Source organism: Neomonachus schauinslandi, chromosome 6 (genome assembly GCF_002201575.2).
Source record: "Neomonachus schauinslandi chromosome 6, ASM220157v2, whole genome shotgun sequence".
Taxonomy (NCBI): Eukaryota; Metazoa; Chordata; class Mammalia; order Carnivora; family Phocidae; genus Neomonachus; species Neomonachus schauinslandi.
The window spans coordinates 152997146-153069234 of NC_058408.1; positions in this window are offsets into that span (position 1 = coordinate 152997146).

Genomic DNA, 72089 nt, shown 5'->3' on the forward strand with positions numbered 1-72089 from the left:
TTACAGCAACACCTGACACATGGAAAATGCCCTTTCTGTGTTCGTTATTCATACTAAGGCATTTGGGCTGATAAGATACATTTTTATTTTATTGACTCGTCCAGGGCGCATCTGAGCCACAAAGCCATTCTTGCATGCAATAACCAAGAGAGGGTGCTTCATGCCGCTATCCACTTGCCAAGTCACAATAATATTTTACATTCTTAAAGATGATCCTGTCAGATCCTGTGATTTGAAACATCTAAAAGATATTGAGTTATATGGAGTCCTGTTTTCCTGCTGAAAATAGCTTGGAAGGTATTCATGCAAATGCCCCTACTCACTGGATCATTTTTTCAATTTTAATTTTTCTTAATTAAGACGTTATTTTTTATTTTAATTTTAATTTTTTATTTAAAATTCAATTTAATTAACATATAGTGTAGTATTAGTTTCAGGAGTAGAAATTAGAGATTCATCAGTTACATACAACACCCAGGGCTCATTCCGTCCCGTGCCCTCCTGAATGCCCATCACCCAGTTACCCCATCCCCCCACCTACCCCCCTCCAGCAACCCTAATTTGTCTCCTATGACTAAGAGTCTCTTATGGTTTGCCTCCCTCTCGATTTCACCCGTCCGTTTACCTCCCTCCTGCTTCTGAGGGATCATTGTTAGGCCTTTCAATTTTTTTAAATTAAATGGAAACTTGAATTCAGTGCACTGGAACTCACACAAGACAATATGAATTTTGTAGCTGCAATCAATACTCAGTTTATACTCCAGTGTGGATTTGTGGGTTCCTCTCATCTGTCAGTTTTCCTGACTTTCCCTGGTTCCCGTTGCATTTTTCCATTTCCCTGTGGGGTCATTTTCCTCCTGCCTGGAGGACTCCCTTCTGTATTTCTTTTCATGAAGCTCTACTTGCGGCGAGTTCTCTTTTCTTCCTTTTTCTCACAAGATATCTGTTTTGCACTCATCGTGGAGGGATTTGTGCTGGGCTGGAGTCTGGGGTGGGTGGCCGGCCCCTCCCGCGGCACCGCTCCCGCTGAGGGCTCAGCCTGCCCCTTGCTGCTTCCCGCAAGTGTGTCTTTTGTTCCTTTACAGTTCCCTGTGTTTTCTGCATTCCTGTCTTAAAGATCCTAGGTTATTTGGGGTTCGTTTTGTTTTGTTACTATTTCATTCACTCCTTCTCAGGGCGCACAAGGCATTTGGAATCTCTGCTGTGGACTGGAGCTACAGAGAACCCTCTTCTGCTTCTCAGAGGCCCCTCGGGGCTGCCGCGTCAGGTGTCCAGCCTGAGTCCCTCCAGCAGCTTCCTTCATTTCTGCACAGGCAACGCCCAAGTCCTCCACCTTTCCCTCGTGTGCCGAACTGGCAAGCAGACCCGCCGATGAGAGGTCTCTGGAGTGTCAGCCCGGGCTCCCAGAACTCCTGCTCCCACTGCACTCGATCCTGCTCCATCCTACAGACTAATGTTTTGTGCTCCTCATTGTCCTCAGGAGTGCCACGGTGGCTTAGTGCTACCCCGAAATGGAGATTCCCCCAGATTCTCATTTTACCTTTCACATTTAGAATGATAATCCACCTGGAATTACATTTTGTGTTTAGTAGGAAATCAGGAAAAGCTCTTTTTTTTGAATACGGGAGAAACAGACGCATCCCCATCCGAACACCTGCACTCTGCCGTAGATGGAGTGCCCACGTGCACGGTGGTTCGTGCCCGGACTTCACTCTGTTCCGTGACCCTCTATGCCTTCCTCATTCCAGCAACAAATCTCATGGAAAACAAACAGTGATATGCGGGAAATCACACTCTCCCACTTCTTTTTCTTCGGGGTCTGAAGGCCTTTGCATTCCCGCATACATTTTAGAATTTGTTTACTAATTTATATACCTTCAACAATAGCAAACAAGCAAAACCTGTTGGTGACTCGACTGGTATCGAATTGCCTCCATAGGTAAATCTGGTGGCGGGGCAGCTCTGCCAGGCTGACTCTCCCTGTGTGCGCACCACACGCCCACCCCTGACCTCCTCAGCCATCCCCCTGGATTTTCTGATTGTTCTCAGGGGTCGTGTTGGTGTAAGTGCACTTGTCCATCATTTCCCGAGGGAGTCATGACTGTGGTATCTTGATTTACAAAGACTAGTGTTATTTGTGTCATTATATTTTTTACTTATTTATTCAACTCTACAATTTATGTTGGCTTATTATGAATATCGACTTCATTGGCTTCATATTTTAAGAGCACTATCCTTCATATCTTACAAAATAATAAAATTAAATTATTACAAAATTAAGTTATTATGAAAAAAATTGTTACAAAATATTAAAATTTAAAAGTCAGTATAAAAAGGGATAAGGACAAGAAATCCCCAGAGAGAGCCATGCAAATGATCAATAGGTATCTGAAGAGATACTCGCCCTCACTAATAACCAAGGAAATGCATATAAAAACAACACTAGTCACCATTGTCCCCATCAGATTGGCAAAGATGAAAAAAAGAAAACAAGCCTGTAACACCCAACTCAGCGAGGATGTGGGGAAACAACCTTTTCCGTTGACTATTTTTCGGGAGCTCAAAGTCACTGTGTCGATATCTAATGGAGTGAAAAGTGTGTATGTCCTTTGATGGGCAGATTTTCTCTTGATATCTACCAAACAAAAGCACCATCACAAGTTCACAACAAGCATGTAATGTGATAATCACGGTGGCGCTGAGTGTAAAAGGGAAAAACTTTCAAACAACTTCTAAGTCCACTAACAGAAGACTGAACCGTCATCCATACAAGTTACATTATGATACCATTTGAACATAATCTAAGAATCGGACGTACAAAGACACTTAGGTTATGTGGTGAAGTTAGACACCAAGTCCAGAACATGAATGCATAGTGAGCCCATCCTGCTCAGTGAGTGACGTGGGGGCCTGTGATAAGCAGCACATGGTGGTGGCCAGGACGGGGTCTCTGCAGTCAGACTGCACACCCAGGAGTCCACGCCAGGCTCTGTGCCGCAAGCCGCGGGTTTCACAGCCTTCCTGTCTCATGGATTCACCCACTTACAATGCTCAGACGAAACCAGGCATGTAGAAGATGAGTGAATGTCACTCATCATTATAGAAATTCACACACAGAAATAATAATTCATGTGCAGGAAGATATCTGAAAGAAATGGCATGTATTTTTAATGGTAACTATCTGACTTTTATTTCTAAGTTCGCCAGGTTTGCAAAATTTGAGTTTTAAAAGGATTGTTTGTTGGGAGGGGGAGGGGAGGTGGGTGAAACAGGTGATGGGGATAAAGGGAGGCACCCGTAGTCATTAGCACCAGGTGATGTAAGGAAGTCTTGAATCCCTAGATTGTACAACTGAAGCTAGTATTATGTGCTGTGTTAACTAACTGGAATTTAAATAAAAACTTAAAAAAAAATTTTTAATTAATTGATCATCTGTTATTTTATAATCTTTCATAATTGAGAAACATAATAAAGCTGAAATGGAATTTTTTTGAAAGAAAGTGTTAGGGACCTCTTTCCAGGTACTGGCTGCCCACCTGGGGGCTGGAACATCTTCCTGAAGAGACAGCCCCATGGAAAATGAAAGAAAGATAAGGTGGCATCAGGCCTTTGTCATCCCAGAATGTACCAGACAGTGACTCCTACAGGGAATCCTTGAGTTCCAGGCAAAGACTGATTTATTGAAACTTAAAAAATAAGTACATCTCCACAGTTATTTTCTCCCCCTTGCGTTGACTTTTAAAGGTTATTGTGCATTATTTTTCCATTAAGAAACTGGATAAGTAGCAATGCACTTGACATTAAAATTAGTAAATCTCATTTGCGACCTCTGGCTCGCTTCTTCTAGCAACAATTTCAGGCTTTCAGCTGCTGTGGAGCATTTAAAGCTTTTTTGTTTTTTCTAATAGCTCACATGGTCAATGTCTACAGCTCCTTTAAAAGAGAATGAAGAATCAAGTAGGGTTGCTTTGGAATACTGGCTCAGAATCCTGTCCAACTTCTTGGGCTGCAGGCTTAATAATTAAGTGTTGTAGGCATTCGACACTCAAGCCGAGTTAATAATCACCTCAAACAGATGACTGAACCCTTCTTGTGACGACCTTCCATGTGCTGTGCTTTGTGCAGAACGTAAAATGCACAACGATGCCATTCGGCAAGAAGATAATCACCCGTGGTGGTGTTCTGGGTGCCGGAGAAAGGAGGTGGCGCCCTCCACGGTCTGGCAGAAGAGAACTGAGTGAAGCAGGTGTGGGGTGCAGACAGAGTTCGGGGTACGCGGAGCGGGGCTGGCACAGCGAGGGCCCAGCAACAGTGGGCACCACCGCCTTCTGTCTCTGGGGGTGACAGGCAGGTCTGTTCTTGCTGGAGGAGTGGGGCCATGGCTGGGAGAGACTGGGGTGTGGGCCAGGCCTGAATACCCCCCTGACCCCGCGCCTCATCCTTCCTCCTGATGCTCCCGTGGGCTCAACCCGACTGGAGCTGAGAGTCAGGGGACTCGGCAGTGCAGCCCCTAGGGGCCGACCTTCTAGGGTACAGAGCAGGGCAAAGGGGCAAGGAGGTCTTTGGGGTACACCAAACTTTGCGCCGCCACCGATGCACAAAAGAACCACGAACAACACCTAATTTTTGCTCCTGGGAAGGCCCATTCTGGCTCCCAGAGGTCTTCGGGTGCCCGGGGTCCAATCGGAGTCACGTGCACAGAGCAGGTACCCTGTGCCCGGCGTCTACACGGAGCAGGCGGCCAGCGTTGAAGGACCACACCCAGGAAGGAATCGGTCGAGATCTTGGTGCCCTAAGTCCGCCCCAAGCCCAGTTCTGTGGCCCCCACTCTCCACAGAATTCTCCAGCGGCAGGGTGATCATTAAATTTTGACTCGGGTTATGTCACTCGTCTAGTGGGAGGCTTTCAGGAGTTTCTCCATGCCTTCAGAATTTAAAAAAACAAAAAACAAAAAACAGTGAAAGCCCTCTCCCACATTACCCGGGGCTTGCAAGGCCTGTGCCAGGCCCCTTCCGGCAGCTGGTGAGTCCTGGCCCTGGCGCTCGGCCCTCGGACCCCACCCGTCAGCGCCAGGGCCCAGCACGCTCGCTGCTCCCCACCCCAGCCCCGCACCTGCTGGGCTCTGCCCGTACCCGTCATTTCCAGCTCTGCGCACGGCCGGCAGACGCTCATTCCTCCTTCTACAGCGAAGCTGGGACTTCTGCACGCCCCAGTCTGCTGCCCTGGAACGGCGCCCCACATTCCTGCTTCCTGGTTTTCTCCTCAACAAACCGTTTGCCCCGGGGCACAGCTAGGTCGCCACTGTCGTCCAGGCCCCGGGCAGTCTCGCCGCAGTGGTGCTCGGTCCTCAGTCCATGGTCCACAGCACGGGGAAGCCAGGCAATGGGCTCTAGCCCCCTCCCTAGGGCCTGCTGCCCCCCAGCTGAAAACGCACCTACACACATGGGGAATGGGGAGGCCCTCCTGTTATCTACCTAAGGGGGCAGGCCTTTCACGTGCAGGGCCAGCCGAGGGAGTGCTCTCACCTCGAGTTCTCAGAGGCTTTGGTTACTTCTCTTGTTTGTCACTGCACCCTGAGCCAGTGGGACCTGAAACAGGCCCATCCTGCTCTGCTGGGAGACAAACACCCCCTCCAGGTGGGTGCTGGAGGTGGCTTTAGATTGGGTTCCTGAGAGGGGTCCGTGCAGAAACGGGCAAAGGGGGGTGGATGCTGTCTGGCTACACAAGACTCTCATCAAGTCTGCCAGGAGCTCTGGAGCCGGCTGGGACACGGTCAGCTGCAGCGGGATCCTTCGAGGTCCTGAAGCCACTCCAGAGGATGCAAACAACTCAAGCCACACTCAGTCCTGACCACTCCTGTGTCCCACCCTTTTGTTGTGGGAGCAGAATCGATGTAACGGAGGGCCGTCCACGTGGTTCCCTAAGATCAGCCTGGGGGATGTGGAGTCTAGGCAGGCTCAACTGGAGGACCTGCTGTGACCTCAGCCTGAGCTTCCAGCAGCGGCCCTGCGCAGCCCTGAGACTGGGTGCTTTCCAAGAGGGCAGGAGGGGCTGGGGGAGGGGAATAATACTTCCGCTTCTCTTTGCACAGAGATGGCAAGACTGACTTGCTTGGTAGGGGCTGGAGCAGCAGAGTCTGGGCAACTTCCCAAGTTTTGGCCAGAACATTGGGTCAAAGCTGCTTCCAAATCCCTTGGCCATTACGATTTAATGTGGCCATCGCTCAAGTTTAGGAGACTGTTTTCTCAGATGATAGCTGGTACCAGCAGCTCCGTGGGCCTAAACACCGTGGAAAAGGCTGCTACTGAACAGAATCAAGGACGTAGGAGGCACGGCATCCTCACTGCTGTCGTGGGGAGAAGCTGCCCCTGGACTGCACGCCCAGGAAATGAGTGCTTTAAATGCACGGCACACTCGTTAACCCAGGGGCCTCTGATGCGGAAACAAACGGCTCAGGCATTGGAAGAGCCCAGAGTGTGGATGCTAATGCCCTAGACCCAGTCAAACACTGAGGGAACCTACACAGTGTGGCCTCTCCCTGGAGGCTCAGAATGAACGGGGCTCACTGAGCGCTGAGCCTGGCAGGCTTCCTCCCCATTCTACAGCTGATGGAGGTAAGACTCAGAGGAGGCGAGTGGCCAGTGCCCATGGGATGGCAGAGCACACGTGCAAATGCAGGCCATGTAGACCAGCATGGGACACCACTCTTTTCCTGAACCGACTCATCTCCAGCCCCATTCTGTTGCCCTTGCTTCCCAGGTTTGTCACTCGAAAGTTAGAAAACCCCAAACGGAGAAATCAGCCCTTCGTCTACTGTCTACCTCATGACCTGGTTGTGCACATTCACGCTGGAAAATCCCGCCACCCCGGGCACCTGGCGTGTCCCCCACTTTCACCTGTCTACACGGAGAGCCAGGGCTTCTGTCTGGTTCTCCTCTGGTAGGAAACGGGTCAGGGACTGGCGGCGATGTTGACCACAGTCGGGTGTCAGGGCAGGGGTAGGGCGTCTGTTATCCGCTCCTGCAACAGAACACCCCATCTTCTCTGTTTCTGAGTAGAGGACACTTTCTTACCAGAAAACTCTAGGTCTTTAAGACCTACAATCAAGCATTTGCTCTACTGCATGCTGTCTGTGAGGCTTCATCTGGTAAATAGTAAAAATTCAGGCAGACATTTCTGTCGGTCCATCTCAAAAATTGAGGAGAGGCGCTGTTACAAAGGTAGGATGATTAAATCTGCCCCAAACCATGGTCAGATTTTCTGACTTTTACTGGAATTACAAGTGACTGATCAATACTGCTAAGGGAATATTGAGTTAGCGAGACAGAAGTTTCTATGACGTTCACAAGCCAGAAGCGGGCCTTTCTCTGAATGCATAAGCGAATAGCACAAAGAAAGTTCTCTCTGTCGTTTCTGGACTCCAAAGCTGTGTCAGCTTCGTGGACTTCATCTTTTCAAAACCTGAAAATTAGATGTAGCTGGTTTAACTAACATGCGTTTGAAATGAATATACATTAATTTGGGCACATTTAAGTTTGTTCGCCATGAGCCTAATGTGAGCTATTATCAAACCATTTCCCCCCCAGATCCCATTCCTGTTTCTTCACACACTAGTTATTCTTCTGTTTGTTTTCTTTCTACAGAATTTGGTTACAGCAAGTCTGTGCAAAGGATTAACTGTGATGGTAACGCGGGGATGCTCCGGCCAGTGAGAAGGGTCTCGCCCCGGGCTGGCTTGCGTGGCCGGCCCCAGTCCCACAGCCTCCCTGTATCCTGGTCCTTCCCCCTCAATGCCAGTCAGCCCTCAGGTGTGGGGGACATGGCAAGCAAGCATATCCTGGAGGCCTGGCCACCGTCTGGGCAGGAAGGTTGGTGAGAGGACTCGAACCCAGAGGCGCAGAGGTGTCTTCAGTGATGGTGGACTTCCTCCTCCCTTCCTCCTCCACTGAAGCATGCCATCCCAGCCCCGTCAGCCCCACGGACACCCCACGGAGTGGGAGCCACGGTGCAGGACTGGGCGAAGGGCCCCCGGGGGGATGTGAACTCGTCTGGGGTGCTGGGGTGCAGAGCAGCTCATGCAGGAGGGCTTCCCAATGGCCTGTGTGTGCTTGCTCTTTAACTGCATGTGTGATCCCTAAGCCCCATGGAACCCGCCCCTGCAGTGCAGAGTCCCCTGCGTGGTGGGGCACCTCTGAGACCCCCTACAATGCCTTGGGCATGCTGTGCACCCCGTAAATATCAGCTGAATAAAGTGACGACCAGAAAAACTGCTACAAAGACCATGAAGTCATCACACAAGCATATTTTCGAATTTTAAATCAGATAAGTAGACGCAGAAACATTGAGCTGGAAGCAGAGGAAGATTCCTGAGGGTGGACCTGCCCGTTTGGTGACATCACACCCCACGTGGACACACAGATGCCCACACATATGGACGCATGGACGCCCACATGGGTGGACACATCAACACTCACATGTACAGACACGCACACACACAAAAACACACACATACACCCACAGACACGGTCGTACACATATTCACGCACATTTAAACAAAACTGAGATTATGTATACGGTCTGAGAGCTTTCATTTCTCACTCATTACTGAGTCCGGCCACTCCACACCTGTCGCGCGGACGTGGGCAGATGGGACAAGGCTGCCCGAAGCTCTCGCCGTCCTCTCCACCGTCAGCCTTCCCCAGGGTCCAACAGCCCATACACAGTGGGGAAGACTTGGAGCCTGCTTTTAGTTTTTGTCTGACCCTTTATCATGAGCGATTTTCAAATATATTTTAAGACGTCCTTTTTCTCCTAAAGAAATTACGTTTTAATTGTAAGAATAATATGCATATACGCTGCACAGTGGAAAGTAGATAACTCAAAACGTGCTTATCCAGCAGACTGAGTTCAGCGGAATGGAAATGCATTTTTCCAGAATCACTATTTTTCAACCAAAATTGGTAAAATTCATTGAACTGTAAATTTATTCAACCGTGTATCTATGTGATTTGGGGCATTCAGCATAGAGAGTAAGAAAAACATAGCTTCTCCTCTCATGAACCCAGTCTGACGGCGAGGCCAGCCTGCCCGCGTGAGCGAGTAAATAAACATGACAGCAGGCGGCACAAGGAAGCCTTGGCGGAGGGTCGCTGTCCACACGGCGCTTAGCAACAGCCGCTCTGACACAGGATATTTGGGCCTCCGTGGTTTCTGCAGGTCTGCTTTGCTTAGGCGTCCACATTTCTTGACAAATATATTCCTAAACATTTGTCATGATTGCCATTGTAAATAAAATTTCAGTATATTTGGAATGTTTTCAAAAACGTGCGTCAGACTGCCGTTACCTGCCCTTAGGCATTTGGGCTCGTGCATATTTATTCTTAACCCACCAGTGACCGAACTCCTTGGCCTCCGCATGACTTTTATGAGTCTCTCGGGTTCTGGATATTCCACCCAAAAGATCTGCTGATATTTCTGCCTCTTCTAATATTAGGACCTTTCATTTCTCATGCTGTAACTATTATTTAGAATTTGAGTAGTAATATTAAATACTTGCAGTGACAGGAACCACGGTCATCTTGCTCCAGCCGTTAACAGAATCCCTGGGACATTCTGCTCACACTGGCTGGAGGGGTCGGTAGCGCTTCTTTCCTGTTTTAAAAAAAAGTCTTGGGGCACCTGGGTGCCTCAGTCGGTGAAGTGTCTGACTCTTGGTCTCAGCTCAGGTCTTGAGCTCAGGGTCGTGAGTTCAAGCCCCACGTTGAGCTCCACACTGGGCATGGAGACTACTTAAAAAAAGTCTTCCTAAGTTAGGAACTGAACCAGTTTCATAAAATCTGATGTTTTATAGAAAGTCCTTTTGGCTTTCATTGACATGATCAGACAGTGTTTCTCCGTTACATCCATCTGATGGCGTGTTGTGTCTGAACTTCTTCCCAATACCGACCCGTCCCCACCTTCATCGGAAGCGCCCATCGTGAGCTCCCCAGGTCACCATGTCATCACTGGATGTGCCAGTGTTGGATTCGAGATACTCATTTACATTCATAATCAGCATTGGTCCGAAGTCTCTTCTTATGTTTAGATTTGTCAAGTTTCCTAAGGTTTAAATTTTGTAATAATTAGTGAAAATACACATTCATCATAACGGAAAAATGGATAAAACTAGACACATCCCAAGAAAAAGCACCATATGTTATTTACATGGAAAAGCAATTTAACTTATTAAATGCACATACAAGTGCTTGTTGCATAAGACTTTACTAGTGTGTTTTTAGTTGTCAGAGTTCTGCCCGATGGCAGCTGGTGGTGAAGCCATCGCACTAAGTACACATGCGTGTAAATCTTTATGTGGATGCTTGTATGTATCTACCCGTGTTTATGGCTTCATGCATTTCTGACTTCATCAAATCCTTCTTAAGTGGCTGCTTTGAACCAAACATTGCATTCGGTGCTGGGAATTCAAGGATGGAAAAAAGGTTACGACAACTTCTTCACTTGGAAAGGCACGTTTTCACTTTATTAATGAGGGGATAAATAGGAAAACTAAGGTGAGGTTGAGTGGGTCAGGGGACAGAATTCATTCACTCAGATGATAGTTGCCGGGTGTCTACTCCAGGCACAGAGCTCGGGGCTAGGAAGCATGTGCGTGGGGGCACATCCATGCGTGTGCATGCGTGTGTGTGCGTGTGTGTGTGTGTGTATCACCCAGTCCAAGTTCTCTAGTCCATAACCTGCTGAGATGCCAAAGCAGATAAATCCGCAGTAACATTTTCCAAGTGAGATGATAGCGCTTCACAGGAGGTTATGAGAAATGGGGAAGGATCGTGGGCCCAGACGTGGGGGGAGAGAAGGACCGGGCACGTGAGCTGAGCCTTCCAGGAAGTCCAAGGGCTCCCCCTGTCAACAGCTGTCTTGGGAAAACCAGGTGTCCCACCACTTGGAACGTGAAGGGGACATTGCTGAGACCAGCAGGAGAGGAGACAGCAGCCCCGTGGGGGGACTGGGGCGAGCGGACCCACCGACTCCTCTGCACTCTGAGCAAGTCCCGGGTGATTTGGACATGCCCAGGACAAGCAAATGCCTGGCGGCAGACGCTACACCTGCCAACATCTGGTCTTAATTTGAGTTTTGAAAATAATAGCAACGTGACCTGAAGCACTGGTGCATTTTGCGCCATCGCCAGAGTCAAAACAGTCACGTAGAACGTGAAGACGGCACGAGGAGAAGAAGAAATGCTATACACACGCCTGCTGAGATGGCTGAGATTGTCAGGGGATGAGGCGGACGAGGCGCCTGTCGTTCCCGGGAGCCCTTGTCACGGGGGACAGGTGTCGGGCTGTCACAGTGTCCCCGTCATTCGCTAGAGGAGATGACAGTGACCCTCTGTACCCTGGTCAATTGCTTGGAGCACAAAGGTGGTTTCAAGGCGATGCTTACGTTACACCGTCTACACGTTCCAAAGGGCCCTGCCCAGCCCCCAGAATGTCACAGGTGCCCACGGTGTTACCCCAGAGAGGGGGCACTGTCCCTCCGCCCTCACACCAAGGGCGGCCACGTAGGATGTGGCCATTGTACCACTGTACGCTCACCCCTGCCCACAAGCTGACACGAAGCCTGGATGAACCAACCGCTGCTTCTGGCTCATGAGCTCTAAGTAAGAAGAAACTTATCTCCGCAGCTGCCCCGGCAGGTTGGCGGAGTGCGGGCAGCCAGGAGAAGCCAGGCTCTGTCAAAGGTCTCTGAAAATGTGTCTCGCTTCCTAGGGCAGCCGGCATAATTTCCTGTGTTGTAAGTATATTTTGAAACTAGAAAATCATTAACCCTACATATAGTTAAATGCCCTTCCTTTTAAAGACTAGAATTGATTTTTTTTTTAATGTTTACTAATAAACAGATTTGGAAACTGTGTCATTAAGCACGTTAGGGAACCTTTCTCACGAAATCTGACTTTTTTAAAACGGCCTTGACCAAATAGAGAATCCAGATAACCCAAAGGGACGAGCGAATGAGCTCTGGGTCTTACCCGCAGGAGGACTTCCCGCCCCTCCTACTTGAGAAGTTCTCGTGTAAGGGGTCAATCCAACCCCCGAGCTTGACGGGGCGCGTGCAGGACATGCTGGGTACGGGCCTGTCACCACAGAGCTCACACCTTGCCAAGGAGGGTGACGAACGAATAATAACTACCGACTGATAAAATGGAATGCGGAGCCAGTCACCCTGGGTGGCAGAGCGGACGTATTTAACCGGTGGTCGGGAGTCAGTCCCTCCCTCCCTGGCAACGCGACGGTCAGACTGAGCCCGAATGATGACACGACCTTCCAGGACAAGACGAAAGTACAAAGTGTTCCAGGCAGAGGGAACAGCAAGGACAGGAGCCCAGAGGCTGGAAGAGCTCGGGACTCTCTGGGGATTTAAAGACGTCCCACGTGGCGAGTTCAGTGAGGAACGAAGGAAGGGCCATGAGGGGGATTTAGGAGGGCAGACAAGAGCCCAGCCTGACATGGGCCCGTCTAGAGGCCGCAGCAAGAACCGGGGACCACCTGGGAGTCACCAGAGCTGCGCATTTAGCAAGTCACAGTGGCTCCCGTGTGGAGGACAGACGCAGTAAGAATGACAAAGCCATAGGTCTGGGAGCCACTGCCATGATCCAGGCGGGGCTGTGGGCCCCTACCGTGGGGGGAGCAGGAAGGCCCTCCAGACGGAGAGGAGAGTGGCGCTGGGCCTGGCGGCGGCGCTGAAAACCATGATAAGGCTCCGCCGGAACGCAATGCTCAGAAAAACAGCAGTGTGCTTGTCGTCATCAGAGCCGAAAGCCGTGCGGCCTGTAGTTGTCCCGATCCCACCACGTGCCCTGGGACCCGCCAGACAGCTTTGTTGTCCTGACTTCATCCCACATCCTAAACAGGAAAACGGTATTGGCCAAAGTTCTGTCCTTGTTCAGACAAATATACTAAACATGATAAAGATGCAAAAGTGCGTTGGAAAGGGGAACATGTGTCTGTCGTTGGATGATGTTATTAAACTAAGCATTTGCGTGTGAATACACAGTCAATGAAGAGTATCGATTATCAGAAATGCTCCAATCTAATCTAAAAACAGAACTGGGAATGTGGAAGCCTATTTCTCCAAAAAAGGTTGTGTGCCAGGGACAAGACTCGGGGTCAGGACAGGTGAATCGCTTCACAGTTTATTAAGAATCAGCTAAGTTGCCTGTTTCGGCCCTGACGACCTTGCTTGTCAGGCGGTGGCCACCAGAGAGCGGAATTTGGAGCCAACCGCCGAGGCGGGAGGCTCCCTGCCAGGGCGGCTCACAGTGCCCGGACGCTGACCCTGCTGTCCCTGCTGTGTGCACCGGCCTCGCACGGAGCTGCAGAGACGCCAGCCGCATGGAGACTGTGACGAGAGGGACTGAGCAGGTGGGGGCCAATCAGTGGGGACGACAGCACACGGACACACTTGGGATGGAGGAGTGCAGCCGGGACAAGGAGGAGAAAGGCAAGGGGGAAGCAACCAGGCTAGTTTTCGCTGTTTGTCCACCAAGCGGTGGGAGCAGGCTTCCAGGAGCCGTGCACACCAGCAGCTACGCACCGGGCTGTCTCAGATGCCGATGAAGTCCCTGCGCCGCAGCCGGGGCTCAGGAGGCACTGAGGAAACATCATGTCCTGCCTCTGAAATCAGAGAAGTGTCCTGTCAGGAACAATCGCTGTTCTGCAAAACTCCCAGATTTGGAGTGCTCAGCATGCTCTGGCCCACAGGCTGCAGATCAGTTCTGGGGGAGACCAGTTAGTACCATCTGGATCTGGGGAGACTGCAGCTAGGGGGGCTGGTCACGGCCCTGGGATGTGGCAGAGCTGAGGGGGGCGTGCGTGGGAGCTGAGTGAGGTCTGGTTCATCTCACAAGCTGAGCGGGAAGCGAGAGGTGCATTTCAATTCAGAGAGACGGGAGCTACGGCAAATTCACTCTGAATGAGAAAGTCCTGGGGAACCCAGAGCACAGCTTTTCGTCCCAACACGAAGATCTTGACGCAAGATATTTAAAAACAGAGCCCAAGTCACTGTGTCCGCATATTGGCAGGTGAGGGAACTCTGGCCTGAGAGCTCATGGGCTTGGCCAGTTTGGGTAGGATTCTCCTCTCAGACCCCGAAGTCATCTCGCCGTGTACCCGTCCTCACAGGTTGTCACCCCCCCAGGACCCCCATGCTGAGGACCCTCGGGAGAAGTAGGGCTGGCAGCTCTTTGAGAGGGAGCATCTTCCAGGACCCCTGGACCCTGTGTGTGCTCGCATGGAGGTCATGGCCCACCTGTGCCCCGTCCACCATCATCTTCCAGGAAGGGCTCCAAAGCCAAGGTTTGCCACAAGCCTACAGATGGAAAGCTCCGTTCATGAGATAGCAGGACATACACAGCAGAAGCCCGCTTCCTGGCGGGTCTGTAAGGACTCCGACGTGTGCTGATGGTGGAAAGAGAAACTCACAGACCCGGAAAGGCATGGGCGGTCCAGGCTTACACCTGTTCTGTCGAGATCAAAGGCAGTCTTGTGAGTTCGGAAACTTCGTATGAAACAAGCACTTAATGATTTAGTCTTGATCATAGTTCTTAAAAAAAATGTGTGTATACATATGTGTGTATTTTAATTCCCAAGAAAGGAAGGGGCTGGGACAGTAAACTAGAGGCTCACCTTTCAAGACCATGCTAGGATCCTGTCGACCGGATTGTGAATATCCAGTTTTAAGCAGGAATCACAACCATTATACAAGGTTTCCTTCTGAACTGTGTGACCTCAGTTTTTAATTCCATATGTATTACAAGGGATTTCAAGAAGATTGTTAAAAGCAGATTTTCTGGTAGGAAAAGAGAAAGCTGCAGGTCTGTCTTATTAAAGAACCTTGACTATATGCTGCTTGAAGATTAATTATTAAACACTGCAGGTCTAGTGGTGAAGATTGGTTACAGCATCCTGAGGGATCCGGAGAAGTCATTAAGGCTCCAGCATCCCCGGGACCGGGACCGAAGCCCCAGGGGCTGGGATAGACCCAGCAGCCATGCGATATTATTTTTGACATCAGTCAGCAAGATGAGAAGGAACTCGGCGACTTGTTCCTTTTTCCAGAACGTAACTAGAAAAAGTGTGACAAGGGGATTTGATCTCCGCGGGTCCAAGGCGTCTCTCTAAATACAGATGCATATGTATTTTTTAAGTGTTTTTAGTCTATCTGTTGTACAAGATGAACAATAAATGTTGCCCCGAACTGCGGGAACTGGACTAAATGTCATGGTTTGAATGGCTGGTTTATTGTTGTTTGGGGCTTTTTTTTTTCTTTTTAAGAAAAAGACACTTTAGGGCGCCTGGGTGGCTCAGTTGGTTAAGCGACTGCCTTCAGCTCAGGTCATGATCCTGGAGTCCCTGGATCGAGTCCCGCATCGGGCTCCCTGCTCGGCAGGGAGTCTGCTTTGCCCTCTGACCCTATCCCCTCTCATGTGTTCTCTCTCATTCTCTCTCTCTCAAAATAAATAAATAAAATCTTAAAAAAAAAAAAAAGAAAAAGACACTTTACTTAGGGGGACACTATGGGCACTGTTGTCACTGGACTGGAAAAGGGACGTGCACTGCACTTCAGGGGACGTGGACAGAGGGCCCGTCATCCTCGGAGGCCTGAGCGGCGTCCCTGGAGCTGCGGGCTGAGGGTCCCGCTCAGCACGCTTTCCACTCTCCCAGCTTCCTCATGTTGGCAAAGCGCAGGTGGACCTGAGAAGAAGGTTCTGGAACTCTACAGGAGGTGCACGCCCCGGCCCCGCCCCCAAAGCTCCTCCAAACACTGCGCACACAGACCCTCGCTGCTCACACGGGACACCCACTGTGCACACGGATACCCGCTGGACACACGGACACCCGCTGGACACACGGACACTCGCTGCGCACACGGATCCTCGCTGCTCACACGGGACACCCGCTGTGCACACGGACACTCGCCCAGCAGGAGGATCCAGACGAAGGTTGGAGCTGTGGCCCCAGACCTGGGGGCTCAGGCCCAGAACTAGAGCATCCCCTGGAAGCAGCTGAATACCTGTGCCTTAATAACAGCAAAAATGGATGACTTACGGGTTTCTTCCAGAAACTGCTGCTTCCTCAAAAGCCCATGCGTGTGCTCATGAGGGAACAGTGCCTGAGCTCAACCTTTATTTAATTTATTTATTTTAAAGATTTTATTTATTTATTTGTCAGAGAGAGAGAGCGAGAGAGAGAGCGCGCACAAGCAGAGGGAGCGGCAGAGGGAGAAGTGGGCTCTCGGCTGAGCAGGGGGCCTGACGAGGGACTCGATCCCAGGACCCTGAGATTATGACCTGAGCCAAAGGCAGACTCTTCACTGACTGAGCCACCCAGGGGCCCTTCCACCTTTATTTTAAAAAACAGAACTCAAAGCGGAGGGTTCTGATGTGGGTCTGGGTGGCCTGGGGCTCCTCCGGGGGGGACCAGGCCTGTGCCCGCGGGCTCCATCGCAGGGACTCCGGAGGCCCCAGCCATGATGACTGCAAACTGTCCTCAGAGCCAAGCCGCAGCCCTGATGCCTGATGATTGTCTCCTCCGCCGCCGTGAGGACCACTCCAGTGTTGGGAGACAAGATGCACCTCTCCAAGAGAGCCGTCTCTGAAAGCCGCCCAGCTCTGAGCCACATCAGAGCCGTTTATAATGGAAGGCTGATTAATGTTTGAGGCTCCCCAGTCAAGGGAGCTCTGGCTGAAATGCCTTCCCAACTTTCAATTTCTTACGCTCCATCAGACAGCGTATGCTAATTCTGCGCACGCAGGTGAGGAAGAGCGGGGAGCTCCAGAGGCTCGAGGAAGGGCCCGTGGCCGCCGAGGTACAGTCCTGTCACAGGGGAGCCCGGGGGCACCTGTCATCCCAAGGCTTACTTCTCACTATTTGATTTATTTCCATCGTGAAGAGAAATTTTGCAGAACACTAAAATTGCTAGCATTTTTAAGTTTACAGCTATCTTCATTAAAAAGAAAAGAAAGAAACGCATTAACATTCATAGTATAAGTGATAGAAATTTGGAAATTTCTCAGGGCAGGGATGGCCGAGGATCCCACCCCACCACCCTCCATGCTCCACCCCCATGCCCCCCCCATGCCCCCGATCCCTCCCATGCTGGCCCCACGCCCGTCCCCCCACCGGCCCCACCTGGAGGACCACCGCTCCCTGAGCAGGCCCTTCTCCTCCTGGGCTCTCCCTGAGCCAGATGGGGAGGTGGGGAGGGGGTGGGGAGGACGGGACTTCAGCCCCAGCAGGGAGGCAAGCCGCTCCCCGCCTCACTGAGGTCACCTCTGCTCACTGAAGGCCTGGCTCCCAGCGACGGGCACCATTCCTGAGTCTCCACCGAGACCCAGCAGCCCTCCTGGATGCTCTGTCTGAGCCAGGCAGCCGTGTGGGTCCACAGCGCAGCTCCCAGGCCGCCCAGACTTCCCGCCACGTGTGGGCGATTTCCTGGGCCCCCTTGTCACTGTTTTAGGTGTTTGAAATGGCCACATTCCTCGGGGAAACCGGCAGGATCGGGCAGTTCAGGTCCTTCCAACGCTCCCAAGCCACTGGTTTGAAGCCTATTGCAGGCTGAGCTCCTCGGCCTTGGCCGGACCCTGGGACCCACTCCGCCTGCACCCCTGCCCCTGTCTGGTACCGCCTGCAGGGCTCAGGCTCGTTGCACGGCCTCTGGCTTCTTCCACGGAGCAGCTCTTTTGGGTTTGGCGTGGGCAGAGCAAAGATTGGCTCGGAGAAGGCTCACAAACTTTCCCAGCCCGGGGGTCCTGGCCCATCTCGTGAGGCCTGAGCCGGACCCTGTGAAGCTTTCCCACACTGGGCACTGACATCACATTTACCTGCAGCCCGAGAAGGGCACTTCCTCCATTGAATGCCTCTAAACTTGGATGTTTCCAAGTATTTGTGAAAAGGCTTCAACTGCAAGGTCCCAGAGCCCAGGCCCCTTTTTGGTTAACTTGAAAATACACTCGCCTTTGGCTGGGAGCACAGCTCTGTGGACCAGCACCGTGAGGAGCCAGGTGCAGGCCCTTGGGACCAAGGCCTCCTTCCAGAAGGGGACAAGCCCAGGCCGGGAGGACCACCCACTGACCACGCCTACCTGGTGCCACCATCTGGATACAGCAGAGGGAGGCTGCCCACCCAGCACCCGGTTATGGTGTCTGGTGCAGTGGGCGGTAGGACGCGGCTTTCTGGAACATTCACTGGGGTGAACAGGGTAATGCTGCAGTCTACACGCAACTGTCTCCTTTATTTACATGTCTTACCCCCAAATTACAGTATAAAACAGCAAAAATCATAAAGTGGGAACCATCTGACTTGAGAGAAAGATCCAAAGGTTTGCCTTTGTCATGCAGATGTCCAATCGCAGCAACATCAGAAGGCAAGCTGCAAACCACGGACCATGAGCACAAAAAATTACCCAACCCCTCGATTCCTCCCAAATCGTGTCTGATTGATAAGAGCAACAGGTAAGGGCCCATTTGTGTGCTGTTATGTGGGAAGTAGTCGCCCAGAGCTGTGTTTCTAGGATGTTAAGATGCTGCAACACTCTTGATCTATGACTTCACCGGAGTGAGATGCTAACAAGATACTTTTAATCAAAAGGCAGCTGAACATGCAGTAAATTTCAAAATGGGACAGTGATAGTTCACGTGGAGCTGCTTTCTGAGTGCGCTACAGACAAACCAAGTGTGAATTAGGACGCGTGAAACGCACACATGGCTTCATCCCACGGATTCCGCCCTCAGATGTAGAACTTTGCAGACTCCCGTGGGCAGGGGCCCAGGGAGGCGGATCTGGGAGGAGCCCCTCCGGGTCAGCTGCCAGGGAAAGGACCGGGCTTCCCGGGCACGAGGTGCCTCTGGCCCGAGCGTCAGGGCCGTGTCTGTGTGCGGGCGGGCGGAGGCGCCCTCGCCTCTGCAGCGCTTGTGACGACTCAGCACGTCTGATGTTCTCCTGTTGAGGGATGAAGCTGGGCCCGAGGATGGAGCCTGACTTGGATATCCCCCAACACCAGCGTTCTTGCTCACCGAATCCGAAGCCCAAGCCTTGGACGTGGTATCAATCCTGCCCACATGCCCTGCCATGGGGCACACGTGATGACTGTGGCTGTGTGCTCAGAAGTGCTTACGGTTGGTGGAATGAGTGCTCTGTTTCCACCATCTCAAGAACCTTAATAATTTTGAACAAGGGACTTCACATTGTCATTTTGCACTGGGGCCCCAAATTATGTGACTGGCTGCTCCCTGACCTCACCGGGGCCGACCATGGGCCCTTGGCCGGACTTTTCAGTGTGTTGCAGTTGCAACCTGCTCACTCTTCTGTCAGAGATACGCTTCCTTTGTGACCCAACATCACCTAACCAGCTACAATGTCATCTGTCACTGGACATTTCTATGCCCTCCTGCCTTAGATGCATCCAGAACAGGATCCCATAAAGACACTGAGGCCCCAGGGATGGGTGCTGAGTCACCCATGCTGACCCAGCAGGAGCGAAGGGAGGGAGGATGGGGGGGTGCATCCATGGTCTGGAGGTGGGGAACAGAGCTGTGAAGAGCCTGGTGTCACCATGGGCTGCTCCTAGCCTCCAGGCAAGGCAGCAATACTCCTGGGTCTGAGCACCAACAGGTGAGCTGCCAAGGTACACATGGATGCCCCCCCTCCATTGCTTATGGAGATTGAAAACAGAAAGAGCAGAGGAAATATAAAATCATGCTTTTCAATTCATGCTTTTAACTCTAAAATCCCTTTTTACACATTTAGCTGTATTTTATATTTTTTAAATTAAAATTTATCAATTCCCTGATTCCCTTATGTATGTGCCTGTGTGTGCAAGAAGAGAGAGGGAGAGGGAGAGATCTACGACGCATGCTCCGGACACATGGGCAGCCTGGAGTGACGGGTGGGAAGGAGCCCCTCCCTGTCTTTGGGGCCCAGGGTTGGAAAGCATCACAGGATGGACGCGACCCTCTTTCTGAGAGTCTGCTGCTCGAGCACTGAGTTCTCGAGATCAGCTCCTCCTAGGGCTCAGATGCTACGGCGGGCACAAGACGGCAGGTCCCCACACCCTCGCCCCCGTCACAGCTGCCCTCCGAGGTGAGCGCCCAGTGCTTTACCCTCTGCAGACATGCACAGCATGGAATCAAGTGTGTCTTCCGAGCAGCCCTGGTCCTCCTGACCACACTGCATCTGCTTTTGCCCTTTTTCTGCCTAATTTTTCCCGGTATCTGCCTGTGGAGCTGCTGACTCCCATAACTAATTATCAGAGCCCGAGTCTGATCCGCAAACATCAGGCTCTAACTCCTCATATTAAAAACAAACGTAGCCAATCTTATGACTTGAAGTCCAACTTTGAATTGGAAAAAGTTTAATGCCTCTACTCGATCAGACCCAGTGCAGGAGGAAAAATCATCATTTACAAGTTCCAGCTGTGGGCTTGCAACATGCTAATGGTACTCACCTGCAGCCCCACGTGAACTAATTAAAACTCTTAATTATACTTTTTCACACAAAGTGGAAGATTTTAGAAAATGGATTCTGTGTGGCTGGCGTTTCTAAGCGTCCCTGAGCGGAGGCAGAGCCAGCCATTCCAGCACAAGGCCTATGCGGAGCGGGCAGCCCTGTCCTTCCCACCTCCTCCAGCCCAAGGGTCTGCTCCCTCTCCATCCTTTGTCCTTCGGGGCCAGGAGGGCATGGAGCCCGTTCTGAGTTCACACACGCCCACCATGCATCCCTTCACTTCTCCCCCAGGAGCCGTTAGAACGGCTGGCACAGAAGGGGACCTCGGGGCCCTATGCCTGCGTCCTGCATTCACGGGGCAGCCAGGGCTCCCGCTTTTGCAAGGCTGTCACCTCCTGTTGTCCACACTGAGTGCGTCTCCTCTCTCTGCTCCCCCCTGCTCCTCCTCCCCTCCTCTCCTCCCCTCTCCCTGCTCCTCCCCTTCCCCCACCCACCCTGCACACAGTGGGCTCCTTGTGGCTGCACCCCCTTCACCATGTGCACGCCTGTCACGGTTTTTCGGAACAGAGAAAATGCTCATTATTTCACAGAAGGGACAGATCAGACGTGACCCCTGGGGAGGTGATTGCAGTCTGGGGCAAGTTTAGTTCTCAGGAGACCTGCAGGGAGGGAGGGGCTTCCTGGAGGGTGCACTGGGGACAGGCAGGGACAGGCCAGGGATGCAGGCAGGGCCCACCTGGCCCACCTCCAGTGGGAGGGACGCTAGGCTGCAGGCGCTGTCTCAGGCCTGTCATCTCCTGGGTAGCTGGGACACCAGGCTGCCTGGCCAAGCTCAAGGCCACCCGGGGGTGAATGGCAAAACCACGGAACGGCCACGTCCTTCTCCCAGCAGTGACTCACCTTTACTCTCTCGCTGGCCCATAGCTGGAGGCTCTCAGGGAAGTGACAAGAGCCGCCTGGGGAGCTCCCGGGGGAGGCCCAGCCTGAGAAGCTCCTCATGACCACCCGTGTCAGAGGCATGCCCTCGGGGACCGCGAGGAGCATCCGTACCTCTGCTGAAACAGGGGAAGCATGGACCACCTCCAGAGAAGGATTCAGTCACGGTGAAGGAAGGGGGAATCTCGGGTTTCCTGCTCCTTAGGTGGATTGGGGGAGAGCCAAGGCCTGATGAGGGTGGAGGCCGTGTTTGCTGGAAACCGAGGAAGGATGCACTGAAGCTCTGGAGGGTGGGGAGCATGGGGCAGGAGTGGGGTGGACGGGTGTGACGGATCAGCCACCAGAAATGGCTGGGACGTCTGTCCCTCTTTCCGTGCTCTGGGATTATGTCTACTGTGTTATAGCTGCAGCCAGACCCCCAGCCAGAGGCACAAGCCGGCAAAACAGAGCCAGCGTTCGGCCAGCAGGACGAAGGGCGAGCCCTGGACGAGAAGGAGCCCAGGGGTACGCTCCTTAATGTATGGAGACATCCAGAGTCCTCCGGGGCAGCAATTAAAATAGGTATTGTTCTTGAAACCTCGTTACAGTGCATTGTTCAATAAACATCTCTAAGGAGAATGAATAATGCGGTCATCCTTCAACTGAGGACTCGGACCTTCGAGATCTCTTGGGAACTAAATGCTCAGGGGATAATGGTGTAGCTAGAGCTGTAGCTTGGGAAAGCCGGTCTCGGAAGCAGCATGACGCCCTGGGAAAGGGAAGGCCAGCAGGCTTCCTGGACAGGACGGAGCCCCGGCCGCGTGGAACCACTGGGACGGCAGCGCTGGCCGCCCTCCCCTAGCTCCTCACGTCTGCCTCACGGGGCGCAGAGTCCGGAACGGGCTTCCCGCGGCAACGCCAGCAAGGCGGGAAGTGATTCACAAGGTTGCTCTCTCCCCTGCAACTGCCCATCTACACAGCTGTGGCTGGGCTGAAACGCGCGGGAAAACAGCTGTAATAATGACCGGAGTGACGTCCCAAGGACCTACTGGAAGTGATCTCCTTAAATGTCAACACCATTCATCTTTAATGAGAAAACAAAACCTCCCGGCATTATTAGTCTTTGGAATTATAGAACACATTGGTTGATATTCTGTCATTTTCAAAACCAAGTAAGGAAGGACCATTAAAACACCGGATTTGATATAATTTGCCTGGTCCAGGTCTCCAGGAGCGCCTGCTGCCATCTGTAACCGCTGCTGGTGGGTTGGTAACAACATCACCGTGTGGTGTATGGCCCAATATCACCCGTCCAGCTGGCAAGACACATTCTGGGGATTCAGGCTGTGTAAGTCAGGTCAAAAAAGTTATCAAGATAGACAGTATGATAGAAAGATAGAAGACGGTTTTCGATAAGATGCTGAGAATTCAATGTTTTACATGTTTCTTTTTCTCAAGTGGTGGGAAAAGGAGGTGTGGGCACCTTGGGGAATGAGCAGAACACGGAGCGGAGACTGTTGCTGGAGTCGGGAGCCCCCAGACCCGGGCACTGCGCCCCTCTGACAGGTCCCGGCCCCGCCCCCCTCTCCCCAAACCTGGGCTCCAGCGTACTCCCCTGGAAGGGGACAGCTTGCCATCCCTTGGACCGTGAGGTTCGCTGGGGAGTGGCAGAGGGCTGCCAGGATAACGGGAACCCTGTTCGTGTGACCTGGGCCTCCACCTCTCATCTCTGTGCCGTTGCAAATCCGCTAAGAAAAAGAGTTAACTGACTTCCAAATAGAGGTTCGCATACAACCTCTATTTGGAAGTCAGTTAAACACCATGAAACCTACAGGAAGACGTGGGCCAGCAGGTGCCATGCTGAGGAGTGTGACATCACAATTACAGGCGTCTGGTCAGATGCGTTCATGTGAAGCTGGCGACTTATGCAAAAGCCACTGACTGTGGACAGACAGTTGTTTCAGAGTGGGGACATCCATCCCACATTCTATGAGGAGTGTTTGAGCAACCACCATGTGGGGAATATTATCATCAGCGGGGGAGGAAACGGGGAAAAATCCCTAACCCTAGGCATAAACCCCTCTGCACTGCTTAACTGATAATCACAAATACATACTTAGGTTATATATAATCGTATTCTTCTAAATGTAAATCTGTGTAATTATAGCTATATAAATAATTATATGGTATATACAATTTATATTGTATTTCTATAATCTGCGAGTGAATTTTGTGTTCTGAGGGAAGTTGTTTCTGGATCTGCTGGGCTGTGTCCTCATCAGAGTAAGTCATATAAATGTTCCACCCTCATCCCAAAGCATCTAAACCTTTGGTGTTGATTAAGTCTTACAGCTTATTTCACTAAACCTCATGTGGGGACCACAGAGACACCTCACACCCTGCACCAAGTGTGCCCGAGACACTTTCTGCAGCCGAGCTAACATATCACTGAAGCTGGAGCACGAACCTCAGTTCCTTTTCCAAATCCCATTCTGCTTGTTACGTCACTTTGCCAAGAGCATGCTGCGTGTCCCATGGAAACCGTTCTCACGGCACCGAGACTTCACCGCACAAAGCAACATCCCAGTGCATGACTCTTTGATACACATCCACACTTTACCAACCGCATTTTTTAAAAGCCTGTATTTAAACACTGGCATTGAGCACTGAGATCCTTGAAAATAATGCGAGCTGGATGCAGCATTAAGAATTCAGTTAGTTATTTTAATCTTATTTCTTATTATGGAATACGATGAAAAGGAAAGCTCAACATTCTTCAGAAGCCGGCATTTCCAAATTCTCTGGAAAGTGTCTGTTTTCTAAAACTAAAGTGCAAGTGGGGAGGTACACACAGAGCCAGCGAGATCCACAGACTACATCACACACATTGAGGGAAGCCAACTCACCATAAACACTGGTGCCAAGTGACCTTTCAGACTCACAGGTAAATGTCTCTCAGAGAAAACATAATACATTTTACGTTTCTGGTGGTCCCTTTGGAGCCACAAACCCTGACTTCAAGAAACAGGCACCATCCTTAGGAGCAGGAGCGTCAACCACGGGACTGCTTCATCCGGGAGCACTGGGGAGCTCTGGTGGCCTCCTGCCCACACGTTCCCAGTGACTCCTTGGCAGTGTGCTCCGTAATGTGCTTACGGTCTCCCCCAGACAGCACTCCTCAACCTGCAGGGTCCATGCAGGCAAAGCTTAGCCTTCAGCTGGGAGTAAGCTCTGCAAATGGAACAGAAGCTGTGAGGCGGTTCAGTAGGTGGCCAGCCCCTTCCAGTCCTCCAGCCCCAACACAGGTGTGCCAGCACACAGGGCCTGCACACGCATGCACACAGACACGTGTGCACGCATAGGGGTGTAGGTGCATGCACGTGTGTGCACACACGTGAATGCACAGGGATGTAGGTGCATGCACATCTGTGCACACGCATGAACGCACAGGGATGTAGGTGCATGCACATCTGTGCACACGCATGAATGCACAGGGATGTAGGTGCATGCACATGTGTGCACACACATGAACGCACAGGGATGTAGGTGCATGCACATGTAGGCACACGCATGAACGCACAGGGATGCACACATACACTTATGCACAGCAGCATATACACACAGGCATCACAGACACACGCACGCTTGCACACACATTTGTGCACATGCATACACATGCACACACACAAAACATGCACACATATACACGTGCACAAATATACCTATGCCCACACATACACGTGCATACACATACACATGCACACATATACACATGCACACATACACACGCAGACATGTATATAGCATGGATGTGCACTCCGGTGTACATGCATGCACGTGCACACACACAGGCATGCATGGGGACATGCATGCGTGCACACAATTACATGTGCACACATGTACACGTGCACATATACCTGTTAACACACTTACACACACGGACATGTATATACCATGGATGTGCACTCTGGTGTACATGCATGCACGTGCACACACACAGGCATGCATGGGGACATGCACGCTTGCACACACTTACACGTGCACACATGTACATGTGCACATATACCTGTGCACACACTTACACGTGCACACACGTACACATGCACACACGTACATGTGCACATATACCTGTGCACACTTACACGTGCACACATGTATACACCCATGTGTATGCACACCGATGTACGTGCATGCACGTGCACATACACAGGCATGCATGGGGACATGCATGTGTGCACACACTTACACGTGCACATATGTACACATGCACATATACCTGTGCGCACACTTACACGTGCACACACGTACAGATCCACATATACCTGTGCGCACACTTACATGTGCACTCGCGTACACGTGCACACATGTATACATGTACACACACGTACACGTGCACACATGTACACATGCACATCTACCTGTGCACACACTTACACGTGCACGCATGTATACACGTACACACACAGACACGTGCATACATTTATACACCCATGTGTATGCACACCGATGTACGTGCATGCACGTGCACACACACAGGCATGCATGGGAACATGCATGTTTGTACACACTTACACGCGCACACATACCTGTGCACACACTTACACGTGCACATATGTATACACGCACACACACATACACGTGCACACATGTACACATGCACACACATACACGTGCACACATGTATACACATACACACACGTGCACACATGTACATGTGTACATATACCTGTGCACACACTTACACGTGCACACATGTACAGATGCACATATACCTGTGCACACACTTACATGTGCACACACGTACACGTGCACATATACCTGTGCACACACTTACACGTGCACACTTAAACACATGCACATGCATACCCCCAGGCATGTGCACACTGGTGTCCATGTATGAGTGTGCACACACCCAGGCCTGACAGGCATGCACACACGTGTGCACAGAGAACCTTTGCAAAAGAAAATGCCGGGTCAGTGTCCAATGAGTGCAGGTGCTCGTTCAAGAGAGAGGGAAGCAGAGCCCTGATTGTATCTGTGGGCTGAGCCATTTCTGGAATTGGCAGTGGATCCCAGAGAATAAGGCAAGTTGCCTGGGAGTCCTCAACTGATGGAGATGATTTTGAAATGGCTGCTTCTGAGGCACCCAGAGGAGAAGGAGGCGCAGGGAAGTGGAGGGAGGGGGGCAGGGCTGAGGCACGAAATAAGAGCGGCAATATGCCCCTTCCTCCCCGTGACGAAGCTGCCTGACTTACTGTGTGCAGGCTCTGCCCAGCCTTTCATTTTACTTTCACAGAAATCCTGTGAGGCAGGTGCTATGGGGCCCCGCTGCCCAGAGGAGCAGGCCCAGGCCCCGGTGGTGGGGCTGAGCCAGGCCTCCTTCTCGGCCCACAGCAGCCTTGCTGCTCACTCTTCTGGTCAGGAACACTGGCTTGTGAAGACACAGCTACTGACCGCTGGAAAATTCCGGCCGTGTTCCCTGGAACCCCCACCGCAGGGCTGCCCAGGCTCCGGGCCCTGGACCCCCCACCGCAAGGCTGCCCAGGCTCCGGGCCCTGGACCCCCCACCGCAGGGCTGCCTAGGCTCCGGGCCCTGGACCCCCCGCCGCAGGGCTGCCTAGTCTCCGGGCCCTGGACCCCCCACCGCAGGGCTGCCTAGTCTCCAGGCCCTGGGCCCCCCACTGCAAGGCTGCCTAGTCTCCGGGCCCTGGACCCCCCACCGCAGGGCTGCCTAGTCTCCAGGCCCTGGACCCCCCACCACAGGGCTGCCCAGGCTCTGGGCCCTGGACTCCCCACTATAGGGCTGCTCAGGCTCCGGGCCCTGGACTTCCCACCACAGGGCTGCCTAGTCTCTAGGCTCTGGACCCCCCACTGCAGGGCTGACCAGGCTCCAGGCACTGGAACCCCCTCCACTGCAAGGCTGACTGGGCTCCGGGCACCCCCACTGCAGGGTTGACCAGGCTCCAGGCCCTGAGAACCGCATGATGCTCAGTAAACAGCAGACTTCCCAACTCTGTTTCCTGTGGTCCAGAGGCCTCCCAGGCAGCCCTCCCCAGCCCTGTTCTAACCCCACCAGGATGCAGCCTCCCCGGTCTTACCACTCCCTCCCAACCTTCCCCTTGACACCCAGCCCATGTTCCACCCCTTCCTAGAATTCTTTCCCCTGCCCTGTGTACCCAGGGTCCCACCCCAGGCCTGTCATTGCATATTTGGGAGGAGCTAAGTTGGGACAGCCTAATCTCAGCCAGATCACTGCAGCTGACAGCTTGTTCTGAACAGCTTGGTTGCAAGTGGCCACAGACATTCTGGACACTGGTGGGGGGCGGTTCAAATAGACCCCACCCTGAGCCACCTACCCTGAGCTGCCATGGGCCCCCAGACTGTCACTAAATAGCTCTGTAGGCTTGGCCATGCTCCTTAGCCTCCACATCTCTAGGTATGGATCTTATGACCATCATGAAGTTGTTGGAGGGATTGAAACATTTACAATACAGATTTTTGGTGTCTGGCTCATAGTAAGTACTTAACAAAGGCTGATTCGCTAGCAGGGGCCCAAAGCTCAGCACTGGGGAGAGATGCTCCCTCCGGGTCTCTGGTGCTCACTGATGGACAGGTGTGCAGGCCAAGTGCGATGGTCACTGCTCCGTGCTCCAGGGCTCAGCATCCTGCCTCAGTGGCCTGATTTGGTTACTCAGGTCGAACGTCCTCAAACCCTCCTAACCCGAGAATAGTCTCCTGCACAGCAAAGAGCGACCTTCCTCTTAAGAGCCTCTGAAAAGGAGAGACTGTACTCCCTGCACGTTCTCTAATTCGGGTTGGGACTTTTGAGGAAAACCAGGATTGTGATCTAATGATGTAGATTAGCCAAATCATTGTATATTCAAGTCTAGGCTAAAAGTGGTCTTTCTTCAGACATCTTAAGAGCACCACACTGAAGCCAGGCTTCCTTGCTCCCCCCACCCCCCACCTGCCAGCTATCTTCGCTGTTTTCCAAGATTCGTGAATTTGCATCATGGTGACGGCCATCAGCAGGGACGGCTCTTCAATGACTAGACTCTCCCCACATGCTGGACTCTCTGATCGTGCAGAGCTCCCGGCATTCATGACTGCTTCTGCCGTGGTCCAGATGGTACCCAGAGTACTTCTTACTTTGATTTAAATACCTGCCCTTGTTCTTGGCTACAGAAAAGGTTTTTCCCTTTATCCCCACTGCTGTTTGGTGTTCTGGAATATGAATATGCATCCCATTATCATAATTGTCTGGCTTTTAATGTGCTTTTGCCAACATGGAGGTTTCCTGTTCTAAAATCCTTATTAAACTGTCAGAGAGCCCACAGTTGGCCATTCTCTCTCTCTCTCTCTCTCTCTCAGTAAAAATGTCTCCATTGTGAGGAGCGGCAGAAATGCAAACCGCGGTTACACATGGCACTTCAGTTATGATCGGGTTCAATTAACTTTGGTAAAATCATTTCTTGGCAGTACAAGTCGCATGCTTGGTGATAAAATGCCTGTAAGCATCCAGACAGATTACAGAGATGAGGGGCTTATGAAAATTATGTTGTGGAACCAAGAGTTCAATTTCTCATTTTCATCACCCACCAGGAAGCAGGTGATGACTGTCCAGAGCGGAGAAATTGGGAAGGACCTCGGAGTGCAGACAGGGGACCTGCAAGGCAAGGGCCCCCAGCCCCAAGCCCCTGACCCTCGTTTCTGACACTTTCTTTATGGAGAGAGCACTGACCACAGTCTCTGAAGACTGTAAGGCCCCCGTGCCCCCACGCGGCGATGGAGTCGCATGCAGCCCGTTACAATATGAGTCGCTTCACAGTGGCTTCCTCTGCATCCTTCCAAACTCATTACAAGGGCTCAGCATATCCTGATGTCGTGTCCACACTCAATGTTGCCAAAGGATTGAAGTCTTTTATTTCTTTAAATAGATAAGTTGTTCCACTAGAGTTGCTTCTGTTCCAGGGTATCTGGATCAAATCAATGTGTCTTCGTATCAAGCAAAGCGTATGCTTTCTAATTGTGAATTTGGATCTATGAATATTAAGCTTTCCTAAATCAGGGCATATTTTTTTATACATATAAGTTTCTTATTTAAAAAAAAGTCTGACAGGGCGCCTGGGTGGCTCAGTTGGTTAAGCGACTGCCTTCGGCTCAGGTCATGATCCTGGAGTCCCGGGATCGAGTCCCGCATCGGGCTCCCTGCTCGGCGGGGAGTCTGCTTCTCCCTCTGACCCTCCTCCCTCTCATGCTCTCTGTCTCTCATTCTCTCTGTCTCAAATAAATAAATAAAATCTTCAAAAAAAAAAAAAAAAAAAGTCTGACAAAATGTCCCCAGATCATTTTCCTTACTCAACTAGGAACATGAAGATGTGACTTCACCTTAACTGTTTATTTTTAACACGGAAGTTGTTGGTTAGATCGTACCAAGGACTCCGTTACTTCTGTGAAGCGTGATTCCCCCTGGAGAAAAGAGCCCATGCGGCGGGCGTGTGAGTCAACCTTGCAGCAGCACACATATCTGTGCCTGTCCATGGTGTTTCGAAGGGAACATACCGGAAAGCTTCGCTAAATGCAACTCGAACAACCTCAGGTGTTAAGTGGTTGATAATCTCAAAGGGGAAATCAGTGCAAGGACCGCCCATAGCGATCACAAGCCGGCTACGGCTCGGGAGTACGGCGTGTCGAGTCCAGAAGACGGATGCTGCCCTCCTTCCATGGGCAGACCCGCCCAAAACAAGCCTCTCAGATGGACCCTCGGTCATCCCATCTGTCCAGATCCACTGCAGTGTGGAGGCTTCCAAGCTCTGCCCAACAGACGACTTTCTTTAAAATGTGCTTAAGAAAGAAAAATGAGCCGACTCTCAGAATGTACAAATGCATGTTAATACTTGTCAAAATATTACGCTGTCTAGACTTAGCTGAATCATGGGCTTTGAAAATCCGTCTCTTCAGAATCTGTATTCTGCAAATGCAGCTTTTACAAAATGTATTAAATTTGCAGGGGAGAGCCAATAATTGCAATGTTTGAAGATTCAATTTAAATACTAAAAATGGTCAAGCGCAACCCCAAGGGAATCCAGGTGAAGAATTTGAGCTCTTGTGGAGTTTAAGTTTTGAAGTATTCTCAATATTTAGAAAAAAAGAAATGCCTCTGCTCTCTTCTAAAGGTCCAGCATGCTCAGATAGCTTGCAGCCATGACTCCATCGTAAGGGTGCGCAGTGAGCCTAACGCAGACCCTGCGGAGTGTCCTGGCTGAATTTCTTCAAGATGTTGCAGCCTCATGTCCTGTGTTAATATTATGGCTCTCCAGGTATGATCTAGAGTAGAGAGTGCGTTAGCCAAGGTGGGAATGGACCCCTGTCCTTTCTGAAATAGCAAGTGGTTCTCAAAAGTGCTTTCCAGATCAGCTAGCCATAGACTTTTCTGGCATTTCAACTCCTCATGCAACTGCTGATTTCATCACATCTCTGAGGCTTCGAATTCAGGACAGAAGTTCAGCAGCTGCACTCTTCCTGTGACGACGTCCTGCTCACAAGAATTTGCTCAAACTCTAAGGGAAGCCCTGCCTCTGGAGAAGTCACCCTCTTGGCACGAGGTCACCTGTCAGGAGGAGGTATGGGGGCAGGAACATGGGGGACTCACACACCAACTGCAGGCTAGAGTCCCTCGGTTTGGATGAACCAGGTTGGTGGTACCCTGAGAACATATGCCTCCAGCCGGGAGGATCTCCATGCTCCCACCTGAGTGGGGGAGAACTGTGTGCCCTGTGACCTCCTTGGAGACAGGGGAATATGGAAGCAGGTGGCAGATACAGGAAAGAGAAAAGGGTAGTGATGGACGGGTTATCAGTGAAACTGAAGGGGAGGGCGTGGTGCCCCAGACCTGGGCAGACAGGAGACCAGCAGGCAACTGCCCATCAGAGGTCTCAGGTCGTGAGAACGGTCAGGCTGGTGTCATGCCAGAAGTCAGGGCATGAAGGTCGTCCTAGAGGCTGAGACTCTGCCTCCACAGTGGAATGCTGCCCCAAAGTGGGGCTGTCACAGAGGCGAGAGCACCTGGAGGGCACCTGTGCCCACCTCCATGGATGGAGAAGTCATGGGTTGTCCAAACAGCTTGATTGATGCATAACTGAACCTCTTGACATTCAGCTATAAAAGTGTACAATGCAGTGATTTTTAGCAAATTCATGGATTTGCACACTATCACCACAAACCAGTTTTAGAACAATTTCATCACTCCAAGATGTTCCCTCATACCCATTTCCTGTGGATCCCAGATCCCGTCCCCAGCCCCAGAAAACTACTTGCCTTTTGTCTATCTCTCTAAATGTACCAGCACGGAATTGCACAGTGCGTAGTCTTGTATCGAGCTTCCTCCACTCACCATCACGGCTTTGAGGTTTGGCATAAATCAGTGGTTCATTCCCTTCTGTGGCCAAATAGTCTTCCACGATATGGACATACTGCTTTTATTCACCACATTATGGACCTTTAGGTTGTTCCAGTTTGAACAAATTATAAATACTGCTGCTACGAAGCCCCCCACACAGTGCTTTCCTCTCCATGGAGGCGGTCCTAGGGTGGATTTTGGGGGCATGCTGACCTCTCCAAAAGTGCCCCATGGCATTCAATGCCAGTTGCCCTTTCCTGTGGGTGCATTTCTGCTCATTCCTGCCAACGCTCGGCACCCCGCAGACTTCCATGACAGCCCTTCTAGAGTCGTAGTGCTGTTACTATTTTAATTTGCTTCTTCCTAATGACGAATGAAGTTGAGCACCTTTTCAGGTGTTTTGCAGCCGCTGTATATTTTCTTTGGTGAAACAGCTATTCAAACCTTCTGATCATTTATTTTTTCAATCAAGCTGTTTGTCTCGTTGAGTTGTAAGAACTCTTTATGTATTTTGGATGCAAACCCTCTTTATCAGAATTACGATTTATACATATTTTCTCCAGTCTCTGTCATGGATCTTTATTGCCTTAATAGTGTCTTCTGAAGTACAAAAGTTTTTAATTTTAATAAATTCACACTTACCCACTGTTCTTTCATAGATCATCCTTTGTTTAAGAGTTCTTTGCTTGACAAAAAGTCATAGAGAATTTATCCTATATTTTATTCTAGAATTTCTATGGTTTTATCTCACGCATTAAGTTTATGATCCATTTTGAGTTAATTTTTGTGTGTGGCTAGAGCTAAGAACATACTATTTTTTTTTTTATGCATGTGAATATAGAAATGTTCCGGCACCATTTGTTGAAAAGATTTGTCTTTTCCCTCTGAATTGCCTTTGTACCTTTATTGAAAATCTGTTGGCCATATATGTAAGGGTTTAGTTCTGGACCCTCAGTTCTGTTCAATGGACCTATATGCCTGTCTTTATGCCAATACCAGACTGTCTTAATTACTAAAGCTTTATATATTACTAATACTTTTTTAAAATTTTTTTATTATTATGTTAATCACCATACATTACATCATTAGTTTTTGATGTAGTGTTCCATAATTCATTGTTTGTGCATAACACCCAGTGCTCCATGCAGAATGTGCCCTCTTTAATACCCACCACCAGGCTAACCCATCCTCCCACCCCCCTCCCCTCTAGAACCCTCAGTTTGTTTTTCAGAGTCCATCATCTCTCATGGTTCGCCTACCCCTCCGATTCCCGCCCTTCATTCTTCCCCTCCTGCTATCTTCTTCTTCTTTTTTTTTTTCTTAACATATATTGCATTATTTGTTTCAGAGGTACAGATCTGAGATTCAACAGTCTTGCACAATTCACAGCGCTTACCAGAGCACATACCCTCCCCAGTGTCTATCACCCAGTCACCCCATCCCTCACACCCCAACCTCCACTCCAGCAACCCTCAGTTTGTTTCCTGCAATTAAGAATTCCTCATATCAGTGAGGTCATATAATACATGTCTTTCTCTTTTAGACTTATTTCACTCAGCATAATACCCTCCAGTTCCATCCACGTCATTGCAAATGGCAAGATCTCATTCCTTTTGATGGCTGCATAATATTCCATTGTGTATATATACCACATCTTCTTTATCCATTCATCTGTCGATGGACATCTTGGCTCTTTCCACAGTTCGGCTATTGTGGACATTGCTGCTATAAACATCGGGGTGCACGTACCCCTTCAGATCCCTACTTTTGTATCTTTGGGGTAAATACCCAGTAGTGCAATTGCTGGATCGTATGGTAGCTCTATTTTCAACTTTTTGAGGAACCTCCATACTGTTCTCCAGAGTGGCTGCACCAGCTTTCATTCCCACCAACAGTGTAGGAGGGCTCCCCTTTCTCCATATCCCCACCAACATCTGTCGTTTCCTGACTTGTTAATTTTAGCCATTCTGACTGGTGTGAGGCAGTATCTCATTGAGGTTTTGATTTGGATTTCCCTGATGCCGAGCGATGTTGAGCACTTTTTCATGTGTCTGTTGGCCATTTGGATGTCTTCTTTGGAAAAATGTCTGTTCGTGTCTTCTGCCCATTTCTTGATTGGATTATTTGTTCTTTGGGTGTTGAGTTTGATAAGTTCTTCATAGATTTTGGATACTAGCCCTTTATCTGATATGTCATTTGCAAATATCTTCTCCCATTCTGTTGGTTGTCTTTTGGTTTTGTTGACTGTTTCTTTTGCTGTGCAAAAGCTTTTTATCTTGATCAAGTCCCAATAGTTAATTTTTGCCCTTGCTTCCCTTCCCTTTGGTGCTGTTTCTAGGAAGACATTGCTGTGGCTGAGGTCGAAGAGGTTGCTGCCTGTGTTCTCCTTTAGGATTTTGATGGACTCCTGTCTCACATTGAGGTCTTTCAACCATTTGGAGTCTATTTTTGTGTGTGGTGTAAGGAAATGGTCCAGTTTCATTCTTCTGCATTGTGGCTGTCCCATTTTCCCAACACCATTTGTTGAAGAGACTGTCTTGTTTCCATTGGACATTCTTTCCTGCTTTGTCGAAGATGAGTTGACCACAGAGTTGAGGGTCCATTTCTGGGCTCTCTATTCTGTTCCATTGATCTATGTGTCTGTTTTTGTGCCAGTACCATACTGTCTTGATGATGACAGCTTTGTAATAGAGCTGGAAGTCCGGAATTGTGATGCCGCCAGCTTTGCTTTTCTTTTTCAACATTCCTCTGGCTATGCGGGGTCTTTTCTGGTTCCATACAAATTTTAGGATTATTTGTTCCATTTCTTTGAAAAAAGTGGATGTTATTTTGATGGGGATTGCATTGAATGTGTAGATTGCTCTAGGTAGCATTGACATCTTCACAATATTTGTTCTTCCAATCCATGAGCATGGAACGTTTTTCCATTTCTTTGTGTCTTCCTCAATTTGTTTCATGGGCATTTTATAGTTTTCTGAGTACAGATCCGTTGCCTCTTTGGTTAGATTTATTCCTAGGTATCTTATGATTTTGGGTGCAATTGTAAATGGGATCGACTCCTTAATTTCTCTTTCTTCTGTTTTGTTGTTGGTGTATAGGAATGCCACTGACTTCTGTGCATTGATTTTATATCCTGCCACTTGACTGAATTCCTGTATGAGTTCTAGCAGTTTTGGGGTGGAGTCTTTTGGGTTTTCCACATAAAGTATCATATCATCTGCAAAGAGTGAGAGTTTGACTTCTTCTTTGCTGATTTGGATGCCTTTGATTTCTTTTTGTTGTCTGATTGCTGTGGCTAGGACTTCTAACACTATGTTGAATAGCAGTGGTGATAGTGGACATCCCTGCTGCATTCCTGACATTAGGGGGAAGCTCTCAGTTTTTCCCCATTGAGAATGATATTTGCTGTAGGTTTTTCATAGATGGCTTTTATGATATTGAGGTATGTTCCCTCTATCCCTATACTCTGAAGAGTTTTGATCAAGAAAGGATGCTGTACTTTGTCAAATGCTTTTTCTGCATCTATTGAGAGGATCATATGATTCTCGTTCTTTCTTTTGTTAATGTATTGTATCACGTTGATTGATTTGTGGATGTTGAACCAACCTTGCAGCCCGGGGATAAATCCCACTTGGTTGTGGTGAATAATCCTTTTAATGTACTGTTGGATCCTATTGGCTAGTATTTTGGTGAGAATTTTTGCATCCACGTTCATCAGAGATATTGGTCTGTAATTCTCCTTTTTGATGGGGTCTTTGTCTGGTTTGGGGATCAAGGTAATGCTGGCCTCATAAAATGAGTTTGGAAATTTTCCTTCCGTTTCTATTTTTTGGAACAGTTTCAGAAGGATAGGTATTAATTCGTCTTTAAATGTTTGGTAGAATTCCCCTGGGAAGCCATCTGGCCCTGGGCTTTTGTTTGTTGGGAGATTTTTGATGACTGCTTCAATTTCCTTAGTGGTTATAGGTCTGCTCAGGTTTTCTATTTCTTCCTGGTTCAGTTTTGGTAGTTGATACATCTCTAGGAATGCATCCATTTCTTCCAGGTTATCTAATTTGCTGGCATAGAGTTGCTCATAATATGTTCTTATAATCGTTTGTATTACTTTGGTGTTGGTTGTGATCTCTCCTCTTACATTCATGATTTTGTTGATTTGGGTCATTTCTTTTTTCTTTTTGCTAAGTGTGGCCAGGGGTTTATCAATCTTGTTAATTCTTTCAAAGAACCAGCTCCTAGTTTCGTTGATCTGTTCTACTGTTCTTTTAGTTTCTATTTCATTGATTTCTGCTCTGATCTTTATTATTTCTCTTCTCCTGCTGGGTTTAGGCTTTATTTGCTGTTCTTTCTCCAGCTCCTTTAGGTGTAGGGTTAGGTTGTGTATTTGAGACCTTTCTTGCTTCTTGAGAAAGGCTTGTATTCCTATATACTTTCCTCTTAGGACTGCCTTTGCTGCATCCCAAGGATTTTGAACAGTTGTGTTTTCATTTTCATTGGTTTCCATGAATTTTTTAAATTCTTCTTTAATTTCCTGGTTGACCCATTCATTCTTTAGTAGGATGCTCTTTAGCCTCCACGTATTTGAGTTCTTTCCGACTTTCCTCTTGTGATTGAGTTCTAGTTTCAAAGCATTGTGGTCTGAAAATAGGCAGGGAATGATCCCAATCTTTTGGTACCGGTTGAGACCTGATTTATGACCTAGGACGTGATCGATTCTGGAGAATGTTCCATGAGCACTAGAGAAGAATGTGTATTCTGTTGCTTTGGGATGGAATGTTCTGAATATGTTTGTGAAGTCCATTTGGTCCAGTGTGTCATTTAAAGTCTTTATTTCCTTGTTGATCTTTTGCTTAGATGATCTGTCCATTTCAGTTAAGGGGGTGTTAAAGTCCCCCACTATTATTGTATTGTTGTTGATGTGTTTCTTTGCTTTTGTTATCAATTGCCTTATATAATTGGCTGCTCCCATGTTAGGGGCATAGATATTTACAATTGTTAGATCTTCTTGTTGGATAGACCTTTAAGTAGGATATAGTGTCTTTCCTCATCTCTTATTACAGTCTTTGGTTTAAAATCTAATTTGTCTGATATAAGGATTGCCACCCCAGCTTTCTTTTGGTTCCATTGGCATGGTAAATGGTTTTCCACCCCCTCACTTTCAATCTGGAGGTGTCTTTGGGTCTAAAATGAGTCTCTTGCAGACAACATATCAATGGGTCTTGTTTTTTAATCCAATCTGATAGCCTGTTTCTTTTGATTGGGGCATTTAGCCCATTTACATTCAGGGTAACTATTGAAAGATATGAATTTAGTGCCATTGTATTGCCTGTAAGGTGACTGTTACTGTATATTGTCTGTGTGCCTTTCTGGTCTATGTTGTTTTTAGGCTCTCTTTTTGCTTAGAGGATCCCTTTCAAGATTTCTTGTAGGGCTGGTTTTGTGTTTGCAAATTCCTTTAGTTTTTGTTTGTCCTGGAAGCTTTTTATCTCTCCTTCAATTTTCAATGACAGCCTAGCTGGATATAATATTCTTGGCTGCATATTTTTCTCATATACTGCTCTGAATATATCATGCAAGTCCTTTCTGGCCTGCCAGGTCTCTGTGGATAGGTCTGTTGCCAATCTAATGTTTCTACCATTGTAGATTACATATCTCTTCTCCTGAGCTGCTTTCAGGATTTTCTCTTTGTCTCTGAGACTTGTAAGTTTTACTACTAGATGTCGGGGTGTTGACTTATTTTTACTGATTTTGAGAGGGGTTCTCTGTGCTTCCTGGATTTTCATGCCTGTTTCCTTCCCCAAATTAGGGAAGTTCTCTGCTATAATTTGCTCCAATATAGCTTCTGCCCCTCTCTCTCTTCCTCTTCTGGGATCCCAATTATTCTAATGTTGTTTCGTCTTATGGTATCGCTTACCTCTCGAATTCTGCCCTCATGATCCAGTAGTTGTTTATCTCTCTTTTTCTTAGCTTCTTTATTTTCCATCATTTGGTCTTCTATATCACTGATTCTTTCTTCTGCCTCATTTATCCTAGCAGTTAGCGCCCCCATTTTTTATTGCACCTCATTAATAGCCTTTTTGATTTCGACTTGGTTAGATTTTAATTCTTTTATTTCTCCAGAAAGGGTTTCTCTAATAACTTCCATGCTTTTTTCAAGCCCAGCTAGTATCTTTAAAGTGATGATTCTGAACTCTAGATCTGACATCGTACTAATGTCCGTATTGAGTAGGTCCCTGGCAGTTGGTACTACCTCTTGTTCTTTTTGTCGAGGTGATTTTTTCCATCTTGTCATTTTGTCCAGAGGAGAATAGATTAAGGAGAGAACAAAATGCTAACAGGGTAACAACATCCCCAGAAAATATACTCTAAACAAATCAGAAAAGACCTAAAGCAGGGGAAAAAGAAAGGGAAAGAGAGAAAAAAGAAAAAGATAAAGATAAAGATAAAAACAAACAAAAACAGAACAAAACAAAACAAAAAAAACAGAATATGATCAGGCTGGTGCATAGATCAATGCCACACACTAGATTTTGGGTGTACTTTGGTCTGTTAGAAGAAAGTGCCTCCCAAAATTTTAAAGAAAGAAAAACTTACATATGTACAAAAATAAGGGTTGATATGATGAAGGGATGGAATATGACTGTAAAGATGAAAATTATAAAAAATTTTATAAAAGGAATTGATAAGAAGTTGTTTGAAAAAAGAAAGAAGAGGATTTAAAAAGAAAAAAAAAGGGAGAGAATGTGATCAGGCAGGAGAGTAGAAAAAAACCATACACTAGAGATATAGGGTATATCTTGATCTGTTAGAAGAAACTATCTCAAAATTTTAAAGAGAGAACAACTTATATATATATGCCAAACATATGGGTAACTACTATGAAGGGATAGAATATGACTCTAAAAATGAAAAATAAAAATGTTTTTTAAAAAAGGGATTGATAAGATGTTAGTTGAAAAAGGGGAAAAAAATTCAAAAAAAAAAAGACAGTTAAAAAAAAATTAACTTTGAAAGACTAAAGAATCATGATAAAAAAGCCATGGATTCTATGTACAGTATTCCCCTAGCGCTGGAGTTCTGCCGTTCTCATTGATCGGTAAACTTGGTCTTGGCTGGTGGTTCTCGCTGATCTTCTGGGGGAGGGGCCTGTTGCCGTGGTTCCCAAATGTCTTTGCCGGAGGCGGAATTGCCCTGCCCTTGCGTGTCTGGGCTAAGTAATCTGCTCGGGTTTGCTCTCGGGAGCTTTTGTTCCCTGCAAGCTCTCCATACAGCTTTGGAGGACAGGAGTGAAAATGGGGGCCTCCCAATCTCCACCCCGGAGGAGCCAAGAACTCGGGCCCCGCTCCTCAGTGCGCCCCCAGAGAAAAGCCGTCAGTCACTCCCGTCTCCCCGGTCTCCGGCCGCACTCCGTGCTCACCCGGCCTGTGACCGCGCGTTTCTATCTCTGGCACCCGACCCCGGGTGGAGTCTCCAAACCCCGCAGATCCTTGTGGTGCACTCCCGCGCTGCTCCTCCCGGGGAGGAAGATGAGTGTCCCCGGATCTGCCGCTTGTTGGGTCCCTGCTGGAGGAGCAGTGGCCCGACTGTGCCGCGGATCACGGTTTATGGCAACCCCGAGCTGAGAGCCCGCGCCTGGGCTCCGCCTCTGCAGCCGGCTTCGCTGCTCCGATACCTGGGAGCTCTGCCACACTCAGGCACCCCCGGTCTTTCTGTGACCCCGAGGGTCCTGAGACCACACTGTCCCGGAGGGTTCCACCCCCCGCTTAGCCACCAGGGTGACGTCCCTCAGTGGAGCTGACTTCTAAAAGTTCCGATTTTGTGCTCGTCAGCTCTATCACTTGCCAGAAGCGGCCAACGGAGGCCCCTCCCCCGCCGTCTATCCTCCCGAATATCGCCTTGGATTCACTTCTCCGCTCATCCTACCTTCCAGAAAGTGGTCGCTTTTCTGTTCAGAGAGTTGTTGCTCTTCTTTTCTTCGATCTCCTGTTGGGTTTGTAGGTGTTCAGAATGGTTTGATCCCTATCCAGCTGAATTCCTGAGACCAGACGAAATCCAGGTCTCCTACTCTTCTGCCATCTTACTCCGCCCCCCCCCCCACTAATACTTTTTGATGTAAGGTAGCATAAGTCTTCCAACTGTGGTTTTTTGTTTTTTTTTTCAAAATTGCTCTTGTTATTTTATGTCCTTTGCATTTCCTCATAAAATTTAGGATCATTTTGTCAGCTTCTATTTAAAAAAAAGATTTTGATAGGGATTGTAGGACTCTATTGATCAATTTAGGGAGAACTGCCATCTTAATGACATTGAGTCTTCCCATCCATGGACATGGAATATCTTTGCTTATTTAGTTCTTCTTTAATTTTATTCAGCAGTGTGGTACACCTTTCAGGGTAGAAGTCTTATACTTCCTTTGTCCAAATTACTCCAGAGTATTTTATTCTTTTGATGCTATTGTGAGTGGATTGGTTTTCCTGATTTCATTTCAGATTGTTCATTGCTCATATGTACAAGTACAATATATTCTTTATTGATCAGACGTTATAGAACATTGTTAAACGTGTGCTATTATTTCTGGTAGTTTTTCTGAAAATGTTAGTATTTTTCTTTATACAGGATTGATGCCTCTGAGTTGGTGGTGGTTGCGTGATGGTGCTGGCTCAAACCCCCAGCGTTCTGATGAACAGCAGAACCAGGAGTGGCTATTCTTGCCTCAGGCCTGGTGTTGGGGGAAAGCATTTAGACTTTTAGCATCATGTGTGAGGGGAGCTGAGAGTAAATGTCCTCTATCAGGTTGAGGGAGTTCCCTTCTATTCCCCGTTTATTGAGTGCTTTTGCCCTGAATGGATAATGGATTTGTCAAAAGCCTTTTCTGCATCTATCTAGATGATCGTGTAGATTTTGTCCTTCATTCTATTAAGATTTACTTTGATAATTCATTTTTAGATATTACACCAACCTTGTATTCTTGGACCAGATCCCGCTTGGCCATCAATTGATTTTATATGTTGCTAGATTCAGCTTGCTAAAATTGTGCTAAGGAGTTTTGCATCTATATTCAGGAGGGCAGTTAGCAATTTTCTTTTCTGATGTCTTTCTCTGGCTTTGGTAACAGCGTAATCCTGGGTCTGTTAAATAATATATTGCAGCAACTCTGGATTCTGGTTTCCCCACAAGCGTCACTGTTTTTGTCATTTATTTAGTGTCTCGCCTGGACTCAGTGTCTCATCTCCCTCCTGGCTGTGTGTGGCCAATGGCATCTTGTTGGTCTTCTTTTGGATTTTTATTGTTGTTACTGTGGCTTTCCATTTTCAGCCTCGCTTCCCAGGGTTGTCCCTGCTTCTGCTTAGCTCAGTGGTCAACTAACAGTTGATCAGCATCCGTGCTGATCCTTGCCCAGCAAAGCTCCTGCCCTCTGCTCATGGACATGTGTCCGGCTTCAGCAGTGCATTCCAAGTTCAGGATTTTTTCAAGCCTGCCCCACTTTTACGAACCGCCAAGCCCTTGTAGGTCTTCCCTTTGCCTGCACACCGGCTCCTGGTGGGGACACCTGGAGAGGTCTGACTGCGTCTCTCCTGGATCTGCCTGTTCAGTTTCTGTTCCTTGTCCTGGCCGGCTGTCTCAGATAGAACAGTGGCCATCCCGATTCAAGGGCCCCAAGATTGTTGCTGACTTCGACAACCCCGATGGGTGTGGATCTTTCACCTTTGGCTCCAAGTTGAGCCCACTCCCTCCAGCACTGAGGCTGCTGGTGACTCATGGTCAGCCCTGGCCTGCTGCACCTTCCACACCATTAGAGTCACTAGGAGCAGAGGGTCAGAAGCAGGAACACCCCGGACCCCACAGCTTGTGCCCAGAGCTCTGCAGTCAGACATGAATACGTGGATCATAGCTTATCGGAAGGGCTTGGCCGACTTCCAGGGCATTGCGATGGTTGCATGGGTCATTTTGTCCAGTTTATGGCTCCTTCTGGGGAGAGAGTTTGGAGCCCTCCTCCGTCCGCCATGTCTAACACAGGTTTCCACTTGCATTTCCTAGGACCGGCTGAGAGTCGGGACATGTGGGCTCCTCTCTGTGCAGCTCTAAATCAGTCTGACTTCAGACACATTCCTGCTTCTTTCTGATTCTGTCTCTGCTGGTGTGAAAAGAAGTCTGACAAAGGGAATTTCTAAGTTCACACCCAGCTCCAAATTGCCATTAGCTCAAAGAGCCATATGTGCATATTATAATCAATGAAATTCAACTCCACAAAATAGTTCAGAACCACTCAGGTCTCACTCATGTTAGAATACGTATCCTTTCTTCCAGATGAAAGTTTGGGCAGCTCCGTCTCTCTGCTTCCAGCTCCAAACAGTCATGAGCCTTCGTGGGGCCCCCTGCTGCATTTAGAGCACAATTAAACAGATGGGAGGCAGCACCACTTTCATCCAGGATCATTAGAGGCCCCTGTCTTTCAGGTATGCATCCCACACTTCCAGGATCTGAACACATTCACCTTTCCCTGAGGGTTTTGAGTCTTTACCATGAAAGTGTTACTGGACCCATGACAATATGTGTATGTCTTTGGGTACCCAAGGGGCCCAAAACTATCTGTCTCTACATGATAACACCAAGGAAGGAGCCCTTACGTCCAGTTCTTAATAGCGGTGTGGTTCTCTCTCTATCCCTCCCTTGCACCCCACGCCCCACTCCCCACTCACCTCCCCCTACAGCATCTCTTGCTCTGCCCGTGGTCTATCGCTTCTCTTTGTCACTTGCTCATTATCTGCCACACAAACCCCCTCCACTCACAATCTATGACCACTAAAGAGTGGTAGAAAACCATGTCGTGGGGCTTTTGTGTCCACTTTGGAGTCACTTAGCAGGACAAGAAAGTGCCCCTTCTACTAATCAGCATCCTTAGATTCCCCTCCAACTCCTCTTTCATATGTCCCACAGAGAAATTACTTTATTGAATACTGATGCAATAATGTGATGACTGTTTACAGGAGCCAGTGGGCAATTTTTTTAAGAATCAGTTCCAGGAAGCTCACTAACTGTACATCCACTGAGAGTGTGTGGAGCTGCCTGTTGATGTTCTACAGACAATCTCTCCATACATCTACCTTTCAACCTGTCACCCATTCCATCATTAATTTCAATTAAGTTTTACGTTTCTGTATTTTACATGAGGCCAATCTGCTGGAATGTGTGTGCATTCTGTTAAATTGTTAAATCACCCCCATGGTATTTGCAGGAAACTGATGCATCAGCCCCATGGGACGGAGCTTGCACCTTCAGAGTTCTTGAGGCTCCTGTTGTTCTAACTCAGTGTTTTTTCATGTCTCGCTACTCTGCCATCTGGATGCCTGCATGAATTTTACAGTGAGCACTCCTGATTTTCTTAGAAGGACTAAGATTTAAACAGGTGCGTGGGGTCTCTGCATAGTATCGCTCACAACTGCACCTAAATCTATACTTAGCTAAAAATGAAAAGTTTAGTTAAAAGTATCTTCAAGAGGGAAAAAATCCAGAGCTGATAAATGCTGATGTCTTCAAAAGCTAGGTGGTCTCAGTGCAATTCCCTTCAACAGATGCATTTGCTTTTTCTCTCACCTCCAGAACCCCTGCCCAGGTTTCACCTCCTCGGGGTGGTTGTTAGTCACCCCCTCACCCAAACACGGGGGGAGGGTCCCAGCCGGTTGCTGACTTCCCTGGGAGGCGTCACTGTGGGGACTGCAGTGCTGCTGGGGGGCGATGCCCTCGGCACAGGCTCGAATCAGGAAATGCTGGGGACTAGGAGTGTTGGAGGTCCCGGGGAACCGTGGCGGCTTCCAGTCCTACACCTGTTGAACCGCGAGTGCCCTCTCTGAAACTTGTTGAGGAGGCAAGGGGAGCAGTGGGACTTCCCGAAATCCACAGAACAGCCGCTGTCTGTTTTTGACATTATCTATGCACAAGATGTATCTTCCAGAAAGTTCCATAGTGCACATCAATGCCACAGATCTGGGGGAACAGTTGCCCTAAGAGGAGACTTCTGTGCTGATCAGTCTGGGATCAGCCCAGTCCTGCTTCACACTGCACCAGCAGGGAGGCCCCCTGAGCTCCTGCCTCACCCTCTTCCACGAATCCCCCAGAAGGTCCCAGGACTTCTGACCCCTGCGGGCGTCCGGTACCTTCCCTGTCTCTGCACCCCATGCCTGATTCACAGACTGCTGTGGGCTTCTCTCTGCTCTCCCCATCCACACCCCTCACCTTTCCCTCTGTCCACAGGCTGTACTCCGGGCTATCTCACAACATGAATCAGATCAATAGTTTGTGGATTCTCTCAAAATGAGTCGGGCCGCTTCCCGCCCCACTGGCTCCTTCCAACGGCAGAACCTCTGCTCACAGCAGCCCACCTCCAGGGGCCTGGCTGGGTCCTGCTCATCCTCAGACCTCTGTGGGTACCGCTGTGTAGACAGGCTTCCTGGACACCTGTCAGAAGTGGGCAACCTCAACCCACGTTGTCTACACCAGCACCGTATCTGCTTTTTTCCCAGGATTTACAACATAGACTCGATTTTTTGTCCCTCTCTTTCTTTCTTTCTTCCATATGCTACCCAGCTAGGCTATTGTGGAAGTTCCCTGCATGAGGTCCAGACAAAATACTTTGGGGTTACCGTATGTTTAACTTCATGAGGTCAGGGCAAAATGCAAGGATCAGCCCCACTCTTTTTTAAGATGAAGTCAACTTACTTTTTCCACCTGACATTGTGTTTTTGATCTTTATCTCTCTTGATTCATGTAGTTCTCTTAAGGCCTGCATGGCCCTAACTAGGACTTAACTACCACTTACTGATGCTTCACCACCCACCCCTTGAAGGATAATCCTGCTGCTTACACCCACTTCTGTTCGGAACAGCACGGCAGGGGATGGCCTCGTCGAGACTCCTGGACCCAAGGGACCCCGTGGTGGCTGCCTCCCTGGACCCCTCAGTGGGAGAGAGCCGCCTGGGGCTGCGCCTGTGAGCGCTCTCCGTGTCCCTCAGTTGCCGGTGACCTAAAACCCTGGATGCTCAGAGTTTCATAGGAGTGTTTGGTCTTCTCTAAATTACGTCTGAAAATAAGTGACAATACTATCATTCTGTGTCTCACCTGTTACAAGGGGTTGCTGCTAACGGGCTTTCACTGAGGTCGAAGAGTGAAATAGCAAATTGCATGCAGTGCTTCCTACGTCTTGGGGCTTTTGTTAGGATTTCATGGACTTAGAACCATTTCATAAACAAACAAAATATTTTTGGCACGTTTGTGCCATGCACCAAAGACCTGTCGGCGGAACTCCGCAAAGCGGTGACCAACACGGTCCACTTCATCGCCCCTCCTGTGGCGGGTTCTCCTCCCCTCCCGAGCACCGTCATGTCCTGCGTAGAACCCGGATCACGGCTCTCGCGGGGTCCGCAGGGTCTTGTTGGTGCGGAAGAACCAGATCCCACACCTGGTGGCCTCTCTGCCCAGCGGACGGTGGGCGCTATATCCAGACGTGTCACCACGATGAGATGGACAAGCTGCAGACTCGGCAGAAAGAAGGGAAAGCCAACATCATCATTCTTGTCTCAAGTACATGCTTTTCTTTCCTCCCATGAAGGACTAGCCCTGCCTATCATTTGCTAGGAGTTTAAAGTATAAAGATTTGGGTTGAATTTAGGAGGAAGGATGTCTTCACCCTTACGTCAGTAGTTCAAGCTAACAAACATCTTCCGAGCAGTGTCCTCATGCACAACACGTGGCAGACTTTGAAACAGTTTCTTCGGCAGAAAGGACAGTATTCACTTTACTCCAGGACCCGGGCCAAGGGCTGAAGACCCAGGGGAGGTGGATGTGAATGTGGCAGGACCCAGTCCTAAGGCCAAGAGCGTGTCCAGGACCCTCCAGCAGAAGCTAACGCACGGCCGGGCCAGAGAGGACGGTGAGGCCTGCTGAAAGTGTCCCACACCCACCGGGCCTCGCAGTCGCTGTGACGCTCTGTCCCCGGGAGCGCTCTCAGGAGCGAACAAGGATGCATCCGCCAAGGCAGCGACCTCAGTTTGGGGAGATGAATGAAGGTCAAACCTGGAGGTGCGGGGAGGACCCAAGGCTGGCGCTGCCTGACCCCTGGGACCGAGCTGTGACATCAGCATACTCTGTGGGGGCCGGGGACTCAGAACAAGGGGGTGCGCATCGGACTGGGGCCCAGGAAGGGCTTCGGGAGGAAGTGTGGGTCTTGAAGTGTCGGTCTGGTCTCACAGGCTGTCCCTGGAAGAAAGAACAGCCCGAGCTAAAGCATCTGGTGGACTGTCACCACCCTGGCCCCATTGAAGGAGATCTCCCCATGTCCACAACTTAGGTTAGCTCCTCCCTGGAGTCCAGGCCAGCTCTGAGATTTCATCGTAACCAACAGGATGCCAAGGAAGTGAAGTTGTGTTGGACCCGAGCCTGAGCCTTAAGAAGCCCAGGAGACTTCCAGTTGCTCTCCTTTGAGACCAGAGAAGAGGTCTCTCAGGAAGTCCATCTCCTCTGTGGGGAGGACTGGCTGCTGAGGGGACAAGGAGAAGCTGAGGCAGAGACACAGAGACGCCGGGGAGCCCAGCCTGCAGGCGGCCTGCCCGCTGAATGCAGGTGCTGGTGATGGTCAGCAGGGGCATCCTGGTGGTGGTGGTGGAAAGGCCACCTTAGGGTCTGAAAGGTGTGGTCGCCTGGCTGAGCCTGCACATGAAAGGATGATGAGACCAGCAGGGAGGCAGCCTGAGGCGAGGGGACCATGTGCTTGTCTCCTGGAGAGAGCACGGATACGAAAACCTTCCATCGGCAGAAGAGCGCATTTCCTTCTGTCCCTGGTGGCTCCAGTGGTCCCATCCAAAGCACAGAATGACAGTCCATTCTGAGAAGCACCCCAGGGACAAAGAGGCACACCAGCCCAGCTATTTCACCCCAGAAGCTTCCATGTCCTACCCCAGCCGAGCCTGAGTCTCCAAGGCAGCTGCCGTGAGGGGCCGCTGGTGCTCATCTGGAATTCGGGGAGGGGAAAGCGCTCGGGGACAGAAAGGGCTGGGGAGGCTGAGCAACGATAGTGAGAACTGGTTATGCTGTCCAGTGTCCTCAGTGTCCCTGACTGTGTCCCCTGCATCTCTAAGGACGCAAGGAAACAAAGGCGCCACTATGTCCCCTCAGCGTGGGTGTGGAGCCAGTCAGCGGGGTGACACCTGGTAAGCAGACACACGGGCATCCACTGGCTCACAGGCTGAGTTTGGGTCTTCAGCCATGTCCAAGGGCCCTTCCAGATGCCCCCTGACAAGCACACATACACACCCGTCCCCAAACACACACCAGCAATGTCTCCGTTCCAAAGGTAGTCTCAGAGAGGAGGGGTGGAGTCCATGCACGGGGTTTTCTGCTGCAGGAAATAACAGGGAACATCCTAGAAATACTGGAGATACAGATATATGCAAAGAGAGCAGCTCAAGGAAGGGGCACGTGCTCAAGAGACAGCAGTAGGATGAAGGCCAATGTCCTGGGGGTTCCACCTCCGGTGGAAGGCAGCTTGAGCCAAGGACCAGCTGCTCGAGAGGCTCTTCTCAGTGTCAGAGGGCTGGGGGAGATGGACGAGCCTTCCCAGGACATCTCACCAGCTTCTGGGAGGGAGGAAGGGTGGCACCTGCCTGTGCCCACCAGAGGCAGTCCATCTCTGCGAGCCACCGAAATTAAGGCATGTAAATTTTGTCTGCCATGGGTCCCAGCCCTGCCTTGCGCGCATGCACGGCGTGTCCTGCTTCATCCATACCTGGTGCACAACGCAGGACCGCGAAGCCGTCTCAGCTGGGCTCGACCCATAAAGGCTCTGGTTTCCTGTCGGCGGGAGCTCCTCCCTGTCCAGACATGGCCCGCAACATCTGCTCTGGCAGCTGGACAAGTTAAACAGGTAATTACCTCGGCCAGCCTGGAGCTGAGCCCAGTTACTGAGGCGCTGATTAATCGTCTTCGAGTATACACTGAGTGACATTGAAACCACACAAGAGCGTGTCGGCCAGAAACGTGAAACGAGGACATTCCCGCCCTACGCCAGTCCCTTCCCAAAGCCTCCCCTCACCTGGGACTCCGGGGAATTCTCACGGACGGAAGACAGTGTCCACTGCGTCTGGACAGGGCGTGTTTGGAGAGGTGACCTGCTGGTGTTTGTGTCAACTCCGGGCCTCGCGGCCAGGACGCAGGAATGAGGAGGCGCAGCGGACCCTGCGTGGGGAGACCTGCTGCATTCCTCCCTTCCCTTCTGGGCCGCGGACCTCTGACCCTTGCTAACACACATGCGTGGTCGCTGTTTTCCCCGTGAACACAGCTCGTCTCTGTGCTCACCACCCTCAGCACCCCGTTTCCTCCCTTGAGCAGCCGGCGACCCACCGGGGGGAGCCATCACCACGTCTTTGGCCGGCCACGGACTCCGGCGCTTTCCAGAGCGGAAGAGCTGCTGGGTCCTGTAGGAGAAGCCACCCAGTGTCCCCAGGACACATGTCCCTGTGGGCTCCTCGGGACCTGTGGGCCCCTGCATAGCTTCCGGAGCCAGTGACCAAGGCCCCCAAATATATACCCTATTAGGTGCCACCCAGCACCTAGCACAACCTTGTGAAAGGTTTCATCAATAACGGAAATTTCACAGTAACTGTCTACGCTGGAAGACGAGGGGAACTTCCTGCCCTGAGGCTGGGGCTCTGGGAGGTGGTACAGGACGCGCACCCGACAATCCAGCGGCAGACATAGACTCCTGAGGGCAGGCGCGTATCTCCAAGCCTCGGCCCCTCTGACCCCTTCCCTGGTGCTCTGATGAATCCCAGAACTATGGTCTCCCTGGCGACGGCACTGATGTGCGTATCTCGTTACGCGCCCTCGTTCCTGGTGCTCCAAACGTCCCTGGGGTGAGTCTCAGTGGTGTTTGGAGCAGGTCATGTGGTTGTGTGACCTTCCCCAAGCCACTCAACGGCCCTGTGCCTCAGTTTCCCCCTCTATAAAAAGGGGAAGACAGGGCGCTGACCCATGGGGCATGGGGAGTCTAGGTTAGTGAATCCTGAAGGAAACAATAAATGGAGTGAGCTGGTGGCATTTTGTATGTTGCTTATTTTAACGAGTGGCTCCGAGAGGTCAGGTAGCTCGTCCGAGGTCCCATGGATGCTGGCCAGTGGGGCTGGGATTCGAATTTGGCTGTCTGGATCCAAAATCTGGGCTTTTCAACTGAAGGGCGTGGCATTCCCAGATCCATCATTGAATCTGCTTGCGGAGACACGGCGCAAGGTAAGAGCCTCCCCAGGAGAGCCGGCGGCACGGTGTTTCCCACGTCCGGGGATGCGCTGATGGGGCTTACTGTGCACGAGATCAGGTGGACCTGTCCTCTCCGCGCGTGTATGGGCGGGGCGGGGGTATTCAATATAGCTTCTTCAGCCACCGGGCCTTTTACAGCCTCACGTGGTTCGCGCCCGGGAAGGGAGAGCTCATTAGAGATGCTCAGTCCCAGAGACTGCCTGGAATAGCAAGTGTCTGGAGCAAAGTGAATGAGTCCTTCAGAACTTCTCTTCAAATCAGCAGAGCCTGGCCTCATTAATTATTAACCGCACCGTGACCTAAATAAATCATAGGATCATACTTCATTTAAACGCTGCTTGTCACACATCCTGCTCGTCTGAGCCAATAAATGGCTTGAGCATTAAGGGAAAAAGAGGTTGTCTTTCAAGTGCAATTATAAACCAGTAACTACACAAAACAACACAGCCACCCTTCACCAGATAGCATGCTCCTCTGCTCCAGGCACCCCTAATGCCGTGGTGTCCCCACTATCACCAGGAAGGCGATAACTGGCCCACTTTTAACAGGGTGATTAAAAATGACTCTTCTTAAAAATACAATTTCTTACTATTTTAATGTCCATCCGTGACTGCTGAAGATTATTGTTGAGCATTTACCAAAGAGATCTGTTTTGCCAATAGTTCAGGGACGGTCAAGTGACACCAATTACAATAAATCACACATTTAGTAGAGCAACGCTGCCCTTGCTGATAAATTCAGAAACCCTCTCCCGCCGTGGACTTGTGTCCACGCAGCGAGCTCCGTCCACCCTCCTCCGTGCTTCCCTGCCATCGTGGGGCCGGGGGCTGGGTGCGGAGCCTGGTAAATGGAGAAGCAATACCATGGACCGGCCTCCACCATTTGCACTTTTTACTCTTGACCATCCACAGGACAGTGGCCGCCAAAGGCCAGGACTGTGGCCTTGCCCATGTGTCTTCTGCTCCTTGGGAGCTTTCTGGCTACTTCCTATCCCTCCTCCCAGCCGGAAGTGTCTCTGCGAGTGACCCACTGACGGGGTGAGCTCGGGCTTCCGGGCTCCCCAAACTCTCCCGTCCTTCACCGGCGCCCTGGGATGGGTCCTCCACCAGCTGGTGAGTGAGGGTGGAGGTCCCAGGTGGGTGTGAGCACCACACTGCTCTGGGTGCACAGGTGTATGCAAATGAGCCGTAGGCAGGAGAGCCAAGGACATCTCCAGAGAGACAACCAGTGTTGCCCAGGAAGGAAGGGGATAGCCACCCAAGCTCTGGCATTGGACAGTGAAAGCAAGCACCCCCCAGTCAGCCCCTGCCTTTTCTTAAAACCTGTGCCCCAAATCGGGCAGAGGAAAAGAGAAAGGAAAGTCTTTGGCTCCCAGAATTTTGGGGGGATCAGTGTTACTTTCGCAATGTTTGTGATTTTGGCAACCCTGCTACCAGCCCCTAGAACAGGGGCCTTCCTGCCATTCCCAGCATGGTGAGCGCGACGTTCACGACCGGCAGATCCCACATTGATGCTGACTCCGTTGGTGGTTCTGCGACTTTTGACCTGAGAAGAAGGGGAAGGTTTGCTCTCTTCCACTCCTCTCCAGAGCCGTGCGGCTGAGCCAGCAGTGCCCGGCAGCTGGCCTGCCTCAGTTTCCCCTCTGCTGCCTTCTCAAGACCAGAGCTAGGGCTGCGCAGGAGGGTGCGGGGTGCTGGGGCGGCCGCATTGCCCTCATGTGTTCTCAAACTTATGTCAGAAAAAAAGGTAAACGAGGAGCCAGATTAAGTCAGAAAAATGGCATAAAAAGAGTAACGGGCATTTTTAACCTCTGTAGGATCTTTTTCTAATGAGATTTTGATGCTGCTGGGAGGGGACAGAAACATGTCCCTCCCTTTGAGGAGCTGGAATAGCGACTTTTGTTCTCATAGATTAGAAACTCGGACATTGCGGTTCTCAGGACTTGGTTTACTATTTTTAAATCTATCGTTTGTAACTCCCTGATGCACGGGCCGCCGTGAAGGCCACGTCTCCCGGGGAGCTGCCCAGTGCTAAGCTCATGGCCAGACGGGCAGACGGTGCCAGGCCGGCGAGAGGGCCCCCAAATCGTGGAGGTTTGGAAGCCTGGGTGTGGAGACCCGGTGGGGATTGACTGTGTCCCGAACCCCAGTTGGACGGAAGGGTGCTGATGTGTGTGAGGTCAGAGGGAGGTCTGGGGAGAATGGACACGGCAACATCTAAAGGGAGACTGTGCAGTGGAAACCGGCTCTGGAGAGCTCACCAACCGGGACATGGAGGAAGATAAATATTTTCATTTGTCTTAAAAGCTTCTCAAATCACAACGGGACTGCCTTACCTGAGCAACAAAGACGGCTTTGCCTTTTCCTCTTGATTTCCAGGCAGAGGCACCGCATGCCAACAGCTCGACAGCCCGCAAAGCGGTGACCCTGCAGCCCTGCTGGGAGACGTCATCGTTATGGGAGGGTGTCATTTCCCTTAAATTAGGATGATGAGAAAGGCACTGTCATCTTCCTTGTTTGGGGCGTGCTCATTTGCATAGTTCTCAGATTTCACGTAATAATGAGCTGGGTTTTGCATTTGATTTAATTGTTTAAGGAAACAGGGAAGACCTCAGAGTCCCAGGGCCAGCCACTCGCTGATGGATGCCCCTCCTTGCATGGCCAGCTACGAGCTACCCCTTTCCACTAATGGCTCAGTAGATGTGGCCTCAAGATTCATTACTGGCACTCTCCAGGCCCATGCGCTGCCTGGGGATGCATCGTTTTCTGAAACAGGGAACTAGGGTCTGGGCCAGATGGCCACACACCTTCTCCCCACAGCAAAGCTCTGTTGCAGGAACACATGCGCCTATCGCTCTGGGGTACAGGACCACCAAGGCGACCGAGAGCATGCCACCCTTGTGGACCCGGGTCTGGGGCCCAGCGGCCACTCTGAGTAGAAGCCAGACATCTGGCCTGGGGGACAGACCCTTCGGGTCGGCCTGGCCCCAGCGAGGATCTTCTCTGTGCCCGTAGGATCCTCTGATAAGAAGAAAGCCCCTCCCTTAGATGCTGAAACTGGAGATGCTGACCATTAGGAATGGCAGAGACAGAGGCAAGGAATCCGTATGTCACTGATTTTATGTAAAAGGAGAAGCTTTCCAATGGATTGGATTTAAGTAGGTGAGGCTAGAATAATTCACAAGGACGAGCAGGAGGCAGAATGGGGATCCCCTTGCGTCTCTGAGAAATGCAAGAGGAAGCTGAGTTGTTTTGGATTACGTCCCGGCAGCCAATCGGCGTTTCCTCAGCCTCAACGTGGCTCTGAGGCCGAGACTGGACTCCGTGGTCCCCTAGCTGTGGACACTTCTGCTCCTTTTCCCCAGCTCCGTGGGGGCAGGCGTTTCACTGTAAGGGCACCGTGGTCACCTGCGTCTGGCCCCGTATCACAGAAGAAAGGTCCTCAAAAACAAGGCTGGAGTGGAATCTGATTGTTCACGGACAAGGCATCCTTCGAGCACAGTTGTGTATGTTCATGGTGCGTCTGACCACGAGGGAAAAATGCTCTAATTCTTGTGAAACCTGGTGTTTGAAGATCCACTGCTGATACACATAAATAAATAAAATAGGTTTAGAATTATTCTAATCATTTCGGGACCTGGATGTTGGCTCATTGGAGAAGCTAATAGGGCACGAGGGGCCATGAGGCTTAGTCAGAGGGGAGTTGGGGGCTTGACGCCTTTTCTACGGTCTTGGCATCTTGTTGAGAACAGGCAACCAATGAAAGATATGCAGCTCGGAATACGAGGGGGAGTGCGGTAAATCGGTCTCTCATAAAATGGGGATTTAATCCCAGGACACATGCACTTTGTGAATTGTAGGGAAGATGATAAAGAAAAAGTACAAATGTGAACGTGTGTCCACGACAGAGACGTGGCAGCAACACCTGGGACACATCACTGCACTTGCCGCTCATGTTCCGTGGCCTCCACTACGGTGGATGGGGGGGGTCAGTGGGCACAGGGATGAGGAAGCAGCAAAATAGTTCTAGTTTGTGTTTCATTTAGGAAGTGAGAGACAGACACACAGAGAGACAGATACACAGAGACACAGACACACAGAGAAATAGGGAGACATAGAGACAGGGCGATAGATATGCAGAGAGACACAGACACAGAGAGAGACACACTTAGAGACAGAGACACACAGAGAGACAGACACACATAGAAATAGAGAGACACACAGAGAGACAGAGACACAGAGACACAGAGATGCAGAGATGCAGAGACAGGAGGAGAGAAATAGTGAAATATAGACACAGAGACACAGACAGAGAGACAGACATAGAGAGAGAGTTTTGTGTAGGGAGGCCAGCTAACAGGACCCCTCAGGGAGGGGCCAGGAGGGAACACGGCCTGTCTTTCCTTCCCTAGGGTCTCCTGTCACACCCCCTTGGGCTGAGCCCCCCGAGAAGCCAGAACACATGCAGCCCCCTGGTCCAGCCCCTTCAGACCGGCCTCCTGGATCGCAGGCCAGCAGGAGAGGGGAGCAGGGCAGACGGCGACGCTCCTGGACACCCAGACTGGCCTCTGATCAGGGGAATGCTCACGGCAGCTTCATTCCTAGAAGAAGCCCGCGTTCATGAACTTGAAGGGGCAGACAGTGGAGTATTATTCGGTCATAAGGAAGGGAGACAAACGGACACCTGCTGCCAGTGGATGAGCCCAGACAGCCCTGCGTAGTGGAAGGAGCCGCACAGAAGACCACACGTCCACGTAGGTGATGCTCCCCCAACGGGGCAAACCGCAGAGACAGAGAGCAGATTAGTGGTGTCCTAAGGCTGTTGGCAGGGAAGACAGGGGCTGGGGGGACAGTTGAGGGGCAGGGGCTCTTTTTGGAGTAATGAAAATGCTCTGAAATGGAGTGTGGCGATGTGTGCAAGAATCTGGAATATACTAAAACCACTGAATTACACACTTTAACTTCATGAGTTATAGGGTATGAAAATTATGTAAGTAAATAAAGCTTCTGTAGAAGAAAAATATGTTGTGTGTGTGTGTATATATAATACGTCATTATATGTGATTTTTTAAAAATAAGGCAATTGCAGAATGGGGCAAGAACGGGGTAGTTCTATCAAAGTGTAGGTCTCTGTGGTACTACATTTGAATATTAAATTTAGAGCTGAGCTTGTTGGCCGTCACAACTCAGAAGAGAGCCGTTCTTCCTGTCTGATTCAAGGAAAAATGCCGTGTCGCCGGGAGTCACCCTTCCGTCTCATCAGTGGGCCTCTGTTTCCCGGGCAGGTACCAGCGTGTGAAGCCGGCCCCAGTCCCATGTCCAGGGAGAGCCAGGCCAGCCGCCCAGGGTGTATGGGTTCCTCAGATGCTGGTCTGCACAGCCAGGCTCGTGTCTGGAGGTGAGAAGCCCTCCACATGGGGCTGATGCCTAGGGACACGCCCAGGGTCTTGGGCTCAGGACCCGGGGAGCGAGGGGCGCCGAGCAGGCATGGGAACTCCCGTGGGACGGACCACACATGAGCCAAGAAGATGCACCTCGTCTCGGTCCAGAAGACTTCACATGGACATATTGAACAAATTCCCCTTTTTCCCCATCCCCATGGCACAAGTTCCTCACTAATTATCACGGGAAGAGAAACGCCACTTTCAAGAAAGCTGCCTTGCTTACAATGTCGTTGCCACACAGATTTAAAAAAAAAAAAGAAGGGGGCACCTGGGTGGCTCAGTTGTTAAGCATCTGCCTTCAGCTCAGGTCATGATCCCAGGGTCCTGGGACTGAGCCCTGCATCGGGCTTCCTGCTCGGCGGGAAGCCTGCTTCTCCCTCTCCCACTCCCCCTGCTTGTGTTCCCTCTCTCACTGTGTCTCTCTCTGTCAAATAAATAAATAAAATATTAAAAAAAAAAGAGGAAGAACAGCAAACACAAAAGTCCTCTTTAAGGTTAACGGAGCCCCTAGTGGGGCGGCGTCCCCGACCTCACTCACCCCAGGGAGGCGTGTGGGTGAGCCTGGTGTGTTCGGAGTGCTGCGGAGACACAGGAACCCAGCCTCCGGGTGATGTGGCTGAAGGGACAGTCGTGTCGCCTCAGACAGGAGGGGCTGAGCCTCCGAAACACGTGACGAGTGGAACCTGAGCATCTGGGCTGCAGGTTTGGGGCGTGATTGATGATGAGAATGAGTGGGTTAATATGCCTCGCGATGAACAGCTCGCACGCAACTTGCTCTTTTATCATGTTTCCTGGCAGCGGGCTGTTAATAGTGGCTGAGCCCCCAACTTGTTCTTTCAAACATTTCAGACACAAATAATAGAAGATTTCCAATTAAAAGGGATAATCTCCCTTCAGAAGCAAAGTAGTAAGCACAGTGAATAATTTAAAAAGCTTTGGGGATATAAAGATTTATTCTATCTCCCCATAAGCAATAAGTTGGTGCTTTGATTAGCAATTTAAAAATAGAAGACCCGGATGCAGGGAGGAGCTAGGAGACGTGGTGTCTTGTCCATGATTTTTTATCGTTACCGCTTTCCCGAAATGTTGCCATTACATAAAACATTATTTCAATTAGTTCTCTGCAACCCCCCAAGTCATATCCAATAAGCTTTTACTGATTCAGAACACAGGAACCGGGCAACAAGAAGAAAACACAGTCGCTGAGAAAAATAGCAAAGACCCTCAGGCTTTGCGATGCTTCCCACCGTATTTGAAGATTTGGTTTATCTGCTCGCCATTCAGATGAGGGTGCGTATTGATTAAGTACAATTATTAGGACTATCGTCTGATCCAACCTGGACTCATTGAGATTTATTTAATAAATATGTCTGGGGAGAGCAATTTGGTCTTTACTCCTAGCATAATTCAAAATTAATATATATGAAATTTCTGAGCCATTAGCAAAACAGCTCCTCATTCCTACCCTTTCCAAGCATTTCATGGTCCTGGACACAACGTGAGCGGCACAGTGGGCTCCGAGGGGCTTCCGGGGGACTGAGCCACAATGGTCGGATTGTAGCTGAGTCTCCCCTGGGCCTCGGGTAATTTCAATGGTGTTATCAAGCCTTCCCCAGGCAGGCTGTAGCCTCCTGTACTGATAATAATGGGACGTGGTCCCTGCTCCAACCATTGTTAGTTTGAAGAACACTCAAACCACCAGCCATCTAAGTAGGTCTCTATAAGCTGGGTCCCGCGGGTTCCCTCTGCGGTAAGTTCCGAAGAGCTCCGGGACACGGGAGCGCACAGAAGGGGTTAGTCTGTGCGCTCGAATGGACAGAGTGTGCCCAGAGCACCCGGAGTGCCCTGCCCACGGTGCAGTTTCTTCCACGTGGCTCTCACCCCAGCCCTTGGGTTTCGCTCTTAGCAGAGACCCTGAGGCTGCAGGAGTTCTCAGGCCACAAAGCTGGTGCGTGTGATTGGGCTCAGACTCAAACGGAGCTGCAGAATCCAACACACATTTGGGGAAAGGCCCACGGTGTGCAGTCCCGCGGCACAGGGGACTGTGTGGGGCAGGAAGAGGGTGGACAGGGTTCAGGACTACGAATAGCAGTGGCCTTGGGCCTGGAAGGGAACACAAGGGGGATGCAGCCTCGGGTGGTCCAGCCCACAGCACTCCAGGTGTCTGTGGGCCACAGGGCACACCAGAATCCTCAGCATCCTCTCTAGGATGCTCTGTCCTTGAAGACCGAACCAGTGGCCGTCACTGCCATCAGCAACTCCAAAACCAGTGGTGCCCCTCTGGGTGTGGCCCGGGGAGGCCTCAGACTGACCAGACATCTGTTTCTGAGCTTTGTGTCCAGACAACACGAACCATCCAGGTCAACGACCTCCCTCATTTACTGAGAACCACTCTTTGGCATCTCTTTGGAATATTCTGTGACCCAACAAGATAATATGATGAGGCTGTGGTTGGTTTGTGTGTATTTTAATGCTCTCAAAACTTGGATTTTTAGTAGGTGGGTCCAAAGAAAGGTTTTCCCCACTTTCCTACATATGGAAGCTTCTTTACAGGAACCAGAAATCTGTTTGCAAGAAAATCATTGCTTCTGCCAAACAATGTGATGGCGGGGGCATGGGGCGAGTGCAGGCAGGACCAATTTCTTTGGATGTCCTGATGGAATTAGAGCCATGAATCCTGAGGAACTGGAAATGTGGCTCTCTGTCACGGTGCCAGATCGCTGGCCTGGGTGGTCACCCTCCCCCTATTTCTTCGAGGTTCTATTTGTCATGGATTCTTATGAATTTACGAGACCACCCGATTCACAGCGTGAAATGTCGGCTTATCATAATGATTTACAGAGCTAACCAAGAGTCAATAAAACATTCTTTCATCAAGGCAAACAAAATGATGTTTAAAATGCATTTTCTCTAACTAAAAATTTGCACTAACCAGATACGTTGCTGGGCCACATGGGGGACGCCTGGCAGCTGGTGCTGGATGCTGGGCCCACCCAGACCTGCACGTCGGAATTTTTGGATGGAGTCTGAAAATCGGACAAGGGGCATGGCAGGCTGGCTCAGCGGGGTGGCCAGGGAGACCCCTTGGGGCAGGGGCTGTCCATACTGCACCTGCTGCAGGAGGGGCCCCGGCACGAGAGCGTGAGCAGTGGAAGCCAAGCACAAAGGCCAGAGCAGAACGAGCTTTTGACTCCGACGCAGAACTGATGTCCACGGGCTGCAGCAGGCCGCGAGGCGGGCCGGGAGAGGCCATGGTGGTGGCCGTCGGACCACGAGAAGGATGACACAGAATGCCTCACGTGGTTACCACTCTCGGTTGGTTGTTTATGGAATCTAGATCACTGGGGTATGCATGAGACCCTGTTCCGCCGGTCGGGCTGGTCTGCCCTCTGTCCCATCCCTGGCCTCGCGGGCAGCTTCAGGGGCTCCATCCGCCCCAGGCACAACCCAACAGCAGCTCACCTGGGCCTCTCACCTCTGCAGCCTCCTTGTCAAGGCCAGACGTGAGATGCCCCAGGACCCTGCCTGGCACCCGTCCACCATCCACGCAAGACCCAGAGCGTGGGGTCATTAACCCAGCACGGGGCACGGTCTGTGACCGATGGGATACCTGACTGTGCTGCCTCCCCACCCAACAGATGATGCTGAGTGGGGTTCCGGCGGCATCTGGGATGCCTAGGGGAGGAGTGAGACTAGTGAGTGAGGAGTGACTAGTGAGAGGCCAGTCACCCTTGGCAGGAGTCTGCTGGATGACTTCCCATGCGGGTTCCCCCTCTTTCCCTGCCTCCCTCCCATTGGCCCTCACCCCGTTCCCTGAAACTGCACCCCCAACAAAGTGGCAAGGAGTTCTGATTTCTGGAACACGGGCTGAGACAGATGGCAAGAACTGAAGCGGGGGGACTGGCCAGCAGACCTTGGAGGTCAGCCGGGGGGCAAGGACTAGACCCCCACCGTCCCCGCCGCTGGCCAGTTCACCACTGAGCTGTTTGCATTTTGATGCCTTTGTCCTTTCCCCTCCATCTTCAGTGCTGCCCCACCCCCAACCCAGCAGAACTTCGCTAAACTCCTGGTGATCCTCAGCTTCATCGAGACAAGTCCAGGGAGGCCCCCTGGGCCCCAAAGCTGAGTTAGGGGCCCCCCATCCCTTCCCATAGCCACGTTTCCCTCATTATGCATCAGCGTTGATAATTAAACACGGATGGGTACGTTTGCATGCTTTCTCCAGCTGGCACCTCTGGGGTCAGGAGGGGGTGTCCTGCCGGCTGCCCCACCATCACACGGCGGGGTAGGGTGGACACGCTGCCAATCCTGGGTCCTCGAAGGAAGGAACAGACCAACCATCGGCACCCTCCCATCCTGCAGCCAGCCTGTGGCCTGGCTCAAGATCTACGAGTCAGCTAGAAATTAGAGTGGATGGGCCAGCTTCACTCATTTCGGGGTAGCTCCTCATGTTTTGGATGGCTGTCATTTGTTTTCGTGAACCCAGCTTAAATCTGGATCCAAAACAGAGCTTACCTTTCCTTAAGCATTCCGAGCAACCAGAGGTTTGCACACATCGCAAGAACTGCACTGGTTCTCGGGTTGCTGGACGGGGGAGGTCCACGGTCACTCGGCGCAGGGGTGTCTGAACTGAATTTTGAAGGGACAGAGTGTTGAACGCTCACATTCTCGGGGGCGATTTGTGTCCTTCTGCAGACAGCTGCTCCCCAGTGGAGCCTGGGCCCAGTCGGACTCCTCCAAACGTCCTTAGCTCTCCCTTCAGGTCCTCCTAGTGACCAGGACTATGAGTGAGGCGCTCAGAAGCTTGGGGACGAGTGAAGCCTGGGCCCTGTGTGGGGTTTCCCGCACAGCCCCTCCTTCACGTGGGGTCCCCGTACCTACTTTTGTCAGCTCTCCCCCTCGCCTCCTCTTCTCTGCGCACACGTAGCCGTGCAGAAGTGTGATTGCTTACTCGCACACACGTGCCTTCGTATGCACGTGCTCCTGAGCACACAGCAAACCTCCACTAGGCATTCTGTCTCCAAATACAACCTCCTCGGTGATTTTTCAAGCCTCCAGAACATAAGCAGGCACTGGAGGAAGATTCTGGGTGCCAGATTCACTTTCTTTGTCGCTTTCTTTCTCTCTACCTTCCCTTCCCGTGTGGAATCCCAAACACACTTACAGCTCTTTGAGCAGCCACGATAGGATGATGATTTCAAGCAGTGTGGCTACGTGCTAACCAACACTGAGCTCCTAACTTTCCAACCAGACTGCACACGGAAGGCCCCCAACTTCTGATTACTAATCTGCTACTTAAAGGAAATAGATTACTGACACAAACGGAGGTAATTGCCTGAGTAGAATCTCGGAGAGGAGTGCGGGGAGAGCCTCAGCCCTACTGAGTCTGCCTACATTTTGAACAAAAAATGATTGAGTTCAAATTCAGGTTAAGATTTTAAAACAGTTCCAGTATCTCCTTAATTATTTTTCATTTAAGGTATATATCCACCCATCAGTCCTGGTCAGGGTTGGAAATACAGAAATAATACCCTATAAGCCAATTTAATGGCCTCATAATTCTGCTGGAAGTAAGAACCAAATCTTTCATAAAAGCCTATTCCTGCCCGTCTTTCAGCATCTGAAGGAAGCAAGTATGTTTTGAAATTTCACCTTGCAAGGTCTGACAGGATGAGGGTGTTTCTTAGAATTTCAGAGTTGAGAGGCGCCTGGGTGGCTCGGTCGGTTGGGCACCTGCCTTCGGCTCAGGTCATGGTCTCTGGGTCCTGGGATCGAGCCCCAAGTCAGGCTTCCTGCTCAGTGGGGCGTCTGCTTCTCCCTCTGCCCCTCCCCATGGCTCATTCTCTCTCTCTCTCTCAAATAAATAAATCTTAAAAAAATAAAATAAAATCTCGGGCGCCTGGGTGGCTCAGTCGGTTAAGCGACTGCCTTCGGCTCAGGTCATGGTCCTGGAGTCCCTGGATCGAGTCCCGCATCGGGCTCCCTGTTCGGCGGGGAGTCTGCGTCTCCCTCTGACCCTCCTCCCTCTCATGCTCTCTGTCTCTCATTCTCTCTCTCTCAAAATAAAAATAAAATCTTTAAAAAAAAAAAAAAAGAATTTCAGAGTTGAGTGTGCCTGTGTGTGTTTATCTGTGTGTTTAACTGTGTGTGTGTGTGTGTGTGTGTGTATGACCTGTGTATGCAGGGGGAGGGGTGGGGCAGGTGTTTGCAATGAGCTCTTACTAAAGCCGGGCAAAGGGAATATGTGGGTTTGAGCTGTTGGTGGTGACTTTACTGTTTTGGCCCGGAGGCTTGAGCCCCACGAGAGAGTAAAAGTCCTCAGCTAGGCGGGGCTGGAATAGCCCAGGTGAGAGGTGGTGGTTGTCCGGACAGTGAGGACTGAGGGACTAGACAGTTTTGATAAATACTTAGCAGTAGAATTTACAGGGCTTAGACACTGATTGGCTCGGGCAGGGATGAGGAGGGACGGTGGGTGAATACAAAATAACCCCACATTTCCAAGCTGGGTGCTCGGATGAGTTAGGGGTGACGCTTCCAGAATGATGTCAGCGGGAAAATCATGTGTGCTTACCTGTCATCACCATGATGGGATCACTGATAAGCTTCTGACTAGCAATACCACTGTAAGAGGCTGTATTTCCATCCGGTACGGCACATACCGGAGTTTTCTCTTCTTGACCTCACTCCGGGACCACCTCCCCCGGGAGGCTCTCCTGGATTCCCTCTGCCCACCCCCACCTTCATAAATGTACTCTCCACCCCGCGATCTCGAGAGCCTTCCCAAACACACTTCTGCCCTCGATCTTCCTTTTCGGCCCTTTTAACAGGGCTGGGTCTGTTCTCCCATCTGTACGTCCTAGGTGTGTGGCTTGCATGAGCGCTTGATGGATTTATGGTGACTGAAGGAAAATGACCAGGAGGAATGTATTTCGTTTTCTGCTGGACTCGTACCTTGCCTTCTGCATCTCTGAGAGAGGCGACCCACAGTCTTCTACTTTGGACACAGGTGTTTGAGACTTTGCCTTCCCAGCGTTGCAACTCTGCTGAAGCAGGACCGGCCAACGGCTCCCACCGCACACGACCCAGCACACTTGTGGGTTCCAGGTGCGCTTTGGGTGGACAAGCGCTGAGTCTGCTAGAACAGTGACTGAAGAGAATGCTCTTCATGGTTGGTGGGCTTGACCTGGTGACCTAGTAGGGCTTCCTGGGAAGAAGTGCCAGAACCAAAGGAGAACGTCCCAGGCTCCAGATGGGGCAGCCACACAGCCGTCCCTGCTCAGTATAGATGCTCACAGGCTGAGGATACCCAGGACCACCTGGAGCCAGCAGCCCCCCTGCAGCCGAAGATGCTAGTAGTTCCTGGCCCACCCCTTCTGCACCTTACTCACCCGTGTAGCTGGGCAAACATGCTATAGGGCATGACTACTTCCTGGGATCTGCCCCCAGTCGCAGCCTCAGCGGAGTTTCCCTGCGGATCAACCTTCGCTCCCCTTGGTGGCAGCTGACGTGATGACGTGCCATTTACCGGATGCCCTCCCCGCCCGTCTCTCTGCCCCACGCCCCCCTGCAGTGTTACTTGCTCCTCGTACCCTGGAATCTTCATCTCAGGCCCATTCCAACTAAGACACCGTCTCAGAGGCCATGGGAGACAGAGAAGGCCTTCCGGCACGGGGCCCCACACGGCACATCTCACACACATCCTCCAAACCAGAGGTTGTCAGACGGCCGGGTGAGACCTTTTCTCCATGTGTGCCCGTGTAACGTTAATCTGGCCATCTTCATCCAGGAGTTTGCTTTGCAGTTTGCCGAAGCCCAAAACCTCCCCGCTGTCTGACACTCAGCCCCATGGCTGTGCACAGAGCCTGCCTGGCCCCCAGGCCTTGGAGTCTCCTACCGCTGCACCCAACTCACCAGGGACAGGGAGCCAGTGGGAGGGAGCATGGTGTTCATCTTGCTCCATTTCACAAGGTGTGGGAAAGGGGTCTGCAGGCCCAGCCCTGAAGCACCCCCGTGCTTTCTCTCCTCAGCAGTTCCTCAGCAGGGAACTGGGGGAGCTGTTCATCGGGCAGTGGAGCAGCTGAGGGACTGCTTCTGAATTTCCTGTCTGGGGTCTTAGTATTCTCTAAGTTTGCCCAGCACAAAAAACTCAGCAAATGGGCCTGTGCTCTTGGCGGAACAGGGGAGGTCACGGGCAGCTTCCGAAACACAGAACAGGTCCCGTGCATTTGCCAGTGGACAACTTCTTCAGTTGTGTGGTGTGTTGAAGCCCTCCATAGACGACACATGCCCCATGGTTCTCTTCCTCTTGTGGACACGGCCAGCTTCCCTCTGACAAGCATCCGCCCTGTGGAGCATTCTGTGTGTCTGGCGGATTGCCAAGGGAAGTCTTACACTCATTGTGACCTGCAGTAAAATGTCACCTTTGTGACGTCCAAATATGACCCTGGGCCAGAAGTGAGGCCCCGCTCATCTCCAGTCTCTTGTTCTGTCCTTAAATTGGCTGTCCTCAGACGAGTGCTGGTTCCCTGAGAGATGTAGTCAGGTCATGTTTCCATAATCACTTGCAGATTAAAGGAAAGTAGCCCGTGAGCAAACTCTCTGTCTTCCCTCTTCATCAGTGCTGTGGCCACTGGGCTCTGCCTACCTTCCCTGACTGTGGCCACAGACTCACAATGACAGGATGGCCCCTCCAAATCCCTGCATCACATCCACTTCAGTTATCACTCCCTCTTATCCTGGGAAGTGTTGTCTTCTGATCTGCTGTTTTGGGAGATGAAATTATCAGAAAGGAGATTCAAGGCCATGATCAAATAGGGTGATTAAGGAATCTAGTAAAACCCTCATTACCAGCTCTTGTGAAATGGAGATTTCTATAATTCTGTGGGCTGAGTATTATTCCTTTATTTATGGAGATGTATAAAGTGACCATGCACAGGGATAATTATTTTTAAACGTTACTACTCTCATCTGTTCTCTTTTCAAATGACTACAGAAATGGAATTAATGTTGTACCTTTTCCTTAATTTCCTGAAGTTCCTTGTGGTTTGTAAACAAATGGCAATTGTGGCCTGTCTCTTCAAATCCTTGTTTGCCACCAGTTTCCCTAATGTATCATGAGATGTTCAGCTTTGAGTCAAGTGCATCCCAGCTGATTTCACAGAGTTTGGTTTTACTCTTACGTCTCTACAAAGATTAATCTCTAGACACAAGATTCATCCAGTCCAGTGAGCAGTAAAGATCAAATGACCTTACTTTTTATCAGGTTGGCATGGTATGTTCATGCTTTGGTGCAACCTGTTTGCTCCAAAATCATAGCAATAATAGATGAAATATAAAAGAAAAAAATAGAAAGACAGTTCAGGACTCAGAAGCAAGATAAATCTCACTTTGTGAACAAGAAACAGCAGAAATGCTGAGCAGTACGCAGGATTGAAACACTAGGTCTCTTGGGCTCTAGGCTCAGGGCCAGGAGAGCTGCCAAGGTTTGACTTGCACAGGCCAAAGGGAGCTAAAAATGCACCATGTGAGTCGTGGCAATCAGAATCAGGCTAAATGTCAAAGCTAGGGGGTGGAATGGGGTCTTCCCCACTTGTGCAACAAGCTTGAGCACAATAACATTGCTGAGTGCTGCCCAAGGCCACAGAAAACAGCCAGAAAGTGTGCAAAGAGGCAGGAAGAGATAGGGAAACCCAATAGCCAGTAACTAAGTAACACTGCTTATTAGCAGGGTGATTGGATGTATTGTAACCTCAATATCATCTCATGGCTGAGACCCTGAACCATCACCCTTTACAGACTTGGTTCTGGACTGAGGGTCCAAAGCCACCACAGTACAGTCAGGAGGGTAAATATAGGAGGAGAGAGAAATAATAAAGCAACAACTACAAAATCAATCAAACAAGAAGATTCTCTCCCAACCCCAAATTCAGAACATGTAAGAAATATCAAGGCTTAGAAATGCAGCCCATAAGAGGTACAAGCTTCCAGTTATAAAATAAATAAGTCACAGAGAGGAAAAGTACAGCATAGGGAATATAGTCAATAATTTTGTAATCACATTATATGGTGATAGATGATGACTATGTTATTGTAATAATGTTATATGGTGACAGATAATGCTGGGCATTGAGTAGTGTATAGAATTATCAAATCAATATGTTGTACACCTGAAACTAATATAACATTGTATGTTAATCATATTTCAATAAAAAAAGAAATACAGCCCCCCAAAATCAATAATTGCAACAATGGTTTACTCTAGGTGAAAATTTCTCCTATAAAAAAAACTTGAAGTACTTTAAAATAATTTCATTTAGGGTGCTCAGAAAGATACATGAAGGCATATAATGTCCACTAAAAATTAAACAAGAGGGGTGCCTGAGTGGCTTAGCTGGTTAAGCATCTGCCTTCAATGCGGGTCATGATCTCTGGATCCTGGAATTGAGCCCCGCATCAGGGTCGCTGCTCAGTGGAGAGTGTGGATCTCCCTCTCCCCCTACCTCTCCCCTCTGCTTGTGCTCACTCTCAATCTCTCTTTCTCTCTCATGAATGAATAAAATCTTCAAAAAAATGAAACAAGAAAGAAATGAAACAATAACTAATGTTGAAAATGAGTAACATAGTCAATTAAATTAGAATTTTAATAGATTTATCAGTTCTACAGTAGATGCACTTAAAGAGGAATATAAGCTGGAATTGTGGAATTCAAGTGAAATTTGGCATAGGAAGAAAATATTTCATGCCCAAATCTTAAATTAAGAGGGACTCCAGGAGAAAAAGGGGGAAGAAATAATTTAGCTGCAATGTATAAAAAGCCATTAGCCCAGAAGTCTCCAGATTTGATGAAAAACATGGCCTTTGAGTATTGAGGAGGGAAAAACCCATATTTAAACCAGTCATAGTGAAAATACAGATCAGGAATAAAGAAACTATCTTAAAAACCATTAGAATGGGATGCCTGGGTGGCTCAGTCAGTTAAGCGGCTGCCTTCGGCTCAGGTCATGATCCCAGGGTCCTGGGATCAAGTCCCACATTGGGCTCCTTGCTCAGCAGGGAGCCTGCTTCTCCCTCTGCCTGCAGCTTCACCTGCTTGTGCTCTCTCTCTCTCTCTCTGACAAATGAATAAATAAAATCTTTAAAAAACCACTAGAATGAAAGGGAATTACCTACAGAACCATTAGGTGAGAATGACTTTCTCATCAACAATAGATGTTAAGAGACAATGGAACCATGAGCCAAAATGCTGTGGTCAAATTACTGTCAACCTAAAATTTTATACCCAGCTAAATCGTCACTCAAAATTTTAATATATCATATTATTTGTTCAAAAGTCCTCCTCTCCTTCACATCTTGCCATGGCTCCACTCTGGGTGAACTATACATCCCAGTTCTATTAACTTCAGGCTGCTTGGGTGATCTGCTTTGGCCAGTGGAGACTAGGAGGAAGTGAGAGTGTGCTCCCTTGGGGAAGCATGGTGTGTCTTCCTTACCTACCTTCACCATTATAAGGGCATGCTCCACAAAACTAGTCCTCCTCCAGCTTAGAATAAACACGTGGAGACCCTGTCATGCTGGAGCCAGCTTGTAAGATTGATAAGTTTTCAGGAATCTTGAAATCCATTTGTTAAACATAGCCCTTATTAAAAACTAAGTTATATAACTTACTATCAAACAAATCATATTAAGAACAAAGGAAATAAATATTCAAAATCCATCACATTCCAGTTATTCTTCTGTATCTTCTTATCATGGATTCTCTTGGGGTTATCTAAATCTATTGTATCTATGTGGTGGTAGTGTTGTACGACAGCTTGAAATCAGAAATCAGTCGTGGTGAGAATATTTACACCACAGAAATTAGCAAGTGTTACAAATCAAGGTTTGATGTACTGTTTTGTTGATTTACCAGATAATAGAGTGATGGAGAAAATGTTGATAATACAGATTAAACCTAAAAGTGTGTTTTTCTGTAGTTGTTAATTTTGAACAGCACAAACATTGGGGAAATATTCTTCCAGCATTCAAAACTATTATCTAAATCAGAGAAGAAATTTCTCACATTACAGTTTTAAATTAGAACAAAAAACATACAATTTCTAGTTTTAGGGTTTTTGGGTTTTTTTACCTTTTTCACAGAAACCAGCATAACATGGAGATGTTTTCAAATGTTTCCTAAAGTTAACTAAGGAGCATATAACATTTCCATTTTAAACATCTCATGTGTTTAATGATCTCATTTCTGTCCTTTTAGCTCTCTAAAACCGTTTTGACTCTGTTACTGCTATTTTCAAAATATTAGTAAAGAGAACTTGCCAGGAGATAATGAATAAGCTCTGTTTCTCAGTGTGTCTTCCCCTGTGAGCCTGAGTCTCCTGGGATCCTGGGAACACAGCCTCAGAGGTGACACTCCAATGCCCTTCCTTAAATGTGACTGTGAGTGGAAAGAACAGCACAGGGGAACTTGGGAAGCTGAGGTAACTTCGGGGGAGAATAAACAACACTAGTGAAAAGAACCACAGCAATGTGGATACGTGACACCTCACTAGATATTTTATTATGTGAATTGATGTCATGTACGAGAGAGAGCACTGGCCTGAGAGTTAGGGTCTGGGTCCAGTATTGGCCCTGACCCATGACTTCAGACAACCCTAGTCTCCTCCTCTGAGAAATAGTCATCCATGCTCTGCCTTTATGGTTTTCCTGCAAGGACGGAGGGAGACAGAAAGGGAACTGACATGGTATGTACATGCTTGTTGTACGTGTGTACATATTGTGTGTGTGCATGTTGTGTGTGGGTGTATGTTGTATGTCTGTGTGTTGTGTGTGCACATTAAGTGTATGCATCCTGCGTGTGTGTTGCATGTGTGCACATTGTGTGTGTGTGTGTGTGCACTGCATGTTGTGTGAATGGATGTACACCTGCTATATACTAGGGGTCATGTTAAGAGGCTTATTTTCTTAATTTCACTGAATTCACAATTTTATGAGCAGGAAAGCGTGAGAAGCTTATAGTGGAACAAGTCTGCAGGCCACAGAGAGCAGTCGACATGGGCGTGTGTTACTTTTGTGTCTCTCTTTCCCTACATGCATGTGGTGCACCGGGGGCCGTGAGAATAATGTGCTTCTCTATAAAGAACGGGGTGCTGTTACTGGCCTACAGTGTGCTGGCATCTGACAAGCTGGAGGACCCTGAGCAGCGGTGCATTCATGTTTCTAAAGAAAGGACCACTCGGTTGCCCTTCAGAGCTCTGTCACCAGGAGACTGCATGCACCTGGGTCTGCAGGACACAGTCTGGACCTCAGTGAAGTGGGTTCTGGTCTCCAGAAGCCATTCCAGGTGCAGCAGATTTCCTGGGGGAAAGGCCAGTGCCCTTTGAAACTTCAGAAACCCAGTGTTGCCTTTTGGGGGGGGCTCAAGCCCTGAGATGAGGGCTCCCGGTCGGCGGATAGAGGTGGCAGAAAGGCGCAAGGGCCTTGCCCTCCCAGCTCCCCCGGGAAGGCCATGGAAGATGCGTCTCCTGCTCTTCCTTAGACCTGTCATGGGCTGGCTGAGCTCCTGTGGTTCAGCTTGGTGGGGCCTCCATTCCACAGTGACTGCACCCAACAACAGGGCTGACAAAGACCGTTGGAGCTGAGTGTGCCCCTGGAAGCCATCAGGTCACCTTCTCGTGGGCCCTGGAGTCCTCAGACCAGAGGGAAGACGCCTTCCACAGTGGCTGGAAGAACTTCCAGATCGATTGTGCAGATCCCCGAGGGACTGCAGTGGCATCACGTCCTCTGTGGGATTCTTACTGCCCAGGAGGCCAAGGACTGAGTCCTCTGTGAGTAAAGGAAGGAGCAGGTGGGTGCAGCCAGGCACCACGACCCGGCTGCCTGGGTCACAGCACCTGCTCTGGGTCGGCAGTGTGTTCTACTCTAAGCCCAGAACCCAGAGCATTACAAAGCTCAGAGTCCAGATGCCCAAGTGTGAGCAGCACTGGTCAGTTAGGAAAGCGAGAACCTGAGCGTTAGGCAGCGTCCTCTTTAGGCTATGTGGGGAAGAGCAAAGAGCAGAGCTCCTTAAAATTCATGGCCTTTCTGCTGTCAGCAGCATCTGCAGAGCAGTGAGGGGCAGGACGGGGACAAAGTAACAGGGTGCATGGCACTGTCAGGCCGCTCTGCCTGAAGGATGACCCAGCGACAGGCGTGTGCCGAGCCCGCCCCTCCCCAGGGCTCCCCGCCCTGCGAGCCACACACAGACGGGACAGCAGCGTGTGTGAGCCGAGTGTCAGGGCCCAGCCTCGGGCAGGAGCGAGCCCCCCCTTGCACACTCCCTCCTTGTCACTGCCAGACCCCGGCTACAGGCCAAACGCAGAGTCCCTCGGAGTCCCCCCTGAGAGAGGAGCTGTTCAAGGCCGGGAATGGGATTTTCAGACCTTCCCAGGCTCATTGTGACACCAACATTTAAGCGTGCAAAATGCAAATGAGAACAGACTCTCCTGAAATGCCTCTCAGCACCACTTAGCTTTGAGGTTACAAGCTCTGCAGTTTTTAGCACTCTACGGGGAATTAGCCGGAATGCGTCTCACATTAATTCTATGAGGCCGAAGGGAGAGCTTTCATTACTCAGAGAAGAGCAGGCAGCTGCCAGGACCCCTGCTCCTCAGAGCATCTTCAGATGGGGTTTGGAGCAGGATGGGATCCCCCTCCGAGGGAGACGAGATTCTCAGGCAGCAGAAAGCCTAGCTTTCAGGCTGCTGCTCGTGGCTGGCCCTGACTCCCTCCCTCCTCCATGGGGTCACTGGGACCCCACCGCCCCAAAGCCCTCGCCTCTGTCTGAGGTGAAGACTCCAGGAGCCCAGGAGGCAGATCTGGCTGCCTTTGAGCCCCTGAGTTCTGGCCAGGTCCCCCAGTGCTGCCACCTCTGCTTTGAGCAGCACCTATCATGGGGGTCTCTGCAAACGCTGCCCAGAGCATCTTCAGTGAACACACACTGGTGTCTCAGACCCCACTGACAGACACAGAAACAGGCGGGCCTGGCAGGTGCAGGCTTTGGGCAGGTGGGGCCAGAGCTCCCTGACTGGCCGATGCTTATCTCCACCTGATTCTCAGCCCATTTTCCTGCTACAATCAGAGCTTTCTGTGGCAGAAAAACTTATCCAAGCAGGAGCCATTAGCGGGAGTAAAGGACCCGTGAGAAGACACTGGGGCCACGTGGGTCCGTGTGGACAGAGGCTCCCAGCCTGCAGGAGCAGAGCGTCTCCTAGCCAAGTATGACATGCTTGCAAGCAGGATGTTCTCTGGAATTTGAGGTTGAAGAGATAGATTTGACACAAGCATGGAAAAATACTCTGTTTAGAAAGCTAACTCCGTCATGCTCAGTACAAGAAATAATTTCGGTCAACTCCTTGCTAATAACTCCTGAGATTAAGAGCTTACAAAATTCGTATTCATATTTTCACTGACAGAGAAAGTGCTGAGCCTTGGGATGTTGCAGATTGGGGGATCAAGTGGGGTTAGCTTTCTGCTCTCCATCTCTCCACTGAAACGCTTCTGTTTTCCTCCCAGTGGCCAGGCTGGGAGTCCATGGCCAGTCTGCGTGCAGGTCCAGGGTCACGCCTTGTGACGGTGGCTGCACATGGAGCCACGTGCCGATCACAGCTGACAGCTTCCCGAGGACAGAGCCAGGGACGGGAGGCGGAGCCTGGCTCCGACTCGCCCCATCGGTTCTACACTGGGTTTATTATTTTTTTTAACTTAAATTTCAGTTATTTAACATACAGTGCCATGTTGGTTTCAGAAGTAGAATTTAGTGATTCATCACTTACATACAGCACCCAGTGCTCATCACAAGTACCCTCCTTAATGCCGATCCCCCACCTAGCCCATCTCCACCCCCCTCTCTCCAGCAGCACTCAGTACCTGGGTTTATTAATTCAGGCATTACTTGGTATCTTTGGAATGACAGTGTGGACTGTAGAGCCCCCACCCAAGGGACCCTCCATGGACGTCGGGTGGGCTAGACGGATAGCTCGCTGGCGTCACATTCCCCCGTCTCTCCACTAGCCCATCAGGTTACCAGAGGCTCAGCTCACATCACCCAGTAGCGTTCGGTATATGACTTCTCGTGTGGGTGTTTGGGGCACCAGAGCTTGGTCACAAATCCTGTAAAGGCAGGAGGGATGGAAACACCAAACAAGCACCTGTCTTCGCTCCGCCACAGAGAAAGCAGAGTGCACCTGCTGGAAGACCGGCTTTACTGTGCGCGCCCTCACTGTGCATACGGGACACGTCCCCACTGCTGCCCATGACTTCCTTGCACCTGAGCTAGAACCAGCTCTGACAGCAGACCCGAAGCCTGTCCCTCCGAGCAGCGCCTGGCCCAACGCCACCAGCTGGCCTTCTCTCTCCCTGTGCGGGCAGTCACAGCTAGTACCAAACACAGTGGGCTGCCTCCAGCCTCGTGCCCATGGCCGGCCAGCCAGCAGCGCTCACCTCCCTGCCGTGCACCTGCTGTGAGCCCTCACCTCCCCAGTTTGCCTCCCGCCTATCCTGCTGAGAACCCACCCCACATCCTTCCTGTCTGCCCAAACCCGGAAGACAGGGGCCTGCACCCCCTCCCTTCACTGTGCTCTCTCCCTGGCTAGTCCCAGGCCCCACCCTGCCCGAGACTATCCGTGGTCCATGACCCCGCTCTTCCGTTTCCACCTGTGCCTCCCTCTGAGCTCTGCCTGCTTCAAACACTTCCACTCGGAAGTGCCCTGGAGACACTTAGCTAAAGTGCCCGAGAGTAATCTCCTGGAATAGTCTTCTGCAAAACTACTCCCCCTCCATTACTTACGTTCCATTTACCCTTCAGTGAACACTGTGGGAGTACCTCCGTGAGCCGCTCTGGGCGCGGGACGCGGGGTGACGCCCAGACCGGCTCCTGCCTCTCGGCACACAGCCCAGCCACCCAGGGCATGCTCTCTTCCCCATCACGACCCGCCCACGCCCCAGCCAGCAGCTAGCCCTGCAGAATCCCTCCAGGACGCCCCTCCCATCCGACGACCCCCCCACCTCCTCGCCCCAGACCCACACCGCATCCTGTAGCCTTCGTTCCCTCCCCTCTGTTCCGTCTTCCGGCTGCACCACCTCCCCTCAACCCCTTCCCAAACATGCAGCAGTTGGACGACCCTCCCATGACCTGTAGGCAACCCTGCAAGGCTCCCCCGCTGTCCTCAGAATAGAATCCATTCAACCTTCCAGGGTCTACATGGCCCAGCCTCCCCATCCTGCCTCCTTCCCACCCGCACTCAGCCATGTTGGCATACCCTGATCCCCCGCTCCCTGCCGGGAATCTCTCTCCTGTCTCTGCCAGAGACTGTACACCCCGAGCTCTGCCTTCTCTCCTGGAACCTGAGACCCTCGTGCTGCAGGAGGAAGGAGAATCAGCTCGGCACCCTCCCTCGGGATCAGCGCCCCCACCCCAGCCGCCCACACCGCTCTTCCACTCTACATGCTGCAGGATCCATCTCGCCAGGGCACATGGGCAGTTACGTCTGTAATTGTACTCGGG